Here is a 72,089-nt window from a genome sequence, read left to right on the forward strand (position 1 = left end):
AAGTAGAGAGAAAAGAGTTTAGGGGAGTCCGACAGACTGACCCATTACTAGCAGGGCTACCTAGTGGAGCTGAGGTGCAGCTGAGGTGGCAGGGGACCACTGCATTGGGGATCAGTTCATGTGAGAGAGAGACAGACTATACCGGGTACTGACTCTGTCGGACCCTACCGAGCACGGGCTGCCCAGTAAACAGTTAGTCTTCCCTTGTTATCACAGCTTTTAGTCTTGGCCATAATACCCCATTTAGCCTTACATATATGAGTTAGTAAAACTCACACCTGGCTGCTGCACAACTTAGTTTGGCCTGGAATCAACAAAGATGTTAAGCACTATCAAGCTTCTTGCAAGTTATGCTAATGTTTTGGGGGTCCACCATGGTGAGTAACTTTACAGCTAATGCCCCTAATTGGAGCCCTAACTGTGTGTGTGTGTGTGTGTGTGTGTGTGTGTGTGTGTGTGTGTGTGTGTGTGTGTGTGTGTGTGGAGGGGGGTACCTAGCCCATATCACCTGGGGGAATTGGAAAGGTTTGGCTAGGGACATCAGAGGATACCACAAGGCAGGGGGGCTGTCAGTTCCCAAGGTCATCCTGGGTGGGGAATAAAAAGAATCCCCTAGGGTCCTGAGGTGTATTTGCTTTAGGAAAGACTGTCTCTAAGGTGATGCTTTGGTCATGGTAAACTTGACATCAGATGTGTGCATTATTGGGATTTTTGGCCAGTCATTTACTTTGGGAACTGTGACGTGCCATTTGCCGGACTGTTACCCACTGATTGTATTTTACACTGGTGTGACATTTATGAATATCTTTAACTCTTAAATAAATCTTGTTGCGTTTATACCTGGTGTCAGTTCGGGTGATATAAAAAAGCCCATATCCTCACACAGAACATTACCTGTTATGAAAATTTGCATGAGTAACCCCCACACCATTGCATAAATGGATGATGTAACTTTAAATATACCATATATGCATACACTAGTGACTATTTACTCTGCACTAATTAAACTCTGTCATTGGTCTTTGAAATGCTGCTGGATGAGATCAGTATGGCAGCATCATGTGATAAAAGGTTTAGATTGTAGTAATAGAAATACTTTAGACAGAACTGTATGTATTGGTGAAATTTGTGCAGAATGCATTTGAAAGCAGAACAGAATGAGATTGCTGTTTGTAATATTTGTAATTAGGGATGTGCAACAGTCAATGTTGTTTAATATCTGATACACCTCTATCTGGACTGCATAGTGGAGTGGTACCAAATTGGGTACCGGGGCCACAATACCTCCTCCAAACATGGTACAGACCATTCGTCATTGAGATCCCATCAAGTATGTTAAAGACAGACAGGGTCGAAGTGTTATTGGTTGACTTTGTAAACCAAAAAACTGTCCCTGTTGCACATAGTCGTGCAATGAGGACTGACTTTTTCATTTAAAGGCACCATCTTTCAAGTGTAGTGTTTGTAAGTCTAAGTCATATTATACTTTTGGTAAAATTGGTTTATTTTGTTACTCTTTATGGTAACTACTAATAGAATTAAAGTATTAAAAAGAAGCGGCAGTTCCTCTTTATGGGAATTAGTAATAGAATTAAAGTATTAAATAGAATTAAAGTATTAAATAGAGTGGTATAGAGTTGTAGTGTGGTATAGATAGAGTGGTCCACACAATATAATAATAAAACCCTCAACTGGTCTGAATTCCACCAAACAAGTATCTGGACTGCGTAGTGGGGTGGCCCCGCTACCCAATTTGATACCGGGGCCACAATAAAATAAATACACCCTCAACTGGTCTGAATTCCACCAAACAAGTATCTGGACTGCGTAGTGGGGTGGCCCCAGTACCCAATTTGATACCGGGGCCACAATAAAATAAATACACCCTCAACTGGTCTGAATTCCACCAAACAAGTATCTGGACTGCGTAGTGGGGTGGCCCCGGTACCCAATTTGATACCGGGGCCACAATACCTCCTCCAATTTCCAAGTGTAGTGTTTATAACATCTTAACACTACACTAATTCTAGCATGTCAAAACCTCTTGTTTTAAATAATGACAGGGCATTTAACTTTTGATTTAATTTATTGAATTTGTTGGCATTTTCTTTTACTTTTTGAACATGGCAAACGACTGTTGAATGGTCACATAATGCCAAAAAAAAGTTGCAAGATGGAATTGTCCTTGGGCCCTCCCACCCACCCTTATGTTGTTGAAATAGGACATGCACACTTTAACAAACCAATCATTTCAGCGACAGGGCCTACCAAACAACTGTGGCTGAAATGATTGGTTTGTTTGGGCCCCCACACCAATAAAACAATTCATCTCTCCCTGTACAAACTAAACAGGCTCTACTGAGGAAAGATGTCGTCCTCATCCTCAACCTCTGATTCCTCTCCCCCTACAGTGTGTACTTCCTTCTCCTCACACATTATCAATTCGTCCCCGCTGGACTCCACAACCACAGTCCCTCTGTACTGTCTGGAGGGCAGTGCTGTACTTCATTGAGGAATTGATTATTCATTTTTATAAACATCATTTTTTCAACAATGTGAGGAAGCAACCTCCTTCGCCGCTCACTGACCAGGTTCCCCGCTGCACTAAAAACTCTTTCCAAGTACACACTGGAGGGGGGACAACTCAGTTAAAAAATAGAGCCAGTTTGTACAGGGGCTTCCAAACTGCCTTTTGGAGTTCTACCACGTCACTACCTCTAGTTAATTTAGATTGCAACGCTTGTAAATATAAATACTTTGAAGATAAAAAAAGCAGGCTGCACAGACTGTGGAGCTAGAAAGTGAAATTAAATGGACCACGTTACTTTGGTGGCTATCTATGCCCCCCCCCCCCCCCCGCCCTACACTTGTAGTTGAATATAAATAAAGCAGCCTGCATAGACTGTAGAACTAGAAATTCAAATATACAAAGAAATGGACAAAGGCAGTTTGGTATCTGTCTGCATCAGATCCCCTCTCCACTAGGAGTAAAACAGAAAACTTTTCAGCCGTTATATAATCTAGAATATAAATAGAGAATCGAGAATCGGAGAGCCAGCGTGAGATTGTAGTCTGTGTGGAGCGACACCGGAGAGACTGTGAGTGCATATTTTGCTATTTTCTCCCAGATCCATCTCAATTCCTGGCAAATCTCTGTGGCTTCGGTAGTTTTCTTTGTCTGGATGGCTACGTGTATATCTCACTAGACACAAAGTGTCAGCTCTCTGGAGGAGGGATATCGGAGGAACTGCGGGGAGTTTCTCCTGCCATATTACACACTTGACTGAATCTCTAGCAATATCCCATAAGCTCCGTTCAATTCATTTGCTTTTTCTACAGTTACCAAATATATTCTATCTGGAACGTTATCTGTCTTATGGAGGAGTTAATATACTAGTCCCAAATGTCTACAGTAGAATGAGTATTATTCTAAACGCTTTTCTCCGGAAATGTGAACTAGCTAAAGATCTGTTTATGCCTTATTTTTTTAAAGAGATTTATTTTACATCTATTACTGACTATCACGGTTCTCACTAGTGGTCAATTGTTATTATGATTGATGGTCTGTATATCCTATATTAGTTCCATTGGCGTTGCACTTGGTGTAACGATTAATGGTCTCTAATTAATGTATACAATCTCTCCACTGCTCATTTCTGGAGTTGTATATATGTATATACCTGTTTGATATCGAAGAATGTGATTTTTTACTGTTATTAAAACGTTGTACTGTATTCCATATTGCCCTGGATAAATATTTAATTCATCACTCAGATAAAAATATCGAGGGAGATTTACTACTCTGGAATCATTTTTCAGCGCTGTTTTATTTTTTTATTTTGATATCTTCTGTTTTGGGATGTGACACCATCCTTACACAGCTGCGTTATCTGATTCCATTGAGTGTTTTTCAATTTTTTTAAAAAAATTTCTTAGCGCCAGGTGATTGTTTTGTTGGTTGTTAAATAACCAGTTCTCACAAGATAACATTGCAAACTGCATTACCAGTCACGTATAAAATACCAAACAATGCTCAGTAATTTAATAATAAACATTATTTAAAAACCCGTGTCCGCGAATTTCTAAAAAATATAGACATGTTTTATTCGATCTCCATATATAAAACATACACCATAAATGAACAATTTAAATGGCAATATATAAATCCTGGACTCAGAAGACAGCCCTTATACAACTTGTAAGAATATAAAACAGTGTTGTATTCATTGGTTAGTCTGTTTCAGTAATTCAGCGTTCAATCCATTCTGCTCTCAATCCAAACAGCATAAACAGAATAGAACAGCATTACTGATAATTATATATGATTGTAGTTGTGTCAAATTCATTATGAGGATACAAATGAAGATCCACAGTCATGCAAACACTTTTGTCTAATCAGACAGTCGGCATTAGACAGGTCATGCGAGTTTTGCAAAATATACTTGCAGTTAGTAGCGTGTCCTCTTAAAGTTTTCAATCATCCTTAATCACTGATGTGTTGTGTCCTAGCCGGTACACTGCATATGCACACAGTCCTGCAAGAACATCATCAATGTCCATGAATGGATCAAACTCAAAAGTCCTTATTTTTCAGTTTGGCAGTGATAAACACTGAGTATCTCTATTAATCCTTGCATTTTTTGGTAGAATTAAAGATTTCTTCAGAAGGATTGAAACCATGTCTTATAGAACATTTGATCAATACCTTTGTGTTGTCCAGTCACTATGTTGGAGGTGATATTTAAGACCAGTGTTCCAACATTTATTTTGAGCTTTGGCCAGGAGGTGCAGAGGTGGGTACAAGAAGTAACAGGGCCCTTTGGCGAAGAGGAAAGATTGCCCTAAAAGGGACTAAGGAGAGGAAGAAAGAGTTTTCCCTACACAACAGAGAGAGACAAAAAGTGAATTCCCGCTTCAAATTGCAGCTAGAAAAATGACTCTCGAGAGCATTCATCAAGAAAAAAGTAAAGAGTTCCTCATTTCTCGTCTGATAAATTGAGGAATCCCAGTAGCCATTTTTGGCTGTAAAGAGGAAGAGGTCATCTGGTTTTGGTGAACTGCGGCTAGTAGAGGTGCAGCCACATCTGGAAAAAAAACACAAGAAAATTATATTTTAAGGGTGTGATTATTTACTTTTATATAATATAATTGCTTTACAGAGGCACAGGATAAATGGCATTCATTAGGAAACTGGCACAAACTTTTAAAAATTCAGTTAATTTATGGGAGAATTAATGTAGAGTTAACTGATGGGGTTGTGATTGTTTTTCATCATTATGTCAAAAGATTGATAGGTATGTTTTGGTAATAGTTCTGCTAGAACATCAGTAATAATTTCTATTTTTTTATATTGAAATTGTCCAGCTTGATCATAAGAAATATATACGTGGCAATACCAGAAAAAATAAAATTAAAATTAAAATGAAAAGAAGAAAAATAGAGAAATACTGTAAATATTTTTTTTTGTTAAAAAAATTATTGTATCTTTTATCCTTGTTGATTGTAATTTTTTCTTGTGATGAACTTTAATAAATAAAGTCTTGAAAAAAAAAGAAATACTGTAAATAAAATCTTGAGAATTAATGGAAAGTGTAAATCTGCAAAAATAAATTTATAAAAGACAGGAATTTATTTATATGTGGTTATGATAATATTTGCTTCATGGTAGCTAAGCAGTATTCTAGTTTGACAAATTATAGAGAACATTGTTAAAAATAAAGATCAGTATTTAAAAATTATAAAAGGCAAGGGTTAAAATTATTGTAGTAATACTACACACATATGTCTTTGCTAACTTCTAATGTATGATATGTTTCATTAGCAGGGAAATTAAGTTAACAGATGTAAGAAGTCGTAAGTGTAATTTAATTGTATCATGAGAGGACAACAATGTTTAGTGGATTCTTAACAATTGCTTAAGTAAGAAACTTAGTTTTGATATGCCATAATTATTTAATTACAAGTTAACCCGTGCATGATACTCATGCATTCTAGTCAAATCAAGATACTAAAGGTCTTAAAAAGGTTCTTGTCATGCATTTGGGCCTAGCCCAGGCCTCCTCAGGGGAAGATCGTTACTTCCCGACGCAAGCGCCCTTTTTAATGTGTGTTCATGAGGTAAAATTACCTCACAAAAATGAGTTTGACCCCTCAACTAGTAAATTTAGCCTTTACTACCCCTCCCATGGGGGGGAAGGGGGGATGATGGAAGTTAACTGATTTGACTATTCTAATTTTTTTGTCAAATAATGTCAGTATACCAAATTTCAGGTCAATTGGATGAGCCCTTTCTGAGAAAATTGTTTTTTACACACACACTAACGCACGCCTCTACACATGTGTGTTCATGAAGTAAAATTACCTCACGAAAATGAGTTTGAGCCCTACCAAATTTCATCCCTTTTTGAATTTTTTTTCCCACACACACTAAGAATTTAGTAGGTCAGTGTATAACTCTGCCCAGCAGGTGGCGCTGCAACTTGGGTTTTTTTTTCCACACACACACACACAGACAGACAGACGCCACTAAGCATTTATATATTAGATTCCTTCGATACATAAACATGCCAGTTTTTTTTTATCTATAATCTATGCATCCTACTTGATTAGAGAAAAACACAAACTACTAATGATTAGGGATGACAGGAAAAAAGGTATAATAGGTAAATTCTAAGAAATATTACGGATATTCATTTGTGTTTATGCAATTTATCTAACCATGAATGGAGTAAATGATTTGTCCAAAAGTTTAGATAATACAGTTTTAAAATACTGACAAATAACTACAGTAAAGTTTTTTAGAAATTGGAAGTTTGAAAATTTCAATATAAATTTTGGTAAAATACAATAGTAGTAATGGATTCATGGTTGCTTCCCAGAAGAGATGGAAATGCTTAAAATGAAAATGTCTAAAATAGTTTTAAATGTTGCTTATTTAGTGACGTTAACATTGGGAAATAAACAGAAGACATTAGAGTGATTAGATTTTTAACAATAATAGAATGGTTTTAGATTTTTTTTTCATTTGCAAGTAGAGAGGAAGTGTGTAAGTTAATAGGACAAAATTGTTGTACTTTTATACCAGACAATATCAAAAATATTTCTATTAATCGGGTGCACCCTTCCCTGTGATACATACTCTTCATTATTTTAGTTAAATGAGATGTTTGTCTGAAAGGAAGTTTGATGGATTGCTTGGTGCGGTTTTCTTCCCTTTGCAATATCAAAAATATAGAAGAAAATAATTACAATTTTTTTCATCCCTCTGATTAAATCTCCTTGATGAAACTCATGAGGGGCGTGGCTTGGCACTGCACAGATGTTTCTGAACAGTGATCAGTTTGATTTTGTATTTCCTGGTTACTCTGTTATAAGCAGGTATCATTCTTTTTGGTGTACTTTTAGTATTGTTCTTAATCAAAGCTGATCAATAAATGAAGATTTTACACTGTGAAGCTCTCCCTTGTATCTCTATATATATTTGTATGATCATAATGATGCAGTGTCCTATCACAGTGAAACAAAGTGGATAGTGCTAGTGATATTATATGTAGGACTGTACCTCTTTACGGTAACAAGTCCTGTAAATATTTGTAAAACGTTTAATGTTCCAACGCTTACCCATACATGCCAACTCTCTCGGATTGTCCGGAAGACTCCCAAATTCCGGGTAGGTCTCCCGGAATCCCGGGAGAGCTGGCGATTCTCCAGCATCTGCCCATTTCACTAAATTAGAGCCGGCATGAACGGGCGGAGGGGGTGGGGCTTTTTTACCACTGTAAAAAGGCCCCAAACAGGCATTACGCGACTGCGGTGGGGCCAAAATGACGCAATTCACGAAGCCCCACCCCTTCGTTCCATACACCCCTGGTGTCCCCCAGGAACTCCCGGACCCAGCCAACATAAGGTTGGCAAGTATGCTCTTACCACTATCACTAAGCCTGTATGCTAGGACAAGCTCCCTGATTTGGGCTTTGTGATTTTAATGAACACAACATGTCATCATTGAGATCCTCATACCCCTAGCATTAGTAGCTAGGCCTGTACACTATGTGGAATGCACTCTGGTGCAGGGATTTTAGTATGGCTGGTGACTGCGTTATCCACTTTTTTTAGTCTTTAAAGAAGTCTGTGTTATAGACTAAACATCCGCTAGAAGAAAATAAATATGAGTAAAGAGTTCTAAATTAGTAAAATTTTATTCTATTGACTTCCTTTGTGAGGATGTTTTCCATGGAGTAAGATATCCACGTATGTAGGAGTAGCTAATTACACATCCTACACTTGCTCGTTTGGGCCCTGCATCTGAAAAGTACATGGTATATGGGAGATCTGGTGGGAGAGGCATGTATTAAATCCAGCTAACTGTGTGTACGAAGGGGCGCCTAGTCCCAGAGTCAGCTGTACGCAGTGTGTGCCGAGGAAATCACTATACACCATCAGCGTCCAAGAGTGCAGCAATCCATAGGTGACTGTGGTCAGTCTTGGCAAGTACTGTATTCCGTTTAAATTCCAACCACATTGGCATGCTTAAGTAGTAATATCTGCATTTTGGGCACTCTCAGCCTGATCATTTCAACGACCAGAAATGTGGTTACCAAACAGTCCATCAAGTTACAAGTGGTATAGTCAGAGAGGGGGGCGAGATGGTCACTCGATCCCTCCAGATACATTTGGACTAAATAATACTCCATATATAGTATTTGGTTATTAGTATATATAATATACACATGATATTCTTATATAAGACTGGATAACTGATATCTGGTGATTATCGACCTCATTATTTCAAGCAACCCCAATGTATGTATTCAATGTAAACATGTATGTACTTATTACGCAATATTTATGTGATAATAACATCAAAAAGTTTTTGAGATAATATTATTAGTATAGCTATTAGTGTATAGATTGTAAGCTTGCGAGCAGTGTTCTCTTACCTCTCTGTCTGTATGTACTACCCAGTATTGTTTTATTAATGTTTGTTCCCAATTGTAAAGTGCTACGGAATTTGCTGGCGCTATATAAATAAATGTTGATGATGATGATGATGTATTTTGATTTTATTGATTTTATGTATAATAAATGCTTTTTTTATTGTCTATCAGTAATCTGTATTGTAGTTTTTTACTAAATTAGTAAAAGTCTGGTAAGTGCCCTCTTCCTAAACTTATTGTTAAAGCAGCCTGAGGGAGTTTGAGACATGGAGGAGCACCAAAGCAAGTGTACAGGTATTTACGCGAGTGCAGATATATATTTAAATGTGTGTGTTAAAACACTAGGTGGCAGTAAAGAGCTACAACATAATAGATACCTGTACTGAAATGCATTTGATGATCTCTCTCTCTCTCTCTCTCTATATATATATATATATATATATATATATATATATATATATATATAGTCCATAGACAAATAACCATACGGTTTAAAATGTCCCATTAAGGTTCCTTACACTTATACACAATTTCGAAGTCAAGAAAACTATTAAAACTCTTCCACTCAAACTCCAAAAAGCAATGAAATCATGACGATTATGGCAGAAACCTTACTGGACGTGTTCCTTGCGCAATACAGACATGGTATTATGCCATCATATCCTGCGGTTAGCTGCAGATTCAGCACTATCATGCACTATCACTTACACAATGGTGAAGCTGTTAATTCACAGATTTGTGTTTTCACTGGAATACAGAGATGATAGTCCCCACAGCCACCCCCCTCAGTCCTGATTTATGCCTGGTTTGTAAATGTATTGAGATTTCGCTGAACAGAACCCCATATTGAGGATTTAGTATTTACTAGTACATAACTCAAGTTTGAAAAAGAAAAAAATTATTGAGGTGTAAGTGATCTAAAAATGCAAACTCAATTGCATAGCCTCACTATGCCATTTAGATATTAACCCCAATGCTCACTTGTGTATTGTAACACTTTACCTCGGATATCATAAGGAATGGTTTATATATCCCCTTATTTAAAAGTCCAAGGTAATCGCAAATAGTGAGGAACTAGGTCCTATATCTGTAGCACGGTAATTGTTGAAATAATAATAATACAGTTCCGTGTCTATCATAGGATAACAGATGTCTATATAATCAGTTGGCCCATAGTTTTCACTATTTTTTTAATCCCTAATAAACAAGCGTGATGTCTTTTTCTCTCACACACCCCACTGCCCACCAGCTGTGTGATCACATGCACACATGCCACCGCCAAGTGCACAAGCTTTAATCTCTAGTCACTTCCTGTGTACCAGCCACTTTCACATGGCACCCCATTCTTTGTAGCTTTACTTTCACATGTAACCTCCCTGTGCACCAGCTTTATTTTCACTTCTCACCGCCTTTGCACCAACGTTTCTTTCAAATCTCACCCCCTGCGCTCCAGCTTTTGTCACCCTATATGCCCACCAGCATTTCTCAAACATCCCATGAAATATGTCCAACTGCATTTTTGTCAGGCAGTGGTGGGGTATGTTTGTATGTATGCTCTGGCAGACAGTAGTGTGGTATGTATGTATGTATGTATGTATGTATGTATGTATGTATGTATGCTCTGGCAGACAGTGGTGGGGTATATATATCTATGCTATATATATCTATGCTCTGGCAGACAGTGGTGGGATATATATGTATGTATGTATGCTCTGACAGACGGTGGTGGGGTATATATCTATGCTCTGGCAGGCAGTGGTGGAGTATGTATGTATGTATGCTGTTGCAGACAGTAGTGGGGTATGTATGTATGCTCTGGTAGACAGTGGTGGGGTATGTATGTATGTATGCCTTGGCAGGCAGTTGTGGGACCTGTATGCATGCTCTGGCAGCCGTGGTGTTAAGACGTGTCCTGTGAAGCTCCTGTGAACCAGTGCGGCCTCTGATTCTAAGCCCAGAAAGGATGGAGGATCCTGGGGGAGGCATGGAGGAGAGTCCCCAGGCTCCCAGGCCTAGTGGGTTTCAACCTGCTTTGGAGCCAAGGCAGGCTTCTTACGATCCCAGCCGACTTGTTAACATCCTGGCCAAGGAAATGAAAAGCTGTGCTGCTATGGAAAGTGACTGTCCTGTCTAGGCGAGCAGTGGCCCATCCCCAAGTAACATCACGGAGAGGGTCCTGGTGCCTCCTGAGGTGTGTGTGATGCAAGCCCCCCATATGAGGTCTAATATGGTGGGTGCTGACAACAATTCTGCAGCGACAAGCATTACCCCAACCCCAGTGATACAACATCTGGGTGCTGGTGACAGTGAGGGATTGCCTGTGGCGTGTAACAAGGTGACCCAGGAGTGTGCTGCGAGTAACATGTCTGCCCCTGTGATGACACAACAGGGGTTGGCCAAAGATGTGGGGATCCCTGTGAAGAGTAACAGAGTGCCCTGGGAATATGTCGCAGTTTCAGCAGACAATGTACCAGACCCAGTGATGCTACCACTGGGGACTGATAAGTGTTACTGACCGGGATAAGGGGCTTAACAGGGATATCGCTGCGGTTGATGTGTCATTTGGTGAAGTAGATCCTGCGAGTATTAGCCTACCTGATACAGAGGAGAGCGAGCTGGATGAATCAGTAATCAAATCCAAAGTTGAGCAGCTGGAGTCTGCGATCGCCAGTCTCAAGAAGCGGATCGTGCTGAAAAAGAGAAAGCGGAATAAAGCTTACAGCGATGTTCGTGTGGCTATCACACTGGTGATTGAGGAGTTAATGTCTGCCTTGGAAGAGAAAGCAGCAACGCCGGTGGAGAATTTTGAGCGCTTGCCTGCTATTCTGCAGGCATGTGAGCCGGACGATACAAAAACTGACTACTTGTATGATAAGATCAGAGCTCTGGAGGGTGAGCCATCGGTGATGGAACCGGAGGGGCTGAAGGTGCTGCGGGAGGGAGTGCTGTCTCGGCTGCAGTTTCTGTGGCTGGTCCGGCGTCCCTGTTCTCTGTGGCGCTTCCGGTTGAAGCCGGCAGTCCTGTATCCAGCATCTGGAGATTGGCGGGGTCAGGTGTTGTTGCTGAGAGTCCCCCCCCCCCCTCCTGGGTGCCTGAAGTATGTGAGTAGTCAGTCCGGTAATTCTGCTGCTGCCTCTGGTGCCCTGACTTACTCGTTGAATACGGAGGTTATCTCCGGTGAGGCTGGATTTCAGGCGTTAGTAAGGAGCAACATTGAAATTTCTGTTTCTAATGATATTGTGGTCACTGAACATGCTGTGTCTAGGTGATGCCTGATCTCCCCGATGAATGCGGAGGCTGTTTCTGGAAGGGCAGGTTGTCAGGCATTAGTAGGTAATGAAAGTATGGTGCCCGTCTCTGTCGCTGAGATTTCCAGCCAAGCAGCCTCATGTTCCATGTGTGTGTAATCGCTGTGGTGTGTGAGCCTGCTAGAAGATAGAGGGTTATTCATAGTAACTGGATATCACTATGAATTACTATGAATAACCCTGTATCTTCTATGGTTGAGAATGTCCAATCTATGTTGGTAAAAGCCCTCGTGATGAGGGGATATCAGTTAACCAGGTTCAGTCACAAATTATCAATACCATTCATGGCCAGCTGAAATTAACAGAAAGGGTTAAGAGGGCAGCAGGTTTAATTGAGGGCGTTGCCAAAAAATACCAAATATGCTACCCTCAAAGGAGGTTTCGGTTAGACAACTGGAATCTTGTGCTGAGGGTCCCTCTGAACAACAGGTAGCTATCCCTAGTGGGCAATCTAAGGCTGGTCCTGGCAGGGAAGGTGGAGAGTGTGTTAACCCTGCAAGATCTGGTGCTCTGCATGTTACTGAAGGGCCTGTTCCTGTCCTTGGTCTGGTCTCGTATGCGGGGGCTGTGTCGGGGGCTGGAACTGGGGCTCGGAGGGCTATGGTGGCTCCTCCTGTGGGGCAGCCCTTTAAACAACGTAATGTTGTCCAGTTGAAATTCATGGGGAAAGACCCGCCGAGCAGATTTGAATTTCTTAAGATGTTTCTCGATTCATTTAAATTTGTTCCTGCGGATCTCTTCGCTTGCTTCTACCCGGTTGGCACATCAGAATATGATGTGAGTTTTCTATCTTACCAGGGCCTGCAGGTATTTTGGAGCTGGTGGGCTGGGAGCAAAGTAGAGACCCGGGGATAAACTTTAGGGCCATTCCAGTTACGAGATAAGAGCGTGTAAATATTACCATCCTAGTGCGCAATGAATACATCCCAGCAGCTGATTTAACGTTTTGGGTGAAGAGATTTTCAAACTTGGTGTCCCAGCTTGTTAAGGTGCCTTATCCAAGCCATGGTGTCTGGGGTGGCGGGTGGTCTGCCACGGTAGATCTACGGTGCACGGAGGCTGGCCTGGTGCATTTACCATCTGCTGCATTCTTAGGGCGTGATAGAATACAGTGCTTCTACCCAGGCCAACCTAGGTTGTGGCGACTTCCGTCACCTCAGTGCCAATTGCCCCTTTCAAAAGTGCGGGCATTGCGGAGACGTAGGGCATGAGTCTTGCTCTTGTAATAGGATTCGTTGTAACCTATGTGGTGTTATTGGTCACCCTATCAGCAAATGCCCACACGCCTTTCATAATATGGAGATCCCTGATGATGAATTAGTTTGTGTGGCAGAAAGCATTGAGACAGGGGGAGGAGGTGAGGGCCTCAACAAGCTCTGGTTATCGGGAGTCCGTCCCTCTTTTGCCTGTTATTGAACAGCCTGCGGTTTCAGTGTCAGAGCCGGTTGTAGTTGCTTCAGTGAATCCGTGGGTAGAGCAGAAAAGGAGGGGTAAGAAGAGTCAGGCCAGGAAGGACTGAAGTGAGGAAATAGTGCTGTCAAATAACTTCCAATTTCTCTCTAGTGAGGAGAAGGGGATGGAGGAGGGTGATGTGGTGGGGACAGAGATCGGGGACTTGGTTCTTAGGCCAAGGGTGGAGAGAAAACAAAAAAAATCTAGAGATCTAGCCTTGAGTGAGGTGGCTGTGTATAGGAAGCCTAAAGATAAATCCAAGGTAGCCAAGTCCTTTCTTAAGACTCCTGTAGTTAATCCTTTAGGGTCTCTCTTTGTGGAGGACTTGGCCTCTCCCCCTGTCCCTAATCCCGTCCCTTCCCCCACCCTCTCTTCTGGTGTTCTTGTTCCCCCTGGATCAGTCCTGGGGGTGCCTCCATTGGTTGCCATGGACCCGGTTGCTTTTTCCAACCCTGTTCCCTCTTTTGTTCTTGTTTTTCCTCATTGCACTGTCCCATCCCTGGTTCCCGTTTCCTCCCCTGCCTTCCCTGCTGTTTCCCCTCTGTTCCTCCTCCTGCCCCCCCCTCCTGTCCCGGCGCTTGATCCGGGTGTTCAGCCCACGGGTGGTCCTTCCATCCTGGGTAGTGTTACAATTACTTCTGGGAAAGTCATGGGTGGTGATGGTGTTGGGCTGGGTAAGGTCCCTCCTTCCGGGGAAGAAGTGAGTGGTCCTGCGGGAGGGGGAGGCCTTGCTGGCAGGGGTCCGTTGTAAGAGGTATGGATCCTCAGATGAGGATTCTGCTAAAGAGGTGAAGAAGAAGTGAACTGTGCCTGCTCTATAACTCTGAAGGATGGCTTCCTAGCCCATTAGATTCCCCCCCATTAATGTGGCATCTATAAAATCCAAATGTGCTCGTTATATGGCCTTTGATTTTTTTCAGCACGGTTGAGGCTGATTTTTTATTTTTGCAGGAGACCAGATTGGATCAGCTGGCTGACCTTCATAAAGCTAAAAGTGAGTGGAGGCGTGGGCCCTCCTACTGGTCTTTTGCGGCCGAGCCATACGGTGGGGTGACGGTGCTTTTTACCGGCATGATAACCGTCCAGCGAGTTATAGAATTAGAAGTAGGTAGATGCATGGTCTTGGATATCAATCTGAGAGGACACAACCTGAGGTTAATTAATGTCTATGGTCCCCAAACCAAGTGGGAAAGGAAGTGTCTTTTCGGTGCAATAAAGCCATACCTTTTTTTCAGCCCGGCAGATAGTCTTTGGTGGGGACTTTAATACTGTCATTAGGACTAAAGACAGGGGAGGTTCAAGAACTTCTCTGGGCTATAACTCCCTTTTTTTTTTAGCTAGTATGGTTAGGCAGGCTGGTCTGGTGGATGTGCATGTTCGCCATTTTCCGGACCTCACGGTTAGCTGTAGGTCTAGGATAGATAGGTTTTCCATTATGGAGTGCTCGAAAAACTTGGCTCCTGAGCTAAGACCAGTAGAGTTTTCCAATCACGTATATACCTCTCTATGTCCTTGAATTCCTCTGAGACTCTTTGGAAGGGTAGGGGCCTCTGGCTCCTGAACTCCAAGCTCCTAGAGGAGGAGGTGGTAAGACAGTCCTTTAGGGCCTTCTTTGAATCCCAGGAAACGCTTTTGGAGGCTGGTTGGAGTAGGTCTGAGTGGTGGGAGATACTTAAGAAGAGGACCCGGGTTTTTTTTCGTGTTCTGGTAGATAGAAATAACTTGTTAAAAGAAAATACCTACCTGGCACTGAGAAAGAAACTTGGGATAGTGATCTCTGGTCGGGGAGATGGTGGGGAGATCTCCCGAGTGAAGGCTCAGATGAGAGAGATATAGTATGACCAGACGCTTCCTTGATTCTGGAGAAGGTCTATGGGAAGTACCACTCGCCCGACCCTTTCCAGAGTTGTAGGAACTCGGTAGATATTAAGGAGGTGAGGGGCTTGTGCAAAGCTGGGGTTGTGCTCAGGGAGGATAAGGAGGGCGACTTGGTGTCGAGCAGTCCTTCTACTCTGATCTCTTGTCGGAGAAGTCACTAGACAGAGAAAAGATGGACCAGTTCCTAAGGGAAACTCCTGGCCTTGGGTATCCAAGCGGCTCGCTTGAGTCCTTGGGTAGTGAGGTATCGGTGGACGAGATCAGGATGGTGATAGATGGCTTATCTATCAAGAAGGCTCTGGGCCCAGATGGTCTAACATCGGCGTTTTATTAGATCTTTGGTGACATCCTGGCACCTCGCCTTGTAGAGGTCTTTAATGAGAGCCTGAGTAAAGGGTTATTGCCTCCCTCCATGAGGGTTTCCGCCCTTATTTTGCTGTCTAAGTGGAGGGACCAGTCGCATATTGAGAATTGGCGCCCCATCGCTCTTCTCAATACCAATAGAAAGATTTTGGCAAAGGTGCTTTTTAAACGCAGGTCTCTGGCTGGTTACTTTCTCCCTCTCAGCATTACACCGTGAAGGGCTGAAGTACTTTCAGTGCTGTCCTGGGAGTGCAGGAGGCCATTGAGCGGTGTCGCGCGGAGAAGTGGGGGAAGTACCTTTTAGCGTTAGACCAGTCAAAGGCTTTTGACAGGGTAAACCACAAGTACCTTTGGGCTCTGCTCTCGAGGTATGGTCTTCCAGTCCGGGTGGTGAATTGGCTTCACACCATTTATAGTCAGGGTGAGCGCTTCCCTCTCGTGAATGGTTGGGTGGGTCCGTCTTTCGTGGTCAACTCCGGGGTGAGGCAAGGATGCCCCCTAAGCCCCCTCCTGTATGTGTTTGCAATAGATCCTTTCGTGGTTGAAGGCAGCGCGATAGCAGGGGTTCTGTAGGATCCGGAGTGTCCTCTGAAGGTCGTGGCCTACGCCGACGATGTTACTGTTGGCTTGTCGAGTCCTGCAGAAGCAGTATAGGTAGCAATTCTGGTCTACGGGTACTCCGAGGCCAGTGGCTCATTGGTAAACCAGGAAAAGAGTGAAGTTTTCTGGATGGGGAAGAGGGTTGTCAATTCAGCCTTCCAGACAGTCTTCCCCGGGCCAGTAACAAGATCAAGATCCTAGGTATTCAGTTTGGCCCCGGCGATTCCTCCAAGCAAAATTGGGAGTTCAGGCTGGAGGAAGCTTCCCGGAAGGTAGAGACCTGGAAGAGGTGGAAACAATCTCTCAGGGAAAGGGTGGACCTTGTTAAGACCTTTCTGATCCCGGGTTTCTTGTATTTCAGTTATGTGTGTCTGTTGCCAGAGTCTTTATGGTCTAGGGTTTATGCAATTTTCTTACATTTACTGTGGGGGAATAGGCTGAACCTGGTCAGGCGGCTTGTGACCTACCGGCTGAGGAGGAATAGTGGCCTGGGGATGATTAACCCAGTGCTTTTTCTTCCTTACAACTTTTTTGAAGTTGCACCTGAGTAGTCTCGTCGTTGAGACCCCTTCTCAGCGGATGGGTGGCTTCAGGGTCTGGGTGGATCCCTTCCTTAGTGCCTGCTATGGGGGAGGCATGGTGAGAAGTTTTCAGGTCCGGCATGAGTATCTCCCGGCCTACGTTTCCTTGGGATTGAAGGTGACAAGACGTTGGGGCCTGGGGGCTGGGGAGGTCAGGAGCTCTTCTAGAAGGGAGTTGGAGAAGATAGTCTTGCGCTATTACTTCTGGGTTCCGCTGTCACTGAGGCACTGCCCGGGTGAAGTGTGTTCGGTGGGGCTTTTTCTGATTAATTCGGGGAGAATCCCATTGAAGCTTTGGGACATTGCCTTGCTCTCCTTTCATGAGAGACTCTACGTGAGAGGGGCATATTCAATTGTTCCCGGGTTTGCCGAAAATCCCGCGGACCGTGCAGGATTACCGTTATTACGGTAATCCTGCGCGGAAAAACTGGTATTACGGTAATTTACTCGCTGGATTTCAGCTCGCAGCTCAGGGAGCTGTGGCAGACAGTGATGTATACTCTGGCAGACAGTGATGGGGTGTGTACGTATGTATGTATGCTCTGGCAGACAATAGTGGGGTATGTATGTATGTATGTATGCTCTGGCAGACAGTGGTGGGGTATGTACAGGGGCGGGCTAGCCCGGGGGGCAGGGGGGCAGCAGCCCCCCGGGCCGCTCGGTCAGGTTGCTATTAGGGCCGGGGGGTAGGCTGGCTGGCCGCCCCCCGGATGTAAAATACAATACTTTCCACTGCGGCCGCATCTGATGTCATCAGATGCGGCCGCATCACATGACAGGGGATGCAGCCGCGTCATCAATGACACGGCCGCATCCCTTTTCATGGGAAGCGGCCGCCTGTGTGACCCCCGGCCACGCCTCTCCCAGCCCGCGCCTGGGTATGTATGTATGCTCTGGCAGACAGTGGTGTTAAGAAGTGTATGTTTGTTTTCTCTGGCAGACAGTGGTGGGGTATGTATGTTTTCTCTGGCAAACAGTGGTGGGGTATGTATGTATGTATGCTCTGGGAGACAGTGGTAGGGTATGTATGTATATATGCTCTGGCAGACAGTGGTGGGGTATGTATTTATGCTCTGGCAGGCAGTTGTGGGTTATGTATGTATGCTTTGTCAGGCCTATTCTACTTGCATCTGTACATGACATTAGTGTTACAATGCTGTTTATATATATAATTAGAAGGAGCACAGACATAAAATTTCTTGTAACCTTTAGACTTTTAGCACATCATCAAAGCTTGTTCCACATTAGCACCTACTGATAAATGTAACGGCTCAGCGATTAAATTTGAAACAAAGAGTTTAATGACCTGTACAGTTTGAAAGAGTTATACATATAAACTGAAGGAGGAATTAGATGTCTTTGCTTTTTTTTTCTTGAGAATGTTCTTTGCAACTCTTCCCAAACTATATTTGCCTCCAAAGATCAGAACTGGCCATTTATGATTAGAGATGGTCACTGACCCCCGTGTAGTGGTTTTGGTTTTGGTTTTGGATCTGGATTAGCTTTGTGTTTTGGTTTTGGCAAAACTGCTCTCGTGTGTTTTGGTTTTGGTTTTGGATCTGTTTTTTTTAGAAAAATTACTAAAATATGCTAAAATCACATAATTTTGCTCTTTTTTTGTTCCTACATTAGTAGTTTAAAACAATTGACTATTAAACAATCCTTTGTAAGAGGAAGAAAGTAAGAAAACTGTCACCCAGTCGCAAAGCGGATCACAGACACCATTGGGACTATGCTAGTATTAGATCAGCGTCCAATCGCTACTATTAATGCATCTGGTGTTAGACAATTAATTGAAGTCCTTGTGTCCCTTTTGCCAAATTCCATTATGACACCTTTTTACTAGAAAAGATATTCCTCTTCTCTACCAGAAAATTGAATTATTGGGCTACAAAATACCATTCTATCCACTGTACACTTAACCACAGATATGGGGACAGGTGGAACTGGGCAAACTAAAGATTATATGACTGTGACAGCCCACTAGGTCGATGAGTCGCCTTCACCAGCAGGAACAGCAGCAGCATGTACCCAAGTACGTCACATGGTCTGAGGCAGGCTACTCTGTGTATCATCTGCTTCACTAAGAGGCATATTATTATTACTATTATTATTATTGTAGATTTGTAAGGCACCACAGTGCTCCACAGCGCTGTACAGTAGGGAAGACAAGGACATACATAAAACAAGACATACGTAAAACAAGAACAGACAAGGCAGACAAAATGAATGGGGACATGAAAACAAAGGGTACGGAGGATCCTGCTCATTACAGAGTTTACATTCTAAAGAGAAAAGGGCACAGCTGAAACAAGAAGAGCGAGTGTGGCTCAGAGTGGAGATTGGGAGAGTTGTGAGGGTGCATTAGTGTGAATAGTGTTATCGAGGATAAGGTCACCTTGATAAAAGAGATGGGTTTTCAAAGAGCATCTAAAGATTTCAAGCCTGGGGGAAAGTCTGATTGAGCGTAGTAGGGAATTCCATAAGTGGGGAGAAGCACGGGAGAAGACTTGAAGGTGGGAGTCAGACATGAGACAAAGCGCAGGTCAGAGGTATTACCGCTGACAACCTGTTTTAAAAACTATGGGATGCCATTGCAACATGGCTTATCCTGTTTGGACTCTCCTGAGAATATGTGATTTCTATTAATGCCACCAATATTGTTAGAGCATTACAGCGGGGTGAAATCCATCACATTTCCTGTTTTGCTCACACAATCAACTTGGTGGTACAGAACTTTGTAAAAAAAATACAATGACATGCAGGAGATGCTGTCTGTGTCCCGGAATATTTAGGTTAGTTTTCGGGATTGTGCAACAGCATGTAGGAAAATAAAGCAGCTGCAAAAGGAATAGAAATTGAGGATGAATGTACTTTAGTCCAGCAAAGTAGTCACCTGTGAAGAGAGTGAAGACACGGTTAGCTTGAGTCAAGTGATTGCCCTAATTAGACTTTTTGAGAAGCAGCTAGAGAAAATTGATCGAGGAAATTAAACAAAGCAAATCCGCTAACTATATTGTAATTGTAGATTAAGTACTTAATTCTCTTCGCCAGGATCCAAGAGTTATCAACATCTTGCAATGAGATCACTACATTTTGCCAACTGTGCTTGATCTAAGAGCTATGTCTTTATTTCCCACTGTCCCACAAGAGATGCAATGTGCTCCTGGTCAGCAGGCTGACAGCTCAAGTGGTACATGACACAATGATGTCTCCTCCTTCAGTTTCTCTGCCAACTGCTTCTAGGAAAAAATTAAGCTTTCCCAAGACACCCAGTGGTAATGCAGATGAGTCAGCACAACATTTTGATATTTGGACTGGTGTAAAATAATTGACCAAAAATCATGACAGCTCTGCCATAAAATTAACTACAAATTCCATGAGGAAGGCCATTATTAGCAATTACATCAAAGTACACAGACTTCTGTGATGGTGGATTACAGCAGGGATGAATAAGTATTGTTTGAGGAAGATGTACACAATAATAAGGGGGAATATGATGACAGTGTAGATTACAGGTTCTGAAATCTAGCTAAGAGAGGGAGCTACCTGATGCTGGTATGCTTGGTAATAGTTTAGATAGAATGACATATTGGCAATTTTATGTTTTTATACAGTAAACTATCAGCTTTATTAGAGAGGTTAATTCTTCTTTAAAAAGGTACAAGCTTTTTATTTACATTTTTTTTCCCTGACTTATAACCAATATGCACTTGAACTTAGATTTTAGCACATGTGGTAAAGGGATTAGTATCATCATGAATGAGACTGGAGAGTGACCAAAACAATGCCACCCCTCCTGTTTCTGTATGAGCTATAGCTATAGCACAGTAGAAAGTCACTGCAGACTTTTTAGAACACCGACAGCCCTATTATTACAATTTCTGTTTCAACACTGAACCCTGCCACCTCTCCTGTTTCAGAGTGAGCAATGATACAGTAAAATGTAAATGCAGATTTAGACCAAGCCTGCCAGCCCTAGTATTTGTATTTCAGCAATGACAATTAGCAATGGAGCTCTCCTCTTTGTGTGTTACCTATATAACACTGTACAATTTGACTGCAAATTCAGAAGAAAAGACTGCCAGCCCTAGCATTTGTATTTCAGCAATGAGAATTAGCAATGGAGCTCTCCTGAATGTCACTGTAGACTTTGTTGAACTGCTACCCCCTCCTCTTTTAATTCTATCTATGTTGCTGCCCAACTGCTCTACACACTGTGCTACCCCTTCTCTGTCCCTCTTTCAAATGGTGCTAGATCGCCGTGGAGGGCTGTATTTATAGATTTCAAAACTCACGAGATCCGACAACGTAATGATGACATTTTGCCTCATTTTTGATTCCGAAAATGTGCGAAAGTACCAAGCCAATTCGGATATGCTAAGTTCGGGTGTTCGGTTCTTGAGGAACCGAGCCTGAGCATCTTTATTTATGATTCCTGCTTTAATATTACATTTATACCTCCATTTGAAAGGGCAATGATGGCGAAAAATTAGAGAATAGGCTATTGATATTGGTAGTCTATTTGACTCAAGTAAATATATTTTTATTAACTTATGAAACATTAAGAAGCAACACTATTTTTTATTTCACTATCTACAACACATAATACTATACATTCTCATACTTTGAATTGCTGTGCATTAGTTTTGTGGCCAAAACTATCAATTTAAGTGTAGCTTCTCAGATATATATATATATATATATATATATATATATATATATATATATATATATATTAGAGATGGGCGGGCTCGGTTCCCCAAAATCCGAATCCATCCGAATTTAACCTATATGAGTACCGAGCCGAGCACGCGCGGTACTCTCCCGCCCATTCGGAATCGAAATCGAGGCAAAACGTCATTGTGACGTATTCGTATTTCTGAGCTCGAGTCTCGCAAGATTTAAAAAGCATAAATACCAGCCTCCGCAGCAATCCATCACCATTTGACAGAGGGAGAGAGCAGGGTTAGGTGACAGGCTATATCAGCGCAGGGACAGAGCAATAATTGAACACATTATTGTTTCGATTCTATACAATTCTAATCTTAATACCAATTGTTACAGCAGTAAGAGGAGGATAGAGGAGGGTTTAGAAGTAGAAGTGCTTTTGGGATGTCCCTTATTCCCCATTCTTTTGCAGTATTTTTTCTGGCTGTCAAAAGTCATATTTGTCAGCAGTAGGAACAAAAATATTTGGCACTCCAAGTGCTTCTGGGGTGTCCCTTATTCCCCATTATTTTGCTGTAATTTTTCTGGCTGTCAAAAGTCATATTTGTCAGCAGTATCTAAAACAATTTTTAGCACTCCAAGTGCTTTTGGGGTGTCCCATTTTTCCCAGTGTTTTGCAGTAATTTTTCTTGCTGTCAAAAGTCATATTTGTCAGCAGTATCTAAAACAATTTTTAGCTTTTTTTTCTATTCAACTACAAGTGGAGGGCAGGGGGGGGGTATCTATAGAGACTGAAACCAAACTGCCTTTGTCCATTTCAATTTATATTGTACAGTCTAGAACAGCTGAATTTTTTAGTATTTTCTCCAAGTGGAGAGGGGCCTAGAGAGACAGAAACCAAACTGCCTTTGTCCATTTCTTTATATATTTAACTATAAGTGAAGGGTGTAATATACACCCAAAGACAATGGCTGCATTGCCAATAGGCTAAGATGAAGAGGAAGACAATCAGGTTTGTGTGCAGAGTTAAGGACGGACTACCAGGGATTAAACTGTTTTCTTCTTAATTTATTAGCTTTAGAATTACCTTACTTATCCAAGAAACAGGTGGAGCACTAAATTCGGTTATTTTATGCCCAAAACCATTGATATTGATAGATATAAAGATCATTGTTGATCTCACTGAACAAATGAAACAAGCAAGGTTTTATACATGACACTCCTCCCACAGCCCTAGCTTGATTGGCAGGCAACACACCCATCTTTCCTTTTAAGAGGAAACGCCCATCTATGGTTCTGTTGTTTGTGCTGACACACACTTATCTACTTGCTTTGAGAAGGAACATTTCAACCCATGTAAGTTAACCAAACTTTAAACTATTGTTTATCACACATGTCTTTATCATCAACCTAGGTGTATTACTGCACAAATGTTTTACAGTGCTTCCATGCTTTCTCTGCATATTGCCAGCTATATATATATATATTTATTCCCCCTGCTGTGATAGATAGTGAAAGAAATCCTGAGATTTGGTTGATTGGTGTTGAAAAACAAAAAAAAAAAAAAATGTTTCATTGCAATGAAGTCAATTGTGAAAAATGACACTCTCACCCCCAGCACTGGGCAGTCATATAACTAGCAGTGGCATGGCTGTTATGTTGCAGATGTGGGGGTCACTTTGATGTATGAAGTCATGGGGTCAGGTAGCAGCAGTGATCAGACCCTGCTGCTCCCCCCTCCTTTTATCTGGCTTTGCAGAGCGGCCCTCTAGTTAAAGTTTGTCAGTGAGGAGCTGCTCACCTGTGGGTAAATGGGTAAAATGCAATCTATATCTGAGTGCCGGTGATGGTCACAGCTGTGGATATCATCTCCAGTGTGTGCTCCTATATTCTGCTGTTGCAACTTATAGCAAATATAAAAAAAAAAAAAAATTGGTTAGCCAATAAAGGTATCACTGCTATAATACCTTTTTTTTTTTTTTTTTTTTTTGACATGAAAGTATTTAACATCACATAGATTTTTCTGGCTAACACTGGAATAATAAAAAAAAAAAACATTTGCTGCTTATTTTGACTTATGGTATAGACACCAACATTTTTATTCAGGTTTGAGAATTCAAAATAATCTCCATTCACTGTAATCTGTCTAGTGACTACCTGTAGTGTGATGTAGAAAATAATGGTGTAGCTCTAGTTCACCATTAAATAGGCAAGCAGGATAAGCACTCCCCTTAAATTATTAGCTCAAAGCTGTGTAGTAACTTGAGCAGTCATAGTGGAGGTCTGCACCGGACTTATGTGATTTTAAAAACACTATATAATAACTATACATTATATTCTCTACATTTGCAAAATCTTATGTTACATATATTATATGTATAGATGATACCAATGTGGAAAGGAACAATGAAATCATAGGGGTATCCTTTTAAAATATGGAGATAAAACATGCCTAGCTTGTGTATATGCATAACTTAAATCCTAAAACCAAAAGATGTCCTATAATAGAACCAAGTGCATGATAGCAAAATCATATATGTGGTAAAATCTTATGGTCTTTTATTTAGACATGTTTTCAAAAGGGGAGCAGTAAGCATTTATACTCTTAGCATAGCAAAAAATGGACTCCTGAAATTTAGATAAAGAGCAATGGGAGTTGATGATTGGTTTATATTTACATATTTGATTTACCATCGGTGATTAACAGGACCAAAAAGAACATTTATGTTAAATAACCCCTTTCCCATTATTCTACTACAAAGTTACATGTCTAGCATATATTTTCAATGACCCTCTCAAATAAAATAAATTGTTATTGGCCCAGTCAATTTATACCATAGTTGCCTACTCTCCTGGAATGTCCGGGAGACTCACAAATTTTTAGGAGTTCTCCCGGACTCCCGAGAGAGCAGGCAAAAATCCCGGATCCAGATTTCGGTGTTGTTGAAGATGGCAGGGGGAGGGGCTAAACACGACACGACCATGTGGTCACGCCCCCTCGATGAACCCCTTCCCAGAAAGCTGCCTGCCAAAGTAGGCAAGTATGATTTATACTCGGGAAAACCAAACTTCTAAGTCTCTGGGTATTGTTGCGTTCTCTGGGCCATAATGACAGACCACTGCAAAGTCAGTCTGAGTCAGGAATTCTTTATTTAGATGCAGTAGTCATTGTTCATCTTTAACTGCACAGCCTGGCAAGCACAGCTGATGGAAGTTTACTGAGTTGCAATCAAGTGATTGTTGACTTGGCATAAACGGTGAGTTGAACTCCCAAACAGTATGTAAACCTGCTCTGGCCTTTCATTCTTTGCCAGAATATCAGCTTTGCTATTCTGAGATCATCATGTTATCATGTTTACTGCTTAATTTCTGATAATTGATCCGAGTTCTTCCTGACCGCTAAAATCTATAACTGTAGTACAAAGTATCACAAAATACTTTGTACTGCGGTTATAGATTTTGGCCTCTGACTATTCATCATAATCAACATCTATTTATATAGCGCCAGCAGATTCTGCAGTGCTTTACAATTGGGGGAACAAACAATAATAAAACAATACTGGGTAATGCATACATACTGAGAGGTAAGAGGGCCCTGCTTACAATCTATTTCTCTGTTAGCTGATTTTATTCAGTTTATCTGCATCCTGCTGACCTCTGCTTTTCTGACTATTCTTCCTCAAGGGCTACGTATCTGTAGTGCTCCGCTCACCATGCTAAGGGGCCAGTTTGGTGGACCACTATCTGGTTATTACACGCAGAAAATCCATCCTGTTTTGCAATGAACTCTGGTGAATCTCATTAGTAACTTAGACTCTGCACAGCTGCTCTCTGACTGTGTCACTCTTAGCTGGTGTCCACAACCCCAGACCTGAGAGTCTGTCCTAGTTTTATGAAGAAAAAAAAATAAATATTGTTTATACCCATTTGTATAAATATACATGATCCCTCACTGTGTCTCCTCATACCATATCATTAAATTCCATGGTCTTGTTGAGTCCCTCTGGATGCAAAGTCTGGATCTATACAGGGGGCCTCACTGCGGCACAGTCTTTTAAACCTACACCTTGTGCTGTTTTTAATCAGTACTACATCTAACTTTAAGACAATCTGGATTTGCTCTGTGATTCAGGATATTATGTCTTTCTGTCTAAAACATTCCTTCAATGTCCTAGTGGTCCTATAGTCATCATCTATTTATATCACATCTCTAATTCCGCAGCGCTGTACAGAGAATGCATTCACATCACTGCTGCCACATTGGAGCTTAGTCTAAATTCCCTAACATACACACACACTCACACACAGAGACTAGGGTCAATTTTTGATAGCAGCCAATTAACCTACTAGTATTTTTTTTACAAACTCAATGGTTTTATCACAGGAAGTGATCTCAAATTATATTTGTAATAAACTTACCCACATACATCTCAACCTCATCTCTACATACAATCATGGATGCCCCCTGCACTCTGCCAATGACCGTCATCTCACTACTCCACTGATCACCTCTTCCACCTCCTGCCTCCAGGACTTTGCCCGGGCTGCTCCCCAGCTGTGGAATGAACTCCCACACTCCATCAGGGTAGCCTCTACTGTCAAGGGTTTCAAGCGTGCCCGTAAGGTTTGAACAAATGAGTCTATCTGCCTTCCTCCTCACTGTCTTGTCCCAGCTTTCACCCCCACTCCCCCAATCAGTACTACCATATATGTGTCTCCCCCTTTCCTTATAGGATATAAACTCTCACGAGCAGGGCCCTCTTTCCTTGTGTTCTCTGTCTAATATTTCATCACCCTCTGTACCTCTTGGCATGCTTCCCTAGCCCTGTTTTCTTAAACTTAGGCCTACTTCTCGCTGGTTCCTACCATCACTCACTCGCTGTCCTGCAAATAATTTGATCTGCATTATCCTGTTGCCTTGTATTTTTATTCATTCAGAATGTCGGGTCTTTGTATTTTGTTCTTCATGTATCATGTTGTGTGTTTTGGATCATTTCTTTAAGTGTCATGTACAGCGCTGCGGGCCATTTGTCGTGCCTTATAAATAAAAGATGATGATTATTATTTAGTTGGAATCCAAAATATTCCTGAGGTTTTCATTCCTCTTAATGATAGTGGGTCTCTCTTGAATTAATACCCTCTGGTGTCAGATCTTGTTTCAAAATTTCGAAATTTGTTCATAGGATTTTCTTATTCTGGCACAAGTTTGTCTTAAATTTGGGTTATTAAAAGAGACATCAACTTTTAGTTACTTTAGCTAAAGACTCTAGTAAAAATAATATCCGGGTATCCTCTTGAGACATACTTCTTTAACGTGTTGTCGTGTTTGTAATTCAAAATCTTTGTCTAATATGTGATTATGTCTTAATCTTCCCAATTTTCTTTTTGGGATATTGTTGACCCATGGTTAATTGTGCCCACTATTGTAATATAACTTATTACTGGAGTCTACTATATTGTAATTTGAGGAGATAATTATCCTCTTGGGCTGAGAGTGATAATCATAAATAAGTTAACAGTTCAGTTATGAAAACTATTAGTGTACTTTAAATTGTAATTATTAGAATTAAGGTGAGAAGCAAAGTTTTGTGCTAAATCTATATCTCATCCGAAATAATAAACATATCAATACGACTGTCATAGAGTACTAGGTTGGCCCCATATGGGCCGTTTCTTCCTCACATTTCCCATATACAGAGTGGTAAAACTAGGGCCAAACTTAGTGCCCATCTTGAATGTCTGATGATAGAAAGTTGAATCAAAAGAAAAAGTTTGCCTGAGTATAAGAATCACATCAAGAATAAAGTTGTGTTGCTACATACAATTTGGAGAAAATGGGGTGTAGAGGGGGCTACAGAAAACATTTGGAGAGGGGGCTGGAGAAAATGGGAGGGGGTTACAGAAAATGTGGAGAAAAGTAGCTAGAGAAAATTGGTGGGAGAGGGCTGAAGAAAATCTGGGGGGGGGGGGGTGGAGGGACATGAGCGAGTGTAAAATTTAATGTGTTTGCTCATATCTATATAACCACAAATGTGGCTTAAGGGAAGTTTGGCACATTTTTTGGAGGCTGACTTTTATTTTCTTCACACAAGTTCTCAACATTCTTTATAAAGTAACCGACAGTTAATGCAATATGATATTGTGACTTTTTAATACAAAAAGGGCTTTAATTAGAGGGGATGGACAGACTGACATTTTTTGAACAAGTTTGGGTGGAAAAAACTACACCATTTGAGATGCCGTTGTATGGCCTGGGTATTTGTACATTTAAATAACTAATTGCACTAATGAAAAGTGTAGAATAAAAATATTTTTTTTGCTTCAGTCACTGCATTGTGAAAAATAAACCAGTTGTCATAACATAGCCTGCGTATCTAAACACATATATGATATGGGTTATGGTGCAGCACAGTGGCCTAGTAGTTAGCACTTCTGCCTTACAGCACTGGGGTCATGAGTGCGATTCCTGACCATGGCCTTATCTGTGTGCCATTTGTATGTTCTCCCTGTGTTTGCGTGGGTTTCCACCGGGTGCTACGGTTTCCTCTCACACTTCAAAAAACATACTAGTAGGTTAATTGGCTTCTATCTAAATTGACCCTAGTCTGTGTGTGTGTTAGGGAATTTAGACTAAGCTCCAATGGGCCAGGGACTGATGCATACTTGCCAACTTTTCCTTGTTGGCTTCAGGGAGATCCATCATTTTGGTACCGCCCCCTAAATGATTGTCACAATTTTGGACAATTACAGCAGGTTTAAGATGACGCAGTATTTGCGTCATTAAGCCACTCTCCCGCCACCTATCTATTGCGGGGCAAGAACTGGGAGGTTGCCTTGCTCTCCCGGGAGCCCAGGTGGTCTCCCAGAAATGCGTGCGCCTCCCGGACATTCTGGCAGAGTAGGCAAGTACGCGTTAAAAAAAGCAGCTAATGAATCTCTAGAGACTGAAGTGTCTTTTACATTTCTGTCTCCATTACTGAAGTCATGTTGTCTTACCTGTCAGTCTTTGATTAAATCTTGATCTCCATGAAAATGGCCACCTCCATAGGCATCAATACATGGACATAGGACACAATTTCTGAACTGTCATCATGCCACAGATGGCGAAGCCAACCACGTCTTGTACTGGCTCAGCATCAGGGAGAATGCCAGACTCTTCAGGGAGTGAGGGAGATCACCCCTATTTCAGGGAGTCTCCCTGACATTCAGGGAGAGTTGGGAAGTATGCTGATGGGAATGAGTTCTCTGTACAGAGTTGTGGAATTAGTGGCGCTATATAAATAACTGATGCTTATAGCAAGTTATATAACTTTACTGACTAAAGGGCTCCTAACAGGGGTTTTACTGGTTAACTGACTAAATGTGTACTGACAATGAATGATAACAGTTGCCCCTGTAATGTCACCAACCTAACAGATATGATTACTGAGGTTGTTATATACACTACAGTGCTATTAATATACATTGTATTACTTTACACTCTATGTTTCATGTTGTATGATTTTTCATTATATATGTATTTTAAGCCCAATGTATTCCCGTCTCCATATACAATATATTGTAACTTTCCAATAAAAAAAAAAGGGCTTTAATTAGAGGGGATGGACAGATTGACTTTTTTTTTTTTTTTTTTGAACCAGTTAGTGTGTGGGGAAAAAATATATACCATTTGAAATGCTGATGTATTGCCTGGGTATTTATACATCTAACTGCACTAATGAAAAGTGGATAATGAAAATATTTTTTTTGCTTTAGCTGCATTGTTAACAATAAACCAGTTGACATAACATAACCCGCCTATCTAAACACCTATATGATATGGGTTATGGTGCTTATAGCAAGTCGTATAACTTTACTGACTCGAGCTTTCTAACAGGGGTTTTACTGGTTAACTGACTAAATGTGTGCTGACAAGGAATGATAACCGTTGCTCCTGAGGGTGTAAAATGCAGTACAGTGCTATTAATATACGTTGTATTACGTTACACTCAATATATGTTTCGAGTTGTATGATTTTTCATTACATGTATTTTAAGCCCAATGTATTCTCGTCTCAAAATAAATATCTCAAATACCTGTATTAGGTTTTGTATGCTATGTTGAGTACTAACATTGAAGAGTAATGTGCTCCAATTGGGAACTGAGATGTAAAAAGGGAGTCGTCTTCACTGACACTAGGACATAAAAAGGACCCACAGACACATGGATTCATACAGACTCTCACACGTTCTTGTATCATTATACATTATTTTGGTCAATCATTTTTCTTTCTTTCATAGTATAACTTTTATGTATATTGTATACAGCACTTTCTCCATTAACAGAGCACACATTGTAGAGCAACAGAAGACACCTTTATTACGTGAGTAGGGGTTTAATTGATTTTTATGCTGAGAATTCATTGAGAGTTCAAGCTTTGGCTTTGTAGTTTATCAGATACAGATTATGGTGTAGTTAATGGGAACAATCTTTAAAAGCAAATTACAATGGACAGAGAATAAATACGAACATTCGTACAGTTGGTAAAGATAAGAAATTGAGATGTTTATTAGAAATTCTAATTGTTTATGGAGTAGCGAGAGAATGAGGTGGTAACGAAAAGTAAAAACCATTATATTATACTGACTAAACATTAATGCACTGATGAAGATTACTAAAAGTATCCAACACTATAATTCATACGTGGATACATTCCACAAAGTTGAGCTTTAAGAACGGGCCTGGCCAACCTGTGGCTCTCCAGGTATTTTGAAACTACAAGCCCCAGCATGCTTTGCCAGTAGATGGCCAGCTGATAGCTGGCAGGGCATGCTGGGACTCCTGGGGAGCCACAGGTTGGGCAGGCTTATTTTACAAACTTGCGGAGCCTGGAACAGTCTTAAAGTCTGGCCTGTTTGGATCACTGGAGGATTGAAAGGATTCTTTAGGGGGATCAGAGATATCTGGGTACAGACACAATCATGTTGCAGGGATAAAGATAAAATAGACTCATTAATGATGGTGCAGCTCATGGTCTATTGCAATGATTCACGCCAGCAGTTTAATCCATGTCTTGGTTTCCTGACACTGGCACTCTGCTGGATTATTATTTTATTTTGTATGATATAAGAGATGAATCCTAATCTAAAACATTTCTCACTTTTCTAGTTTCTTACAGAGCTTCTCTCACAAGGTCACTGGCTCAGACATGGGGATCTACAAGGTGAAAATTGCAACAGGGAAGTACCTGTGTGCTGGGACCTCTGATCAAGTTTCCATTGTTCTTGTGGGGGTCCAAGGTGAAAGTGCTAAACATCAACTGCCCCATAAGTGGAATAACTTCAAACCTGGAGCAGTGAGTATCTTATAAGAGTCACAATATGGGAATAATGTTACACTACAAATAAATGAAATTAAAGAAGAACTGCACTCAAACTTAAAAATATGTACAGATGATGCTCTCTAAGCTTACTGCTTGGCTACTTTAAACTAGGGATGAGCGCGCTCGGATTTCTGAAATCCGAGCCCACCCGAACGTTGCGGATCCGAGTCGGATCCGAGACAGATCCGGGTATTGGCGCCAAATTCAAAAGTGAAACTGAGGCTCTGACTCATAATCCCGTTGTCGGATCTCGCGATACTCGGATCCTATAAATTCCCCGCTAGTCGCCGCCATCTTCACTCGGGCATTGATCAGGGTAGAGGGAGGGTGTGTTAGGTGGTCCTCTGTGCTGTTTAGTTCTGTGCTGTTTAGTGCTGTGCTGTTTAGTGCTGTGCTGTTTAGTGCTGTGCTGTTTAGTGCTGTGCTGTGCTGTGCTGTGTTCTGCAGTATCAGTCCAGTGGTGCTGTGTGCTGTGCTCTGTCCTTCTGAGGTCAGTGGTGCTGCTGGGTCCTGTGCTGTGTCCTGTTCAGTCCAGTGGTGCTGTGTCCTGTGCTCTGTGCTTCTAAGGGCATAGTTATTTCCCCAATATTCCCCTGTGTTTAAAAAAATAAAAAAAAGTTTTTTTTATAAAATACCAAAAACTACTTTAATATTTTTTAATTACCACAAAATTTTCACAACCAATCCTGCAGTATAAGCCCATTGGTACTGCAATATTACCAAGTTCACACATTCAGCAGTAAAAGTCCAGTGGTACTGCAATATTACAAAGTTCACACATTCTGCAGTATCTTGTGCTACATATAATGGAGACCAAAAATTTGGAGGATAAAGTAGGGAAAGATCAAGACCCACTTCCTCCTAATGCTGAAGCTGCTGCCACTAGTCATGACATAGACGATGAAATGCCATCAACGTCGTCTTCCAAGCCCGATGCCCAATCTCGTAGTACCGGGCATGTAAAATCCAAAAAGCCCAAGTTAAGAAAAAGTAGCAAAAAGAGAAACTTAAAATCATCTGAGGAGAAACGTAAAGTTGCCAATATGCCATTTACGACACGGAGTGGCAAGGAACGGCTTAGGCCCTGGCCCGTGTTCATGACTAGTGGTTCAGCTTCACCCACGCGTATCATAGATAAAGTACATTCAGTGGTGTGGGGCAAATTGAAAAATATTCAAAATGCACTGACATTATCAAAAACAAGAGGTTGTCACACGCTAAAACTCCAACATGTATATGATGGAGAGGATGGAGGAGCAGCCGTATGTGTAGTGTAATGCAGACCTGTTGAAGGTTTTTTATATATTTTATTGTGGTGCCCAGTGCCCACTCCTCTACGCAGTCCAGGTACACTTATTGGTGCGAATCAAACAAGTTGATGGTTTTCTTATTATATATATTGTGGTGACCCACTCCTCTACGCAGTCCAGGTACATTTATTGGTGCGAATCAAACCAGTTGATGGTTTTCTTATTATATATATTGTGGTGACCCACTCCTCTACGCAGTCCAGGTACATTTATTGGTGCGATTCATAAAAGTTCAGGGTTTTTAATATATTGTGGTGACCCACTCCTCTACGCAGTCCAGGTACATTTATTGGTGCGAATCATACAAGTTCAGGGTTTTTAATATATTGTGGTGACCCACTCCTCTACGCAGTCCAGGTACATTTATTGGTGCGATTCATAAAAGTTCAGGGTTTTTAATATATATTGTGGTGACCCACTCCTCTACGCAGTCCAGGTACAATTATTGGTGCGATTCATAAAAGTTCAGGGTTTTTAATATATTGTGGTGACCCACTCCTCTACGCAGTCCAGAAAGATACCTTGTTGCAACGTTTTGGACTAATAACTATATTGTGAGGTGTTCAGAATACACTGTAAATTAGTGGAAATGCTTGTTATTGAATGTTATTGAGGTTAATAATAGCCTAGGAGTGAAAATAAGCCCAAAAACTTGATTTTTAAACTTTTTATGTTTTTTTCAAAAAAATCCGAATCCAATACCTTAAATCCGAACCGAGACCTTTCGTCAAGTGTTTTGCGAGACAAATCCGAACCTCAAAAATAACGAAAATCCGGATCCAAAACACAAAACACGAGACCTCAAAAGTCGCCGGTGCACATCCCTACTTTAAACAGGCGAATAGTAAATTCACAGGGGTCACTGACCCAAGCTTAGTCTGCTTGAAACAAGCCTAGCAGTTATAGAGGAGAGCAGTAGACATGGAACCATTACAGCCAATGGGAACCCCAGTGGATCCGGCAAATCCAAGGTTCTTCTTTCATTTTGTATAGGAAATCAGATAGTTTACAATCGGGGAAATAGCTTATTTAAAGTAAAATAGCAATATGTGTTGGACAGACAGTAATAAATCTTCAGAACAGTGTCTGCAACAAAATATAAAATATTACTCCAGAGGCGGAAAGGCGTTTACATTTTCTAAAATAAAACTCTATGTACCATGTTACACATGTGCATGTTTTGGCTTAAGTCTTAAAAAAAATGTTAGTGGCAATCCCCTTTAAAAGTTAATGTGAATATTTAGCGAGTCTCTGCTGTGTATATCTGTCATAAGCATTCTCCTGATATGGGAAAGTAGAACATTGTATATGTTTATTTTTGTGTACATTTTTAAAGGTCTCATAAACAAATATGTTACGCAGTGGATAGACCCCAGAAGGGCTACTGTTCTTGCATATAACTGAAATAAGTCTAGCCTAACCCTTCAACCATTCTGTATACAATAAAATAAGAAACAATTCCTAAAAAACACAGGTTTGTATTTGAGGAAAAGTAATAACTACATATATTCTATTGGAATTCTACCCCTGTGTACAACTTCCAATGAAGAAATGATAGAATGTTTTGTATTTGGCTCTCTCATTAATACATATAATGGATTACCCTGATATTACATGTTAAACATATAAACCAAGATGTCTGCAAATATGCAATTTTCTAGTAAAAATGCCATTTACCATTGTTATATACTTGTCTATGTCCACAAAGTCCCTGAACTCTATTGATAACATCACCTTGTATAATTGCGACACTCATGGTCTACCCTAGTGGGAATTCTAGACTTATTCCATGCAAGTTTTTTAAGGCTCTGCTCTGCTTTTCAAGGTGACTGACTTTGATGTTAACATTGAGGAAGATCTGGGAGAGCTCCTGGTGGTTCGGCTGTCAACAGAGCACTACAAGAAATTTAAAATGGATGCCTGGCACTGCCAGTATGTTGACGTGACCTGTCCCAATGGTCAACTCTACCAGTTCCCTTTCTATCGGTGGATCCCTGGTTTAACTACAGTGGAGATCCCAGAGGGGAAGGGTGAGTTGGAATTTTTTGCAGGACTTGGATACAGATCGGAACTCTTACCCAACTTATACTTTAGTAATAAACGCACAATAAAATCCCTAATATAAGTCTCTCCACCTGAATTTTGGTGCACAGGACTAGATATTACAGAGCTGAGAAGACTGGTTCTATGTAGAAGGGCTGGGCAGAACGGGAGTACATGTTACACTATAATTGTGAAGGTTTCCATGTGGGGACCATCTCGTACTAAATTGTAGCCATGTGAGAGTTTAAAATCAACTTCTAATCACGGGGTAACAGGTCACATTTACTTAATTACAATAAAAACTGTACTGGTGATTATTGGAAGTTGTATTATGACCATTTCTCTGTTTCAGGCATTGTATTAGCTGGGAAAACTCACCCTGTTATTCAGCAACAACGGACATTAGAACTGGAGAAGGAGAGAGAGACCCACAAGTGAGTGACCAATGTACATGAAGTGATGTTTTGTATACTTGCTGCCTTTGGGAAAATGGCCTGTCTTCCGAGGAGGGGAGAGTCTTGATCATTATTACAGTATTTCATCAGGATACCCCTGATGAAGTTTGAGAGAACAAAACATGTAGGAGTTTTATCCTCACAATAATATTTTAGAGTAATTTTTTAAAGTGTTTTTAACTGCCAGTGCAATATTTGTGGCACTGTCACACCTGCTGATCCCGACAGCTTGAAGTGCTCCTCCTTGGTATCCACATCACAGTGGACTCAGATAAACGCTAATTTTATGCCACTTTATGTCAGGGTCTTTTAACCTTATTTAAAATAAAAATTGGCTGTTTGAAAAGATTTCACACATGGGCGGTTGTCTTTCCGATGTGTATTTCCTTCACAGACAATGAAGTGATTATAAATGAGAGCTGAAGATTCTGCTTGTAATACACCTATCAAGCATTCAACAGATAAGCTTCCTCTTGATTTGAAAAATGTATGCAGCTTTCATTCAATAGGTTCATTGATTGTACATTGCTTATACCAGGGTTTCCCAAACCCAGTCCTCAGGGCTCCCTAACAGTGCAGGTTTTCCATATCTCCTTGCTGGAGCACAGGTGTATTCATTACTGACTGACACATTGTAACAGATCCACAGGTGGTCCTAATTACGTCACATGTGATCCAGAAAACCGGCACTGTTGGGGAGCCCTGAGGACTAGGTTTGGGAAGCCCTGGCTTATACTATGAGCTCCCTTTCTTCTAATGTTTTTTGATCCTAGATTATTCCACTTTGGGTGTGGATTTTTAGAAGAAGGGAGCTGTCAATTCACTTTGGACTATATTTTGATGTCTTATATGTAGTGAATTGTTTATAAATTTGGTGTTATTTCTCATTGCAGCAAAGAGATGGTTTTAATTTATTACATATTCACTATTTTTGAGGTTCAAAAATTGAAAAAACAAAACTATAAAAATTCCTAACTATAAAAAGTCCAACAGCTGTATATTAATATATATATTCGAGATGAGCATTTCAGAGAAATCTGACAGATTGGCATGTTGGGGTTCCAAGTTGAACTGAGCCATGACTCGGTTTTGCGTGGCAAAATCGGATCTGAAATCGAGACAAAAGTACCATTTCTGTTAAAATGCAAGTTAGAATGGTTATCTTCTATATATCACACCCCCCCCCCCCCCTCCCCGTTCTCATCTGCCAATTTAGAAGTGATAGCATATGGGTTGCAGGTTTGCTGCAATTCTGTGCTCAGAAAATCGCTTGAGGGTTGGACAGCGTGAAAGAGGCAATTTATATTGCAATAGCTGTGATTTTACTGTAGAAATGCTAAAAGTTTATTTAGAGATCAGTCTGCTGGAATTGTGTTCTGATCAATTGGGTGTGAGAGTGAAGCGTAGACAAACAGTGGCAACTGGTTGTTGTAATAGTATATTATAGTATATAAAGTATAGACATCTGAACTAATTAGTGGAGAAAAAGCAGGGTGCTTTATGACTGAGCAGCATGTGCCAAAAAATATATTTCTTGCTTTTTAAATAAGAGCAGTCTTCTTCCCAAGTTTCTCAACTATTTGGAAATGTGAGTAGAAGTAGTAATGATGATGATTTAGATGAACAAATTGAGGATGCTACTTTGGAACTTATAAATGTGCAAGAGGATGAGTGGGATAATTGTGGATCTGAATATGAATGTGTTGTACTTGAACTAGATAATGAGGAAGATGGTGGTTGTGTCGAAGTAAGGCAGCCACCAATGGTACCACCTCATGGCCATGATGAGCACATTGTCAAGCCAGGGCATTAGACCATTGATCATCTAGGCGCCTTCTCCATGTCACTTGCAGGGAGTTCATTCAAAAAGTTTTTCAAAGGATGGAAAATTGTATAGTAGCAAGCAGCCCAGCATCAGCTAGCAGCCGAATGGATAGCCACCTCATTCATACTCATTATTAGTACATAGTCCAGCATCCAATTTTCCATTTCAAACTGACTCGCCTAATGCAATCCATGATTTCCAAGAAGCATCCTTTCGCCAATTGTCTGTGAAGCAAGTATTTTACAAAAGGAACCAAGTATAACAGTCAGCATCCTGTTGCACAGTGGATCACTAAAGCCAGGACACCTATGTTGGCATTGGATGTGCGTCCAATTTCCACCATCAACGCATCAGCTTTTAGCTAGTTAGTGGAGGTAAAGTGTTCACACTACCAAATTCCATCTCATTTCCATTTCTGTCGAACGCAATTCCTCTATAGTGTGTGTGTGTAACACTATCCATCATGGCAAGTAAATAAACATCAAAGTGGTACAGCAGAAACCTGTGAGGAGCCATCTCATGTTTTGTTTCTAATTAGAAACAGGTCTGTGAATCAATAGATGCGTTGTTGATGTGTGACTTATATGAATATATTCTATAGCATATACTTTCTTTGTGTCTTGCAGGTGGAAATTTTATTCAGAAGGTGCCCCTCACTGCATCGATGTAGCAGAGGTTAAGGATCTGCCCCCTAATGACCAGTTCTCCTTCTTAAAACGGAGCAGCTTTGGCTACTCTGTATTAGCCACGTATGTACTTAGTCTGAGAAGATTACAGCACAGTCATACAACTAACGACCCCTGAATCCCAAACTTGAATCCATCTTATTACTATTTATCAGTTAACTTCTACCTCTGTTGGGGATGGCTGGGGTGTATCCAAGGTTCTAATCTATGTTCATATCTGTTGTGTGCAGACATAACTGAGCTTTCAAAGTCTGCTGATCAGTTCACAAATGCAGAAACAGTGCAAGCTAGAATCTTGGGATTTAACGTTACAAATACGCATGAAGAAAGTATATTTCTACATGGATAGCATTCATGTTGAAGTGCTAACAGAGATAGTGAACGGGGTTATTGATCCCTATGTAAAATACTGGAAGAGAAATACTATTTGAGGGGAACTCCTAACATAAGGGATAAAGACAATTAGAAACTTAGGTCTGTAAATAGTTCCAGATTATGATTCCCCAATCCGAGCCATTCATATAATGATATATGTTGCTATTAAGGTCAGAAAGATACTTAAAACACTAAACAGAAATAAAATGTTGCAATGTTAAAAAGTGAAATTTTCTAAAATTAAAATAAGTGTTCATAGGGCATTGATAGGGCATTAATTCAAATATGGACCTAAAAGGTCAGTAATATGGGAATTTTATGGGCTTGGACCCAACCAAAGTTATTAGTGGATAGACAGATGTACTGTTATTAATGTAACAGTTAATTCTGAATGAATTCCCTATGAACAGTCACTTATTTTAGTTTTGGCATAGTTCGCTTTATAACATTGCAACATTTTATGGGTACAAAATAAGTTAGATTTTATTTCTGTTTTAGTTTTTCTGTCCTTGATGGCGACATATCTATGACTGGCTCTGATTGGGAATCATAGTCTGGAACTATTTACATACCTAAATTTCTATTGATCTGTACACCTTGTGCTAGGAGTGCCGAACATAAATAGTTTTTCTCCTTCTTTTCAAGTATCGGTGTGTATAATTCTTGTCATGCATAGGTGACACTAAGGACTAGATTTACTAATCTGCGGGTTTGAAAAAGTGGAGATGTTGCCTATAGCAACCAATTGGATTCTAGCTGTCATTTTGTAGAAAGCCCTAAATAAATGATGGCTAGAATCTGGTTGCTATAGGCAACATCCCCACTTTTTCAAACCTGCAGCTTAGTAAATCTAGCCCTTAGTCTGCTTGGCTGGGTCAGTAATTATCCCACCTGTTTCCACAGACAGATATCCTCAAAACACAGCTGTTGGGGGGTGCATAAGGTCTGGCGTTAAGAAACACTGGTGTAGAGGGAGCACCCTATATGCCCTATATACTAATCATCATTTCATCTAGTACTCTAAAGGGGTATATATATATATATATATATATAATATTTATATTTTTTTTAAACTGGTATCATCCAGCCCGTATGTTGATCAGAATTTGCATAACTGACTTATTACATGATTGCATGATCTGACACTTTTTTGTGATTTCGTTGGGTATTTATCACTATAGCATTTTACCTAAGAATCCTTTATCTTTTTACAATCTCTAGATCTCCACTTTAAATTCTTTGAATGCATACCCTGAGCTGTTGACCCTTTTGCTTACAAAACATCAGGTGGATCTAGAATATTGCATAGTAGTTACGGAAATAGGTTAAGATGAAGAATCTAATTTTTACCTGGTGTTACATTTCTTCTAACAGTCTGTTCAATGGAAATTGCCTAGTATACTTCCCAAGATCTTCCTAGTTTCAATGTGTCCCTCTTTATTTTGAGGCTCTCCTATACATATGTGACTTTTTAAATCTTTTTGCTAAGCTCAATATAATAACAAATATACCATGTGCAGGTTTAGTAATAGCTGGGTATAGTAAGCTGTGCTTAATATAACTTTGTTCCTGAAGATGCACTGAAGCAAGAGTTTATAAATGTCAAAATAAATACATTTATTAATGGTAATTATTTTATACCATCTCTGTACCACTTATCTAGACTGTGATCAGATGTGCTATATTTTAATTAATGTAATGCTTATTTTTATGCACAAATTGTTTAAGGATTTTATTGCTGGCCTTTGTAGTGTGAGGTTAATGGTGCTTGATTGCAGTCCATCATCATAGCTTAGCTAATGTTTTAGTATGTGTTGGTTACAAGTTTACTTTCATATTTATATAGCATAATTGAGTTATACAGGAGATAAACATGACGTAAACAGGAGTACAACACTGTACCTGGAGATACTCCTACAAGAGAACAACATCTAACACTCACCTGTTCCATTATCCTCCATCTAATTCATCTGCTTTATGCACTACCTGGACACTCCCTAATGAAATATTTGCAAACAACGCTTCTTAAAAATGCATGTGCTTTTATTTTTGTTGCTGTTTGTGACCTCTTCTCCCCACTCCACCTCTATGCTGCTGTTATCCTCTTCTCAGTCTAATTTGAACCACTTCTCTCTCCTATTCCTACCACATACTGAGTGTCATTTAACACAACATTCACAGCAGGCAATATAAACTCCAACTCTGGCAGTCCAAACCGATCCCCCACCTGCAAAAGTGCTCCCGTACTGCCAAGAATGAATGGAGAAAATCCCATTAAAATACAGATCTCCTCCAATAAGTGTTCCCTGTATTCTTACTTTACCGCCCTCAATCTCTTACCCACCCCCACCACCTTTGCCACTATCAACTCTCTTCTCTACCCACCTCCACCACTCTATATTTGTTCCCTCACTGCTCATGACTTTGCACCTGCTACAAATGCAAGATCGACACCATCTCCTCTCACCACATTTATCACCCTATACCCAACTTCTCTTCCACTCACCTACTCACCCTCAGTTCTTTCCTTCCTATTACTGTAGAAAGTATTCATATTCCCCTTCCCTCTCAACCTGTCCACTTGATCCTGTTCCTACTGAACATCTCCACACCCTGCCCCCAATACTTGTCTGCATCTAGCCCATCTCTTCAGCATGTCTCCATCCACTGGTGCTTTTCGTTCCATCTTCAAACATGCGCTCATCTCTCATCCTCAAGAATCTCTCTTGACTCTATTTCCCTCTCTAGCCACCACCCCATTTATCTACTCCCCTTTGCTTCCAAACTACTTAAGTCGTTTGAGCAGAGAAAGTGTATCATTTAGTTGTACCCACTCTCCTTGACCCTTGGCAATCAAGCTTCCTCCTTCTGAATTCCACCTAGACAGTCCTCACTAGAGTGCCAAATTATCACTTCTCACTATTCATCTATCTTGACCTCTGTCCTTTTCTCCTTGAAACCATTCACTACCTTGGACTTCACAGCACTCATCTGTTCGTTCACCTCCTACCTTCTAAACATAGCCAGAATATGCCTCTTTTTCACTCAGGATCCCAAACCCTTATTCAATATCTCAATATATCCCGCCTTGACTACTACAACCTACTTCTATCCGTCTTTCTCCTCTACAATCCATCCTAAATGCAGAGTCGAGACTGATCTTCCCCTCTTGTCACTCCACATCTGCTGTAAAACTCTGCTAAACCCTACACTGGCTACCCATTTCCTCCAAAATTCAATTCAAGCTACTCGCATTCATCCTCCACCAACTCCTCCCCTCATATACCTCTGACCTCATCATGAGATTTACTACCTCTCAGCATCTTTGATCTACCTATGACTCTCCTCCTCTCTGGTAACCACCTCTCACTACCACCTCCAAGACTTCTCCCATGCTGCTCCTCACTTATGGAGTACCCTACCTGACAAAAATCCACCCCCAACTTTCAAGTGATCTGTCAAAACCCACCTCTATTATAGCCTATGCTACCCCGAACTGATACTATACATTTTGCACTTTCTACCGCAGGCCTGTCCAACCTGCGGCCCTCCAGGTGTTGTGAAACTACAAGCCCCAGCATGCTTTGCCAGTAGGCAACCTGTTGATAGCTGGAAGGGCATGCGGGGACTTGTAGTTTCACAACATCTGGAGGGCCACAGGTTGGACAGGGCCTGTTCTACCTGCTACAGTCCTGTCCACAGAGTCCCTCTAGCTCCTATTGTGTCAGCATTGCCACCTCACTTTAGATTTATGTGCAATTATATTTTGTAGGATTTGTAACTTTGACAGTTTGGTGCTGCAGAGGTTTGTGGTGCTTTACAAATAAATGATGATGATGAACCTGAACACAATGTACCTCTTGGTCAGTCAGCTAAGGTGTCCTAATGTTTTATCTTTGCATTCAGGAAAGGAAGACTTCAATTGAATTGACCTATTGACCCCCATAAAATAAAACCACAGCAGTGATCTCTATCTTTTAATCTGAACATAATTGTCCTCATATTCAACTAAATTATTAGATGTTGGAGTAATAGATTTAGTCCAGGCAGTTGTCGGTACTGTGCATATGGTTGTTTGACACCTTTATCCTGTTTACTCTCACAGGGGATTTGAAATGAAGTTAAAAGGATTCTTAGACAATCAGGATTCATGGTCTAATCTAGAAGATATTAAATTGGTGTTTTGCCTCAGAAAGTCAGATTATTCAGGTATGTTTGTTTATATTGTCTCTTTACAGGACTACTTCTATGCAGCAAAATATTACCACAAACCTTTTGTGCAAAATGAGCTTTGTTGTTCTTTGAGCTAAACCATTTATCTGTTCTGATTATGCTCACCTAATTCTGCATGAAAAGAGCTTTCATTATGTCAGCCTACAAAGGTCTTAAACTCAACTCCTTTCCTGTAAGGACTGAAATGAAATTAATCTGTGAACATCATGTCTTTTCTCTATAGAGGAGGTGTCTGAGATATGGAAAGAGGATCACTTCTTTGGTAGCCAGTATCTGAATGGAATTAACCCTATGCTAATCAGAAAATGCTTCAAAATCCCTGATAACTTTCCAGTTAGTGATGGAATGGTGGCCGCATCTCTGGGGACGTCCACCAACCTTCACAAAGAACTAGAGGTGGGGTGTTTGTATATCAAGTGATAACCAATGTTGGTTCTTGAAAGTAAATAAGTCAAATATGTTGACTCCTCCATCCTTTAGTGCATAGTTAATGTAAACTTATCCTTCATGACCAAGATATCTTTCAGTAAACTGGCTCATATGTCTTGCAGAATGGCAACATCTTTCTGGCAGATTACAAGATTCTTCATGGGGTCCCTGCCAACAGCTCCATTAATGGTAAACAACAATACATTGCTGCCCCTATGTGTCTACTGTGGAAAAATTCTCAAGATCAACTTCTCCCAATCGCCATCCAGGCAAGTTTTTAGTTTTCTACTGTCTTTTTGGTGTAAATTGAAAAGCCATATTTAATGTAAACTTTTTCAGATTTCTGTTTTTGAAATATCCAATCTGGTGTCCAATATAATCTAGATACGTGACAATAGAGAACATAAACTTTCATATATCCAGTTTTCCCCAGTGCTGTAGATCCGTAATCCAGTAATTTGAGCATGATTACTGGTATGGCCACAAAATTCAGGGCAACAGTTGCTCCAAATAAGCTCTGCACATCATATGCCTTTAATCCATACTAAAGGTTTAGTATATCATGCTGATAACTGTATACAATGGGGTAGACTGCATATGTTTTGTCCCCAGTAACAGTCTTGGCACCTGTGGCTCTAGTTACTGTATGTCCTTGAACATGGTAAAATGAATTGAGAGGTATTATGGAGCTAAAAATAAACTTGTCAGCAGGTACATGTCAAAAAACAGATTGAAATCCCAGTTGGTAGCTCAACATATTGTACACCTCCTGGCTCATTCTTCAATCCCAAATCAGAAGACCCTGCTCTCAAATTGTAACAATGTTTACTTGAGCATAAATTAATTCATTGTTTCCCCTCCTGTAGACCAACTGGTATTGGGCTCATTTAGAAATGTCCTAAAAAACATCAGATATCCAGATGGAGCATTACTTGTTTTTCCACAACTAAGATCTCCTAACATTGTAATACATTCAGCTGCTTAATGTTTTAACACATGTAAATTTCTCTGCAGTACAAAGGGCTTAATCAGTTTCAGTTTTTAGCATGGCTGTATATGCAGTGAAGATGTACTGGTCGCTTCTAAACCACATGGTAAAGGATAAATGTGTGGTTCTAGATGGTGCTGTAGAGTGACAGATCTGTTTTTATTACAGTTGTCTCAAACCCCAGGAGAGAACAATCCAATTTTCCTACCCAATGACTCTGAATCTGACTGGTTACTGGCCAAGATCTGGGTGCGCAATTCTGACTTCCAAGTGCATCAAGGGGACACTCACCTTCTCCGCACCCATCTCTTTGCTGAGGTCTTTAACATGGCGACCACCAGGCAACTTCCAATGGGCCATCCAGTGCACAAGGTGAAAAGTGTTTAAACCATTGTCTTGTAAAGAGTTTGACTCACTGCAATGTTTCAATAAATGAGCTACAGGGCCAACCACATGAAGGCTTTCATTGTGGATTAATGTTATGTGGCTGCTAACTATTTAGTTATCAAGGCATATGTAGGCATTTAGCATTCCTAAAAAATGCTAATCTTGTTTCCTAGATCTTTCCATTTTCCATGTTATCGTGGTGGTTCATATGGGCAATTTTGTTGTTTAAACTGGGAGAGCAGAATACAGATATCATCCAGTGCCTGACAGCATAAGATCTGTATTTATATTTCAATATTGTAGAATTTGGTTTGATTTGGTTGAAATGTTGTAGAAGAGTTTTATGGCCTACAGAGCATCAGATGACATTGCCTAAATTTTAAGTAAGGGTGTAGTCATTGTGCTTTCTGATGGGACAAAATGAGGAGGTGGTAAGTGATTTCATTGAGTTTGTGATTTCCACTGCATTTTTGATTGCAAGTGATTTTTGGTTAAAGTGTGGAGTTGGATCCAGTAAGGAGTTGAATCCAGGAAGGGGTTTAATGTTGTAAGGGGCTAGCAAAGGTTAGTACTTTCAAGTTCACTGTAGGCTATAAGAAGTGAAGTTAGTCATTATAAGATGAGTGGTAGCAGGCTTGAAGATATCACTTAATGCATCTTGTCATATGCATGCACACTTGCAGCAATTGTTTCAAGGTTTATACATCTGAGAAATGTGAGCAATTGGTCTCTTTGGAAGCCCAGGTAACTGATCAAAGGCAGAACATTGAGAGAGATTACCAACCTGGAGCATAGTTTACAGCTCACCGTTGATGCATTAGCTGAGCAGGGTGGAACAGGGGCAGAGGGGGATGCAGATGTAGGCAGCTGGGTAAGTTACTAGGGGTAGCGGAGGGAGAAAGAGGCACGCCAGTTCTGAGCGAACTAATCCCAGTAGATTTGCCAGATTGGATGAAGATACTGTGGAAGGCAGTTCACAATTGGTAGAGTTGGGTAAGACTGCTTCCTCTAGCAACCAGGGGAATGGTCTCTTCAGCATAGAGGGGACCAAAGTAACTCAGGGATCCAGGCAGTCTGTGGTGGTAGGGGATTCAATTATTAGGAAGGTAGATAGGGCAATCTGGTACCGGGACCGTGCATACCAAACAGTGTGGTGTTTCCAGGGTGCTTGCGCTCGACATATTGCGGATTGGGTAGACAGATTGTTGGGAGGAGCTGGGAATGACACAGCAATTTTTGGTGCATGTTGGCACCAATGACAGAGTTGGAGGAAGATGGGGTCTCGTAAAGAATGATTTTAGGGACATAGGTCGCAAACTTAAGGCAAGGACATCCAAGGTAGTATTTTCAAAACTACTACCTGTGTCACGCGCTAGTCCAGGGAGACAGCGGGAGATAAGGGAGGTCAATGCATGACTAATAGATTGGTGTAGGAAGGAGGGTTTTGGATTCTTAGAGCACTGGGCTATTTCTCGGTCAGTTGCCATCTTCATTGTCGAGATGGATTGCACCTGAATGAGGGGGGTGCTGTGCTAGGGGAGAGGATGGTTAGAAGGTTGGAAGATATTTTAAATTAGACTTCAGGGGGAGGGGCAAGCAAGTATTTACAGGATAGACCTTTAGTAGTAAGGAGGACAAGGGGGTGGAGAGGGGGAAAAGGGAAGCATAGCTGATATGGAGAGGTTCATGTTAAAGAAAAAGAAATACCTAAGGGAAGCAATAGACTTTAATGTATGCTTGCAAATGCAAGAAGCCCGACAGGCAAAATGGGGGAGTTAGAACTAGTAGAAATGAATGAGCAATATGATATAGGTATTACGGAGTCCTGGTGGGATGATACACATGACTGGGCAGTCAACATGGAAGGCTATACTCCAGAAGGGATAGGGTAAATAAAAGGGGTGGAGGGGTATGTCTTTATGTTAAGCAGACTTAAAACCAAGTATTCAGGAAATTATTTATGAGAATATTGGTGATAATATATAGAGGCATTGTGGGTGGAAATATCCAGTGGAGGAAACAGTGCAGAGAAGTTTCTGATAGTAATATGCTATAAACCACCAGATATTAGTATGATTGAGGAAGCCCAATTTCTACAGCAAATTGAAAGGCTACACAACTGGGTCAAGTTTTAATTATGGGGGATTTTAATTATCCAGACATTGATTGAAGTACTGAGACCTATGGTACAGCTAGGGCAACAGGTTTCTGAGCAGGCTTAAAGACCATTACATGTCCCAAATAGTAGAGGAACCAACTAGGAACCAGGCTGTACTGGACCTAGTAGCAAATAATGTAGACATAATATCAAATATTCAAGTAAAGGAGCACATGGGAAACAATGATCAGAATATGGTCTCATTTGAAATTTGTTTCCAGAAACAATGGTATAAGGGGTTATCTAGGGTTTTAAACTTTAGAAAGGAAAATTTTAATATGCTAAAGGAGTCTATAGTGCATAGACTAGTACAAAGTTTTTGAAGGAAAAAATACGGAAGAAAAGTGGGCTGTCTTTAAAATGTTGTTGGAAACATACATATAAGTTCATTTCTATGGGAAATAAATGCGACCCCTAAGAAGTGTGATGGGTGAATTGATAAATGATACTAACGAAAAGGTATTAAACACTTTCTTTTCTTCAGTATTTACTAGAGGATTAAATGGTAGGAATCATACTTAAAAACAGAAATTAAACCATACCATTAATTAATACTTGGCTGACAAAGGAAGAAGTCCAAAGGCGACTATAGAATATTAAGATAAATAAAGCTCCAGGTCCAGATGGCATACACCCAAGGGTTCTTATGGAGCTAAACTTAGAACTGGCAAGACCGCAAATCCTAATTTTCATAGTTTCAATCTCATCAGGCTCAGTACCAAGGAATTCGCGTATAGCAGATGTGGTGACTGGTTGTCTCTGGACGAGATCACAACCAGAGAAGACATGTAAGCCTGACATCAATAGTGGGGAAACTACAGAAGGGATAGTATATTAAGAGATAGGATTCATGATTACTTGGTGGGCAACAAGATTATTAGTGGGAATCATGGATTTGTAAGGAATGGGTCTTTTAACTTAATCATAGAAAGTAATTAGATTAGTTTGAGTGGGAACTTAGACCATTAGACCACCGTAGTACAGTAAATGTGGTCTACTTAGATTTTGCAAGGCCTTTGATACAGTGCCACACAAGAAGTTAGTTTATAAAATAAGGGAACTGGGTCTGGGAAACATTTTTACTTGGGTTGAAAACTGGTTAGAGAAAAGGGAACAGAGTTCTGATAAATGGAATATTTTCTAGTTGGTCAAAAGATTTAAGTGGAGTACCACAAGGTGCTGTGCTGGGGTCACTTCTTTTTGATTTATGTATTAATGACCTTGGTGATGGTTTAGAGAGAGTAAAGTTTCCATTTTTGCAGATGGCAATAAACTTTGTAAGGTAAATTCAGAGCAAGATGTAGTTTCTCTACAGAGGGACTTAAACCTCATTCCATTTGACCGCCCAATAATCCAGTTTATTTAACATAGATAAATGTAAGGTTATGCATTTAGGGATCAAAAACAAGCACGCAATCTTTAAATGAAATGGGATTAGTTTAGGGGCATCTATAATGGAAAAGGATTTGGGAGTGCTCGTAGACAGCATTAGTGTTCAATGTCAAGCAGCAGCTGCAACGGCAAATAAATTATTGGCATGCATAAAAAAGGGGCTCAGATGCAAGGAAAGACAGTGTAATTTTGCCACTGTATAAATCAATGGTAAGACCTTATCTTGAATACGGGTTACAGTTCTGGGCACCATTCAATAAAACATACTTTGGAACTAGAAAGAGTTCAAAGAAGAGTGACAAAATTGATAAAGGGTATGGAGTCATTAAGTTATGAGAAGAGGTTAGCTCATTTAGGCATGTTTACTTTAGAAAAGAGGAGTCTAAGAGGGAGTCTGAGGATTCTATGACATTAAGGCTAGACTTACTAACCTGCGGGTTTGAAAAAATGGGGATGTTGCCTATAGTAACCAATCAGATTCTAGCTATCATTTTGTAGAAGGTACTAAATGACAGCTAGAATCTGGTTGCTATAGGCAACATCCCCACTTTTTCAAACCCGCAGCTTAGTAAATCTAGCCCTAAGTGTCAATACAGAGAGTTTGTTCATGGAAATTATTTACCCTAAGGACTATACACAGGACACACGGTTACCCCATAAAGTTAGAGGAGAGGAAGTTTCACAGCCAGCACAGGAAGGAATTCCTTACAGTAAGGGCAGTCAAGATATGGAAATCGGTGCCAGGGAAGGCTGTGATGGCAGATTCAATGGATATGTTTAAAAAAGGGTTAGACAAATTTTTAGTGGAAAAGTGTATCCAGGGATATGACCGTTAATTAAAATGAAGGATAGTATGGAGAGCACAGTGGCTTAGCGGTTAGCACTTCATCTTCACAGTACTAGGGTCATGAATTTGATTCCCAACCATGGCCTTATCTGTGTAGATATATGTTCTCCCTGTGTTTGCGTGTGTTTCCTCCGGTTTCCTCCCACATTCCAAAAACATACTAGTAGGTTAATTGGCTGATAATCTCTGTGTGTGTTAGGGAATTTAGACTGTAAGCTCTAATGCGGCAGTGACTGAATTGAGTGCGTTTTCTGTACAGCGCTGCGTAATTAGTAGCGTTGTATAAATAGCTGATACTAGTAGTGTATACAGCAACAAATAGGACTGCAATATTGAGTCTGGAGGGATTTTTCCCGATTCAAATAGATTGGCGGTTGCTTAATCTGGATCCATTTTAAATATATGTGAAGGATTGCAGGAGATCCAAAGTAGGTTGCACTTGATGGACTGGTGTCTTTAACCTCATCAACTATGTAACTATGAAATGGTGCTGTGATCACACCTCTCACAAACTGCCATAATCACTTGTCTAAGACTTGATTAAATAGTTTGACATCAGCCATTCCCATATATGCCAGAGTAGTAAAAACCACTAATGCAGGACTTTTACGGACTTGTTTACACTTTCTCTATATAATCATTTTTGAGCCGCTGATTCTAAGGCGCAAATTACTAATTGAAGCAGATTTTAAGGGTTTTAGATTTTATGCATTTGAAATGCATCTCATGAAGTCCTCATTAAGGTCTAGAATAGGTGTCTATAAGCAGTATTTCTTTATATTTCTCCAGCTAATTATTCCACATGTTCGCTTCACCCTGGAAATCAATGTCCTTGCCAGAAGTCAGCTCATTGGTCCTGGAGGCCTCTTTGATCAGGTGAGACCCTTACTATGCAAAGTTTACTCAGACTCCATTCTATTGCCAGCTCTGTTGCCAGATTTAATCTATTTAGTGCTTTATATTGACTTGATCCTGTTATATCAACATTTACAGTAGTGCAGTGTATCAATGATCATCAGGAAATTACAAGATGCATTATTGCAGAAACATATCTAATCTAACACTTGGTCCACTTTTTTCCAGGTAAATGTGACTGGAAAAGGAGGACTTCCAATACTACTGAAAAAAGCAATGGATGGGGTCACTTACAGCAGCCTCTGTCTCCCTGATAACATCCAGACAAGAGGATTGGAGTCCATTCCCAATTACCTGTTCAGGGATGATGGGATGAAGATCTGGTTGGCTGTGGAGAGGTAGAGATGCAAGTAGATCTGCAGAACATTGAGCTATTCCAGCTACCCACTGAGAGGGAGATGGGCTCATTGCTGTCTTTAAAAATCCTCAAACTGGTCTATACATAAGTTCTCATATAGCATAAATGTACTGTAAAGCAACCAACAAATAGCAATTTCTCCAACATGTTTTATAAGGGGTGTTCCGGACATCTGTAATCCCAGACCCCTTTATTGCCCATGTATACTCTCCATACTTGAAAATCAATTCTTTGTGCCTCAATATTTCTTGATTTCTCCACTCAGCTTTGTGTCCAACATAATTCATTACTACTATGAGAGTGATGCAGTGGTCAGTGCAGACCCTGAACTTCAGGCTTGGGTGGCAGAGATCTTTAAAGAAGGTTTCTTGTCATATAAATCTTCAGGTAAGAATTAAGAACTTCTTCTGTATTTTATTTAATCTGAGTTATAAAGCACATTGGTCAATCCGACTATTTTCCTTCCAACCTCATCCCCCTTCTCCAAAGCTCTCATGCTAATCTCACACTCAATTTGTCTAGTATGGTAAAGGGAAAAAGTACTACTTGTATGGGGCACTCCTGGGATACTAATATCATGTGGCGCAATGGGTTTATTAATATTATGGTTCTAGTCAACAGAATAAAAGACCAACCTGGACAAATTCTAAATTCAAATTCAACTTTCATTATATACCCATAAAATAAAAGGCAATATTTAGTATATTCATGCTACTGAGGGAGCACCCATTTATACAAAGTATAAATTCCATAGACCAAAAACCTTATGGTTTAACATGTCTGATTAAGTTAGTTCCTTGCACTTATACACCATCTAAAATGTAAGAACGCTATTGAAACTGTTCTGCTTTAATAGTCGTAATTTCATTGCTTTTTGGAGATTAAGTGGAAGCCTTAATGGACGTGCTCCTTGTGCAATACAGATATGTTATGCCATCACATCCTGTGGTTAGCATTTGAAAGAAACGGCGCAAAGGCGGTGAGAAGTGAAAAACAAGCTGGTGCTCATGGAGGTTACATGTGTGCATGTGATCACACAGCTGGTGGGCAGTGGGGTATGTGAGAGACATGCACTGGAAATGGAGGGTGCTAGGTTTACAGGAAATCTTAGAAAAAATTGCTTAACCAAAATCTTAGTGGATAGGTGGCATAGACATCCAACAGAGGTGGTAGAGGAATATGTTGGCGCTATATAAATAAATATATAAATAAATGATGATGATGATATAATAGAGCAATTTAAACACACTTGTTGATTAGGGATTAAAAAAATAGTGGAAACTAGATGGGCCAAGTGCTTCTTATGTAACGTCAAATTTTTGTGTTCATGTTTGTAAATTTGAGATCATAGATATTTTAACTTTACAAAAAGCTATGAAATTCCATAGACCAAAAACGTCACTGTTTAAAATGTCCAATTAAGGTTCCTTACACTTATACACAATTTCAAATTCAAGAAAACTATTGAAACTCCAATTCAAACTCCAAAAAGCAATGAAATTACAGGTTCAGCACGATCATGGAGGGAGATTGCTGTCACTTACAAAATGGCGGAGCTGCGAATTCACAGATTTGTGTGTTCACTGGAATACACACATGCAGTCTATGCAACTGAAGGTCTGCGCAGCTATGGAGCAGAAAAGATAATCCCAACATCCATCCCACTCAGTCCTGATTTATAGGCAATGTTATGTAATTCTGTGAAATTCCCTATCTTTAAAATGTGGCATATTTTACCAAATTGTAAAAACTAACTTTCTCAAAGTTGTCACCACTCAAATTCACTCCACAGCCCTAATGGCTTTCAAACAAAACAAACCCCAAGTCTTAAAACGCCCTATACACTGAGTTGCGCTATCCCAAAAAAATAGCACAGAAAACCAGTGACTTTTTGCTAAACAGGAAAAAAATGAGATTTTCACCTTTAGATTATCCCTAATATGTGTCTTTTTTTTTTTTTTTTAAAATTCGGCATGCGGCACCTATGGTTCTCCATTGGCATTCCAAATTTCACCTTAATAGCTATAATACTTTTTAAAATGTAGCCCTTCAAACACCATGCCCCCCTCTCACAAAATGAACATGGCACAATGCCCTTTATTAGATTCAACCTTAATATAAGGGCACGACTGTGCCCTTATAATAACTCCAGTTTTAATAGTATCTGTGAAAAACATATGGTTTGACGATGACAATCAGCTGGTGTATGATCATATCCTGACTGTACTAACGGGTCACAGTTTTGCCATTACATACATGTGATGTCACTTTGGACATTGATCCTGGCACTCAGACTAATCAGCAGGGATCAGCTTGTGGCTGCCTGGCATTAGATATAGTGTTCTGTGAATGGTAAAGTTTTCCCGACCTTTTAAAAGACTTGGAGACAAATTCAATAACAGGAACGATATAACTTGGCTTTAGCAAATCTAGAAATTCTTATTAATGGTGATTGTTACATACGTTCCAAGATACCTTGTTGCATCGAATCACATATTAAATCATCCTGTAGTGTTGGTGAGGTCTAGTCTTTTAATGGACTATTTCCCTCTGATAGGAATGCCATCGTCTTTGGAGACCAAGTCCTCTCTGATCAAATTCCTGACCATGGTTATCTTCACTTGTTCTGCTCAGCACGCAGCTGTCAACAATGGTCAAGTGAGTGACATAGAGCATCACAACATACAATCTTATATGCTTTCTAACCTATGCAGTGTCAGTCTTTCCTACGATGCTCTTGATTTGGAGGATTTGAGGCTACACATCAAGCATTATGATTAGGATCACCTATATCTCTCACTGAAACAGAATTGCTAACACAATGTTAACTACAGTATGTGCTGCACAACCTCTTGTCAAAATTGTCCCACCTCTTTTGCATTTGCTATATGCATGGTTGACAGACTAGACATTTAACTGACAACTGATACATGCATGTTGTAAGCCTTCATTTAATATTCTTTCTTGAAATCGCATTTGCATTTCATGTGACAATATTTACTGGCCCGTGTGGAAAATATATTTAGATACAAAATATTACATTTACTTAATAAAGTAAAATCTACTGCTCTCATGTATCATGCCAATCTGTAAATATCCTATGTATAATTAAGAAAATATTGACACGAGAATTACACATTCTGGGTAAATTATTCATGCATATGAATACATTTCAGATGATCCATGTTTCTATTGCAGTTTGACTTCTATGGCTGGATGCCCAATGGTGCATCATCCATGAAAACCCCCCCACCCGCAGCTAAAGAGGTCAGCACACCCCAGACTATCATGGATGCATTGCCAGAAGTAAACACTACCACTCTCGGAATGACCACAGTATGGGTGCTTAGTGATGAGCCAAGAGACCGGGTGAGTAGCAGGATCCTGTATGGACATGTAAGCAATAAGCAGATCTGCTCCTTTTGTGTTCCTATTCTGGGAAATATGTAACAAAGAATTGCTGCACAGACCATGATGTATAGAGCTGTCTGAACCCATAATTCATTCATTTACATGCAGTTCTGTTCTGTAATGTATTGACGAATGGACCCAGTCAATACATAATGAAATCATGGCAAAATGAGGGCTAAAATATCTTCCATTAACTAGATTTCTTTTTGCTCTCCAGAGACGTTTAGGGGATTACCCTGATGTACGTTTTACAGAGGAGGTCCCGCAGAAATTCATAAAGGATTTCCAGGACAAGCTGGTTGAAATTTCCAAGTTCATTAATGAACGGAACAAGGGCATGTATTTGCCTTATCCCTATTTGGACCCAAAAGTGATCGAGAATAGTGTCTCTGTCTAACATTAATAGTGGTGGTGGATCTACTGGCTGTAACTTAACCAGATATTCGTTTCCCATGTGTCCTGATCTGATACCTTTTTTTGGGATATGACTTGATGCACTTGTAATTCCAGTTGAGCTTCTTCAAGCTCAATGTCAGAACATGTTTGCAACATTGTTAAAAGTTTATTCAGTGGATGTCTTGTCTTCATCTTACCATGAACAAGAAGAAAGAGTTTTGGTTACTTTTTAAAATTGCACTTAGGTGTAAATAAAAATGTGTCTTTATTGGTATGTTCTAAAATTAGTTATATTGTGAGGACTTCCATTGTTAAAAACTGCAAAATAAACAAAGTAGTGTGTCAGAGAGTTAATAAAATACTTGAAATTGTCTTGCGATATTTCATCAATTTATTTTATCCGTTACCATCTATATATTCCAGCAGTAACCCTCATGTCATTAGGTCAAATATATATTTGTCTTATACAGGGATTGTGTGCATTAGGGATTTATGGATTAGTTTTTGATCAGCTAGCACTATTCCACAGTATTGTGATTAAAAGTAAGTGGAGCTAATTTCATTCAAAAATATAGTTCATATCAAACCTAAATGAACATGTTCATATTTTACCCTTTATGGATTCACTATTCTTTGAATTTGCTGCAAGTCAAATATAGTTTAATAAAATTACAGGGGCTTAAACAATCTTTAATTGCTCCTTGTGTTTTGATATTGATTTATAACTACAGGCAGTTGCAAAAGGGAGAAGTTCTCCTGGTAGTTGAATGAATGGGGTTGACATTAAGATCATCATCTATTTATATAGCACCACTAATTCCGCAGCGCTGTACAGAGAACTCATTTACATCAGTCCCTGCCCCATTGGAGCTTACAGTCTAAATTCCCTAATATAGATACACGCATACACTTCGATTTTGATAGCAGCCCAATTAACCTACCAGTGTGTTTTTGGAGTGTGGGAGGAAACCGGAGCACCTGTAGGAAACCCATTCAAACACAGGGAGAACATACAAACTCCAGATGTAAGGCCATGGTTGGGAATCGAACTCATGACCCCAGTGGTGTGAAGCAGAAGTGCTAACCACTAGCTCATTGTGCTGCCCAGCTGATGATGAAGATGATGATTTCAGAGCAGGAAATTCAGAACGCGGGTATAGATGCACCATTGGCTATATTATTTTACCACTTCTGCTATAAAGCTGCACCCAACCATATGCTGATCTGTTGGATAAGTGTTTAGTAGTCCAAATTCTGCAGTTGTATATAGCTTTTAAGCAAGTATAGCAATGACTCACCTTTGAGATAAATCGGCTAATGTTGTGTGGACAGATATTGGCTTTTGGTGACATGAGCTGAACATCTTTAGTCAGCCATGCAGCTAGTTAACCTTCATTTCAATGAATTCTCTTAAATAAGTGCCAAAGATAAAATTGAATGTTGTGAACACCATAGGGTTAATTTACACTATAATGAAATACGTCAATTTATTTTAATGTGTCCATCAGTTCCCAAAGTAGGGGCATTCTGTAAATTTACAAGGATATTATAACATACTTTCTAACCCTTCATATTTCTAATTTATAGAATGTGATGGAAACAGGATGCAGAGAACCTAGAGAGGCGGTTGTCACACCAGGTGCACGCTTCCAATGTCATTACAATTGGGCCCATTTTACTTCTCTCATAATTCTGTGTGGGCTCTGACTACACCAGTGGGAGATGTGTTAGAAACCGTTATGGGTTATAGGATTTGTTATGTTTAAATTATGCCAGGTGGATAATCCGTAAAACCATGGCAACATAGACTCCATTGACTGGAAGTATAAAGGTTTTCTACCCACAAACTGTAAAAAGCACTTTAATGTTGACGGTTTAATGTTCAGCAATGCTGGTGGCAATCATGTGGAAACCCCATTACTGACCCATTTGTTTCATCCCCAGTGGTCCCATCGTTCTACACTGTCCATTATCAGACTTCCAGGAGGCCTAATAGTGGGGGAGGGGGGTTCCTAGTCAAATCACCTGGGTAAGGTATTTTATCCTGTCAGAGGCTGCATTGGGCCAGGGGAGCTGTCAGTTGCCATGGTCACCCAGGATGTTGGATAAGTAGAATCCTGAGGTTTGTTGATTATGGGAAAGATTGATCTAATATATCCTATGGTCAGGGTGAACTTGCCATCAATTCTCTGTTGGATTTGTGTGTTATTGAGGCTTTTTACCAGTCATTTACTTTGGGAACGGTAACCTGCAATTTGCCAGACTGTTACACAGTTAGTGATTTATACTTTTACACTGTTGTGTTAGGAATACCTTGAACACTTGAAAAAACTCTTGTATTTATACCTGATGACAGTCCAAGTTTTATCACTTGGACTGTCATCAGGTATAAATACAAGAGTTTTTTTCAATTGTTCAAGGTATTCCTAACACACCAGTGTAAAGTACAAATCACTAACTGTAACAGTCTGGCAAATTGCAGGTTACTGTTCCCAAAGTGTTCAAGAACCATATAACCTCACATTTGGTGACAGCACAATGGGATCTCCCTCCAACCAGGAAAATGTAGTGAACAAGTCAAACGGAGATGGCCTAAAATGCATCCAAGAAACCGCATCTAAGAGTTATGTCATCTGTGAGGAATGGAGATAACTGCAGCAGACAAACAAGTGGTGATAAAAGGAAGCTGGTCCAATGAGACAACGAGGAAGAGGACTCCAAAATTGAAGAATGGGGACAAGTCAGGAGATAATGGTTGATCAAAGGTCCCCGGTGCTTACAACAGGCATTGGATGTCCAGCACAGCTACAAGAATACATGGTAATACTGGGACAAGAGCCAGTACCGCTGCCTCTTTTGTGTGGTGCTGCAAGTGGTTTTGAAAGTGCCAGTTTGTTTACCTGTTCCAATGAGATATGAACCAAGGTTGGGCTATAGAGATGTGCCAACCTATTTGGAAAATACCACCAATATCGATACTCATTTAAATGTGTTTGAATTGCTGCTGATATTACACAGGATTGAGGAGGCGGAATTGGCTCAATATCTAGTGCCCTGTCTCACGGGGAAAGCTCTGGAGGCATATCTTCCTGGGGAAAGCTCTGACACATGACTGGCACATTAAGTCTCCAGGCTGACAGAATAAAGACAAATTTTGGTGCGAGGAGGGGTGTCCTTCCATGTAGAATTTTTCCAAATCAAAGACATACTGGAGCAGCTGCTTAATAAAATAACGCCATAAATCAAAGAATGGGATTGGAAGCAGAGGAACCCAGAGACAGCAGCGCATTTGGCCAAAGAATTTCTGCCCAACCGACCAAGGTACAGAGGGGTCCACTGAAGGAAACAGCACAGCTACCCGAAGGTTTTGGCAAGGGGCAGAGACACCACTGACAGCAATTCATCTATCTCTACAGCGGTCCCTAGAAGCAGAAACCGTACCTGCATTTTCTAAGTCTCACAGATATTACAACTGCCAACAAGCAGGGCACCTGAGTCAGTCAAAAACATGGGTCGCTGTGTGTGGAGAGGAACAAGATCTGCCCGATAGGGAATACTATCAACCTGATGCGCTAGAGACGGAGGAGGTAGTTTACCAGGTTGAAGTTGTAGCGGATGTGGGGAAGGCTACACCTATGAATATGCAAGGCCACCTGCAACCTGTTGAATGGGCAAAATTGTCAGGGCATGTGAGAATCGGGTGGTTCCATTTTTTATTTTAGTTCACTCTGACTTGGTCTCCAAATCCCAGTTGCTGAAGAACCGCAGAATCTGCATTACCCCAGCAGAAGGTCAAGAGAGGGATATTCCCATGGCCCGTGTTCAGCTTGATTCGGGGGGCTGGTGAGGGAGATGGAAGTCAGAATGTTGTAAGGAATACCAACCCATGTGTTGCTGAGAAATGATCTGGTCAAGGGATTGGGCAGCTATTTCCTTGGTGGTTGTTAACCAGAGTCAAGCTCACACCCAGCCTCAAGATTTAACTAGCTCTTCAACGCCAGTAACCGAGGGCTAACCTGAATCGGCTCCAACAACCCATGAACTGCCGATGGTGCGTAACACAGTGTTACTGATGTTTACGTGGACTTGGGGGAAGTAGATAGAAAAGCGTTTTTTGGAGCCCAACAGGCTGACCCATCACTAGCATGGCTACCTAGTGCAGCTGAGGCAGTAAAGGACCGATACACTGGGGACCGGTTCATGTGAGAGAGGGATGACTCTGTCAGACCCCACTTAGCCTGGGCTGCCCAGGAAATGGCTGGTCGTACCTTAGCACAATCACACACTGCTTTTAGGCATGGCTCATGGCATCCCTTAGCTGGACACATAGGAGTTTGTAAAGCTCACTTATGGTTCCTTCGTAGCTTGCCCAGAATCAACTAAAACGTTAAGCACTATCACGCTTTGTGCGAGGTATGCCAATGCTTTGATGGTCCACAACAGTGAGAAACTTTATAATTGGAGCCCTAACTGGGTGTGGGAGGGGGGTGTTTATCTAGCTCATATTACCTGGTGGAATTGGGAAGGTTTGGCCAGGGACATGGTTTATCCTATTAGAGGATACCACAGGGCAGGGGGACTGACAGTTCCCACAGTCACCCAGGATGGAGGATAAAAAGGAGCCCTGAGGGCCCTGTGGTGTATTTTTTTGGGGAAAGACTGCCCTATGGTGATGCTTTGGTCAGGGTAAACTTGCCATCAGATGTGTGCATTACTAGGACTTTTTTTTGCCAGTCATTTACTTTGGAAACTGTAATATGCCATTTCCTGGACTCTGTTACCCACTTGGTGACTGTATTTTACACTGGTGTGTTCTTTTTCTGTTAAGAATATCTTCAACACTTAAATCTTTTTGGGTTTATAACTGGTGTCAGTCCAGGTAATATAATAAACCCCATAACCTCAGACAGAACATTACCAATTATGGGGCTTGTCGTGAGTAACCCCCACACAATTGCATAAATGGATTATGTAGCTTTTATTACACCATATATGCATACACTAGTGGTTATTTATTCTGCACTAATTGAACTCTGTAATTGGTCTTTGAAATGCTGCTGGCTGAGATCAGTATGGCAGCATCATGTGATAAAAGGTTGAGATTGTAGTAATGTGTGCATTGCACATTAGAAAATACATTAGAAGCAACTTTATGAATTGGTGAAATGTGTGCAGAATGCATAGAGTTGCTGGTCTTTGTAGTATAGCAGTTTCCCATGCTGTTGCTTTTTCCAAATTAACCAACTCTCACCATAAGATTCTAAACTGTATTACCAGTCACTAATAAAATACCAAACAAGGATCAAAAATTTAATAATAAACATTATTAAAAAACCTGTGTTTGCGAATTTATAAAAAATATAGGCATTTATTATTATATCTCCATATATAAAAACATACACCATAAAACAACAATTGAAATGGCAATATATAAATCCTGGACTCAGAAGACAGCTCTTATACAACTTGTCAAATTATAAAACTCTTTCATTCATTGCTTAGTCATTAATTCAGTGTTCAATTCATTTTGCTCTCAATCCAAACAACATAAACAGAACAAATTAGCCCTTCTGATAATTATATGTGATTGTTGTTGTGTCAAAGTCACTATGAGGATCCATAAGTAAATCCACAGTCATGCAAACATTTTCATATAATCAGACCGTCAATATTAGACAATTAATATGAGTTTGGAATAATGTAAAATACGGTTTAGCAAGAGATACTTGCAGGGAGTAGTCTGTCGTCTTAAAGTTTACAATCATCCTTAATCACTGACATGTTCTGCCCTAGCCAGTACACTGCATATGCACACAGTGCTGCTGGAATCTCCTATCATCACTGTCCATGAAAGGATAAAACTCAAATGTACTTATTTTTCAGTTTGGCAATGATAAAACAGTGAGTATCACTATCAATCCTTACATGTTTCGGCAGTAGTAACGACTTCTTCAGAAGGATTTAAACCATATCTTTATATATAAACTTTTGATCAATAACTTTGTGCTGTCCAGTCACTATGTTGGAGGTGATACATTTTAAGCTTTGCCAGGAGGTGCAAAGGTGGGTACAAGAAGTAACAGGACCCTTTGGAAAAGTGAAAAGGTTGCCCTAAAACCTATGGGACAAAGAAGAAGAAGAAAGAGGTTTTTCTATGCAGCAGCAGAAGAACAGAAGTTCTTCAAATCGCACATTTAAAAATTACTCCCAAGAGCGGTCATCAAGGATAAATTAAAGAGTTACTCATTCCTAGCCTTATAAATTAAGGAATCCTGGAAGCAGCCACATCTGGGAAAAGAATCTTGATGCACAAAGGAAATTCTATTTTAAGGTTGTAAGTAATAATATAATTGTTACATTGAGGTATAGGATAAATGGAGTTCATAAGGTAACAGGCACAAAAATGAAAAAATTCTGATAATTTATGGGAGAATTAATGTAGAATTAACTAATCTCTGCTCAGTACTTTCGCTTGACCTCGAAATCAAAAATGAGGCAAAACGTCCTTGTCGCTTTGTTGGATCTCACGAGTTTTGGATTCTATAAATACTGCCCTTCGTGGTGATCCTGCGCCGTATCACAGAGAGACACAGAAGGGGTAGCAGGGTTGTTGGCAATCTCCAGTGCAGTTGGGCAGTGTTGTAGCTAGAACAGAAAGAGGAGAAGTGTTCTTCAAAGTCTCCAGTGACATTCTACAGAGTTATATCTCACACAGAAACAGGAGAAGTGGCAGTTTTCAGTGCTCAAAGGCTCCAATGACATTCTACATAGATATAGCTCACAAAGGAGCAAGCAAGGTGGCAGTGTTCAGTGCTGAATGTCAACTAATAGGACTATCAGTGTCCATAAAAGTGTCCAGTCACATTCTACTGTGCCATAGCTCACCCACAAACAGGAGAGGTGGCAGTGTTCAGTGTTGAAACAGCAATTCAAATAATAGGGCTGTCAGTGTTCTTAAAAGTCTGAAGGCAGACCACGAATAGTGGTCAGACATTTATGAATGGACAGCGTGTTGCTCCATAAATGTCCGAATCCACAAACAAGTGCCAATTGTTGGAAAGATTGTGGCCAGACTGGAAACTTCATGCATGTATGGTGGGATTGTCCCAAGATATGTCCATACTGGACAGCAGTTCTTACACTAGCCTCAGCAATCCTCGAAACCCCAATACCATTGGATCCTATGCACGTATTACTACCTCTACTTCTCCCAGACCTATCCATGCATGCTCACAAGCTCCTTCAGCATATTATTAGCGCGGCTACTTGTCAAGTAGCAGCCTCCTGGGAAAAACCTCATACCCTGACACTTCAAATGGTCTGTTATTGAGTTTGGCATACCCATCAGATGGAACACATAACCAGACTTTTCCCTTCTATTTGACGTGTGAACATCCTACTTCTCACTTCCACACTCCTTTCCAATCCTCTCTTCCCCGCTCCTTCAATCCTGCACTTTACCCCTTTTTGCTACTGTCTTCTACTCCCCTACTGTTTGAAATGTTAAAAACAGCATCTTTCTGGTATCAGTTTAATACATAGTTAACTTCCTCTTGTAAAAGCACTGTGGGAGAGTGTTGTGCACCCTGTATTTATATGTGCATATACTATGACTCTAATGTACTTCTTAAGAATTTCTGTAATACTTTTCAAAATAAGATGTTATTAGTAAAACGTATTTAAAAAAACAAAAGTCTCCAGTCACATTTTACTATGCCATAGGTGGCAGTGTTCAGTGCTGAAACAGCAACTCAAATAATAGGGCTGGCAGTGTTCTTAAAAGTGTCCAGTCACATACTACTGTGTCTTCAAAATGGATTCACATCAGTCCACAAAAGATCAGGAGCACCAAGCAGCTGCTGGCACCAATCATGATGATAGTAATCTCTCTACGTCATCTGCTAAAGGCTATGTTAAAGTGCATAGTGTTTTTAGTCAGGGAAACAAAAATGTAAAAAAAAACACCTTTGACCTTTGTAAAGAAAAAAACACCTATAACAAAGGCAAAGTTAACTGAAAAAAAATAAAATTGCCAAAATGCCATTCTACACACGCAGTGGCAAGAAAAGAATCAGGCCTTTGCCTTTCTCTATGACTGCCAGTTCTGCTACTGTCACTGAGGCATCTTCTTGTAAGGTCAGTCATGACGATGCAAGACTTTGCCATTCTGACTCAAAAAGTGGTGCCCAAATACTTTTACATTTAAAATCCAAGCTGGAAGAAGACAGGCATTAGAAGAAACTGTATGTTCAGATTCAGAAATGACACAAATCCCTGAAGAGAGCCTATCCACGAGTACCATGTGTAAGCCTGACCTTTCGGATAGTGTACTCATAAAGAAGCCTCCTTTCAGCATTTCTGAAGATGTGTGGATGAGCAGCCAAAATGTAGTCGGTGATACACAAATTGAGAATGCCACTTTGGAATTACAACAGGATGAGGGTGATATTTCTGTAGTTGTTGACGGCGCTAATGAGGATTTTGATGAGGATGATGTTGTTTGTGTAAGTCCTACACCAGTGGAAGCAGTTCTTGCACATTATAGGAAGAAGGCCATTGTCATGCCGAGGCATAACACCAAAAAAAAATCACCTTTTATGTATATTTTTTTTAGCATTTGTAAAGCCACAGTCAGTACAGGTAGAGACCTCAACCATCTAGGAACCTCATCCATGTTGCGCTATTTGAAGCGATTTCATGGCAAGATGTTGGGAAAATCTGAAACTTATGCTAAAAAAACAACAAGCAGTCCAGCATCAGCTAGCTTCTGTCTCTCACCTAGATCCCGGCACCTGTATTCTATACCGACAGCACCTTCCTCATCAATATCCTCACTAGTGATCAGAGTTATTCCTGCATCTAAGTTGCTAAGGTTAGATGACTTCTCCCCTATTCAGGAATCCTCAGAAGAATTCTTGAGCGTTAGTCCTGCTGGTGCTGCTGCTGTTGGGGGTGGATCTTTATCCCAGAAGCAGACCAAGAAGAAGACTACTAGAAGTTCACAACAATTTACTGTTAAACAATCCTTTTCAAGAGGAAGCAATTATGAAAGCTGTCACCAAGTCGCAAGGTGAAACACAGAGGTCATTGCGGCTATGCTAGAATCTGAATTACCCTAGCAGAAGGACAAGAGCGGGATATTCCCATGGCCCATGTTCACCTTGATTCGGGGTGCTGGTGGGGGAGGTGGCAGTTGGAATGTTGGAAGGAATACCCACCCAAGGGATTGGGCAGCTATTTCCTTGGGGTTGTTAACCAAGCAGCCCCAATATTTAACTAGATCTTAAATGCCAGTAACTGAGGACTTGTTATGAGCTTACCTGATCCCCGTTCCGCTGCGCTGTCAGCGTGGTCTAGCAGCTGTATCCGATCTGTGCAGCGCTTCTCCTGATGGCGCCCCCGCACTTCCAGGTTCTTCCTGCAGATAGTCATGTGACTCCTGGGCGGGGAATTCAAATAGCTATATCTTCTCTGCTCTGACACGCTGCCTGTGTCAGAGCAATGTGTTTCCTGTTCCTGGCTAACAGTTCCTGTGTTCCTGACTCCTGTGAACCTGCTCCCTGTGTACTCCTCTATTCCTCCTACTCCTGTGTACCAACCTGGCTGTGACCTGACTAATCTTTGGCTTATTCCTGGCACCACGTATTGGACTGTCTTCCCTGTGTACCGACCCGGCTGTGTTATCAACTACTCTCTTGATTTCCCTCTGGCACCGTATACCTGATATCTCCTGTGTACCGACCCGGCTGTGTTATCAACTACTCTCTATTTACTGTGCACTAATTAAACTCTGTCATTGGTCTTTGAAATGCTGCTGGCTGAGATCAGTATGGCAGCATCATGTGATAAAAGGTTTAGATTGTAGTAATAGAAATACATTAGACAGAACTGTATGAATTGGTGAAATTTGTGCAGAATGCATTTGAAAGCAGAACAGAATGAGGTTGCTGTTTGTAATATTTGTAATATGGTCTTTGTAGTATACCTATTTCCCATGCTGTGGCCTTTTGCTAAATAACCAGTTCTCACAACATAACATTGCAAACTGCATTACCAGTCACGTATAAAATACCAAACAATGCTCAATAATTTAATAATAAACATTATTTAAAAACCCGTGTCCGTGAATTTCTAAAAAATATAGACATGTTTTATTCGATCTCCATATATAAAACATACACCATAAATCAACAATTTAAATGGCAATATCTAAATCCTGGACTCATAAGACATTCTTATACAACTTGTAAGAATATAAAACAGTGTTGTATTCATTGGTTAGTCTGTTTCAGTAATTCAGCGTTCAATCCATTCTGCTCTCAATCCAAACAGCATAAACAGAATAGAACAGCATTACTGATAATAATATATGATTGTAGTTGTGTCAAATTCATTATGAGGATCCAAATGTAAATCCACAGTCATGCAAACACTTCCGTCTAATCAGACAGTCGGTATTAGACAGGTCATGCGAGTTTTGCAAAATATACTTGCAGTTAGTAGCGTGTCCTCTTAAAGTTTTCAATCATCCTTAATCACTGATGTGTTGTGTCCTAGCCGGTACACTGCATATGCATACAGTCCTGCAAGAACATCATCAATGTCCATGAATGGATCAAACTCAAAAGTCCTTATTTTTCAGTTTGGCAGTGATGAACACTGAGTATCTCTATTAATGCTTGCATTTTTTGGTAGAATTAAAGATTTCTTCAGAAGGATTGAAACCATGTCTTATAGAACATTTGATCAATACCTTTGTGTTGTCCAGTCACTATGTTGGAGGTGATAATTAAGACCAGTGTTCCAACATTTATTTTGAGCTTTGGCCAGGAGGTGCAGAGGTGGGAACAAGAAGTAACAGGGCCCTTTGGCGAAGAGGAAAGATTGCCCTAAAAGGGACTAAGGAGAGGAAGAAAGAGTTTTCCCTACACAACAGAGAGAGACAAAAAGTGAATTCACGCTTCAAATTTCACCTAGAAAAATGACTCTCTAGAGCGTTCATCAAGGAAAAAGTAAAGAGTTCCTCATTTTTTGTCTGATAAATTAAGGAATCCCAGTAGCCATTTTTGGCTGTAAAGAGGAAGAGGTCATCTGGTTTTGGTGAACTGCGGCTAGTAGAGGTGCAGCCACATCTGGAAAAAGAACACAAGAAAATTATATTTTAAGGGTGTGATTATTTACTTTTATATAATATAATTGCTTTACCGAGGCATAGGATAAATGGAGTTCATTAGGAAACCGGCACAAACTTTTAAAAACTCAGTTAATTTATTGGAGAATTAATGTAGAGTTAACTGATGGGGTTGTGATCGTTTTTCATCATTATGTCAAAAGATTGATAGGTATGTTTTGGTAATAGTTCTGCTAGAACATCAGTAATAATTTCTATTTTTTTATATTGAAATTGTCCAGCTTGATCCTAAGAAATATATACGTGCCAATACCAGAAAAAATTAAATAAAAATTAAAATGAAAAGAAGAAAAATAGAGAAATACTGTAAATATTTTTTTGGTAAAAAAATTATTGTACCTTTTATCCTTGTTGTTTGTAATTATTTCTTGTGACGAACTTTAATAAATAAAGTCTTGAAAAAAAAAGAAATACTGTAGGAAGCCCAACTTCTACAGCAAATTGAAAAGGCTACACAACTAGGTCAAATTTTAATTATGGGGGATTTTAATTATCCGGACATTGATTGGAGTACTGAGACCTGCGGTACAGCTAGGGGAAATAGGTTTCTGAGCACGCTAAAAGACCATTACATGTCCCAATTAGTTGAGGAACCAACTAGGAACCGGACTATACTGGACCTAGTAATAACAAACAATGTAGACGTAATATCAAATATTCAAGTAAAGGAGCACTTGGGAAACAGTGATCATAATATGGTCTCATTTGAAATTAGTTTCCAGAAACAACAGTATAAGGGATCAACTAGGACTTTAAACTTTAAAAAGGCAAATTTTAATATGCTAAAGGAGTCTATAAAGAGCATAGACTGGGACAAAGCCTTTGAAGGAAAAAATACGGAAGAAATGTGGGCTGTCTTTAAAATGTTGTTGGAAACATACACGTATAAGTTCATTCCTATAGGAAATAAATGTAAAAGAATTAAGTCTAAACCAATGTGGCTAAATAAAAAGGTAAGGGAAGAAATGCAAAGGAAGAAGCGTGCATTTAAATTGTTTAAGTCTGAAGGGTCAGAGGAGTCCTTCCATAGGTACAAGGAATGTAATAAAACATGCAAAAAGGAAATTAGATTGGCTAAATTAGAAAATGAAAGGCACGTTGCAAAAGAAAGTAAGACAAACCCCAAAAAGTTTTTTAAGTATATAAATGGCAAAAGGATTAAAAAAGATAATATAGGACCACTAAGAAGTGAGATGGGTGAATTGATAAATGATACTAAGGAAAAAGCAGAGATATTAAACACGTTCTTTTCTTCAGTATTTACCAGAGAGGAACAAATGGCAGGAGTAATACATAAAAATGGAAATGAAACCATGCCATTAATTAATACTTGGTTGTCAGAGGAAGAAGTCCAAAGGCGACTGAAGAATATTAAGATAAATAAAGCTCCAGGTCCAGATGGCATACACACAAGGGTCCTTATGGAATTAAACTCGGAAATAGCTAGACCGCTATTCTTAATTTTCAGAGATTCAATCTCATCAGGCTCAGTACCAAGGGATTGGCGAATAGCAGATGTGGTGCCGTTGTTTAAAAAGGGGACGAGATCACAACCAGAGAATTATAGACCTGTAAGCCTGACATCAATAGTGGGGAAACTACTGGAAGGTATTTTAAGGGACAGTATTCAGGATTACTTGGTATGCAATAAAATTATTAGTGGGAATCAACATGGATTTGTGAGGGATAGGTCATGTCAAACTAATCTAATTAGTTTCTACGAGGAAGTTAGTGGGAACGTAGACCAGGGCAGGACAGTAGATGTGGTCTACTTAGATTTTGCAAAGGCTTTTGATACAGTGCCACACAAGAGGTTGGTTTACAAAATAAGGGAACTGGGTCTAGAAATCAAAATTTGTACTTGGATCGAAAACTGGTTAGAGAATAGAGAACAGAGAGTTGTGATAAATGGAACATTTTCTAATTGGTCAAAGGTCTTAAGTGGAGTTCCTCAAGGTTCCGTGCTGGGACCACTCCTTTTTAATATATTTATTAATGACCTTGGTGATGGTTTAGAGAGTAAAGTTTCTATTTTTGCAGATGACACTAAACTCTGTAAGGTAATAAAATCAGAGCAAGATGTAGCTTCTCTACAGAGGGACTTAAATAAACTGGAGGATTGGGCGGCTAAATGGAATATGAGGTTTAACACAGATAAATGTAAGGTTATGCATTCAGGGATCAAAAACAAGAACGCAATCTATAAATTAAATGGAATTAATTTGGGAGAATCTATAATGGAAAAGGATTTGGGAGTGCTCGTAGACAGTAGACTTAGCAATAGTGCTCAATGTCAAGCAGCAGCTGCAAGAGCAAACAAAGTATTGGCATGCATAAAAAGGGGCATAGATGCAAGGGAAGACAGTGTAATTTTGCCACTGTATAAATCATTGGTAAGACCTCATCTTGAATATGCAGTACAGTTCTGGGCACCACTCTATAAAAAAGATAATTTGGAACTAGAAAGGGTTCAGAGAAGGGCGACAAAATTGATAAAGGGTATGGAGTCATTAAGTTATGAGGAAAGGTTAGCCAGTTTAGGCATGTTTACTTTAGAAAAGAGGCGTCTAAGGGGAGATATGATTACTATGTACAAATACATTAGGGGTCAATACAGAGAGCTTTCATGGGAACTTTTTACCCCAAGGACCATACACAGGACACGTGGTCATCCCCTAAGGTTAGAGGAGAGGAAATTTCACAACCAGCAAAGGAAGGGGTTCTTTACAGTAAGGGCAGTCAAGATATGGAATTCATTGCCAGGGAAGGTTGTGATGGTAGATTCAATAGATATGTTTAAGAAAGGGTTAGACAAATTTTTAGCGGAAAGGTGTATCCAGGGATACGACCGTTAATTTAAAATAAAGGATAGTAGTGGACATAGGGTAAAAATTGGATTGCAATATTGAGTCTGGGGGGATTTTCAAAATTGAAACAGATGGGCGGTTGCCTACTCTGGATTAATTTCAAATATAAGTGCAGGATCGCAGGAGATCCAAAATAGGTTGAACTTGATGGACTGGTGTCTTTTTTCAACCTCATCAACTATGTTAAATAAAATCTTGAGAAATAATGGAAGGTGTAAATCTGCAAAAATAAATTTATAAAAGACAGGAATTTATTTATATGTGGTTATGATAATATTTGCTTCATGGTAGCTAAGCAGTATTCTAGTTTGACAAATTATAGAGTACATTGTTAAAAATAGAGATCAGTATTTAAAAATTATAAAATGCAAGGGTTAAAATTATTGTAGTAATACTACACACATATGTCTTTGCTAACTTCTAGTGTATGATATGTTTCATTAGCAGGTAAATTAAGTTAACAGATGTAAGAAGTCGTAAGTGTAATTTAATTGTATCATGAGAGGACAACAATGTTTAGTGGATTCTTAATAATTGCTTAAGTAAGAAACTTAGGGCTAGATTTACTAAGCTGCAGGTTTGAAAAAGTGGGGGATGTTGCCTATAGCAACCAATCAGATTCTAGCTTTCATTTATTTAGTACCTTCTACAAAATGATAGCTAGAATCTGATTGGTTGCTATAGGCAACATCCCCACTTTTTCAAACCCGCAGCTTAGTAAATCTAGCCCTTAGTATTGATATGCAATAATTATTTGAATATTTCTTCGATACATCAACATGCCAGTTTTTTTTTTATCTATAATCTATGCATCCTACTTGATTAGAGAAAAACACAAACTACTAATGATTAGGGATGACAGGAAAAAAGGTATAATAGGTAAATTCTAAGAAATATTACGGATATTCATTTGTGTTTATGCAATTTATCTAACCATGAATGGAGTAAATGATTTGTCCAAAAGTTTAGATAATACAGTTTTAAAATACTGACAAATAACTACAGTAAAGTTTTTTAAAAAGTGGAAGTTTGAAAATTTCAATATAAATTTTGGTAAAATACAATAGTAGTAATGGATTCATGGTTGCTTCCCAGAAGAGATGGCAATGCTTAAAATGGAAATGTCTAAAATAGTTTTAAATGTTGCTTATTTAGTGACGTTAACATTGGGAAATAAACAGAAGACATTAGAGTGATTAGATTTTTAACAATAATAGAATGGTTTTAGATTTTTTTTTCATTTGCAAGTAGAGAGGAAATGTGTAAGTTAATAGGACAAAATTGTTGTACTTTTATACCAGACAATATCAAAAATATTTCTATTGATCGGGTGCACCCTTCCCTGTGATACATACTCTTCAATATTTTAGTTAAATGAGATGTTTGTCTGAAAGAAAATTTGGTGGATTGCCTGGTGCGGTTTTCCTCCCTTCGCAATATCAAAAAGATAGAAAAAAATAATTACAATTTTTTTCCTCCCTCTGATTAAATCTCCTTGATGAAACTCATGAGGGGCGTGGCTTGGCAATGCACAGACTCTTCTGAACAGTGATCAGTTTGATTTTGTATTTCCTGGTTACCCTGTTATAAGCAGGTATCATTCTTTTTGGTGTACTTTTAGTATTGTTCTTAATCAAAGCTGATCAATAAATGAAGATTTTACACTGTGAAGCTCTCCCTTGTATCTCTATATATATTTGTATGATCATAATGATGCCGTGTCCTATCACAGTAAAACAAAGTGGATAGTGCTAGTGATATTATATGTAGGACTGTACCTCTTTACGGTAAACAAGTTCTGTAAATATTTGTAAAACGTTTAATGTTCCACCGCTTACCCATATATGCCAACTCTCTCGGAATGTCCGGGAGACTCCCAAATTCCGGGTAGGTCTCCCGGAATCCCGGGAGAGCTGGCGATTCTCCCGCATCTGACCATTTCACTAAATTAGAGCCGGCATGAACGGGCGGAGGGGGTGGGGCTTCGTGAATCCCGTCATTTTGGCCCCGCCCCCTGTGATGTAATGCTTGTTTGGGGTCTTTATACCACTATAAAAAGGCCCCAAACAGACATTACGCCACTGCAGTGGGGCCAAAATGACGCATTTCGTGAAGCCCCACCCCTTCGTTCCATACACCCCTGGTGTCCCCCAAGAACTCCCTGACCCAGCCAACATAAGTTTGGCAAGTATGCTCTTACCACTATCACTAAGCCCGTATGCTAGGACAAGCTCCCTGATTTGGGCTTTGTGATTTTAATGAACACAACATGTCATCATTGAGATCCTCATACCCCTAGTATTAGTAGCTAGGCCTGTACACTATGTGGAATGCACTCTGGTGCAGGGATTTTAGTATGGCTGGTGACTGCGTTATCCACTTTTTGTAGTCTTTAAAGAAGTCTGTGTTATAGACTAAACATCCGCTATAAGAAAATAAATATGAGTAAAGAGTTCTAAATTAGTAAAATTATATTCTATTGACTTCCTTTGTGAGGATGTTTTCCATGGAGTAAGATATCCACGTATGTAGGAGTAGCTAATTACACTTCCTACACTTGCTCGTTTGGGCCCTGCATCTGAAAAGTACATGGTATATGGGAGATCTGGTGGGAGAGGCATGTATTAAATCCAGCTAACTGTGTGTACGGAGGGGCGCCTAGTCCCAGAGTCAGCTGTACGCAGTTTGTGCTGAGGAAATCACTATACACCATCAGCATCCAAGAGTGCAGCAATCCATAGGTGACTGTGGTCAGTCTTGGCAAGTACTGTATTCCGTTTAAATTCCAACCACATTGGCATGCTTAAGTAGTAATATCTGCATTTTGGGCACTCTCAGCCTGATCATTTCAAAGACCAGAAATGTGGTTACCAAACAGTCCATCAAGTTACGAGTGGTATAGTCAGAGAGGGGGGCGAGATGGTCACTCGATCCCTCCAGATACTTTTGGACTAAATAATACTCCATATATAGTATTTGGTTATTAGTATATATAATATACACATGATATTCTTATATAAGACTGGATAACTGATATCTGGTGATTATCGACCTCATTATTTCAAGCAACCCCAATGTATGTATTCAATGTAAACATGTATGCACTTATTACACAATATTTATGTGATAATAACATCAAATAGTTTTTGAGATAATATTATTAGTATAGCTATTAGTGTATAGATTGTAAGCTTGCGAGCAGTGTTCTCTTACCTCTCTGTCTGTATGTATTACCCAGTATTGTTTTATTAATGTTTGTTCCCAATTGTAAAGTGCTACGGAATTTGCTGGCGCTATATAAATAAATGTTGATGATGATGATGATGTATTTTGATTTGATTGATTTTATGTATAATAAATGTTTTTTTTATTGTCTATCAGTAATCTGTATTGTAGTTTTTTACTAAATTAGTAAAAGTCTGGTAAGTGCCCTCTTCCAAAACTTATTGTTAAAGCAGCCTGAGGGAGTTTAAGACATGGAGGAGCACCAAAGCAAGTGTACAGGTATTTACGCGAGTGCAGATATATATTTAAATGTGTGTGTTAAAACACTAGGTGGCAGTAAAGAGCTATAACATAATAGATAACTGTACTGAAATGCATTTGATGATCTCTCTCTCTCTCTCTCTCTCTCTCTCTCTCTCTCTCTCTCTCTCTATATATATATATATATATATATATATATATTCCATAGACAAATAACCATACGGTTTGAAAGGTCCTATTAAGGTTCCTTACACTTATACACAATTTCGAAGTCAAGAAAACTATTGAAACTCTTCCACTCAAACTCCAAAAAGCAATGAAATCATGACGATTATGGCAGAAACCTTACTGGACGTGTTCCTTGCGCAATACAGACATGGTATTATGCCATCACATCCTGTGGTTAGCTGTAGATTCAGGACTGTCATGCACTATCACTCACATAATGGTGGAGTTGTTAATTCACAGATTTGTGTTTTCACTTGAATACAGAGATGATAGTCCCCACAGCCACCCCCCTCAGTCCTGATTTATGCCTGGTTTGTAAATGTATTGAGATTTCGCTGAACAGAACCCCATATTGAGGATTTAGTATTTACTAGTACATAACTCAAGTTTGAAAAAGAAAAAAATTATTGAGGTGTAAGTGATCTAAAAATGCAAACTCAATTGCATAGCCTCACTATGCCATTTAGATATTAACCCCAATGCTCACTTGTGTATTGTAACACTTTACCTCGGATATCATAAGGAATGGTTTATATATCCCCTTATTTAAAAGTCCAAGGTAATCGCAAATAGTGAGGAACTAGGTCCTATATCTGTAGCACGGTAATTGTTGAAATAATAATAATACAGTTCCGTGTCTATCATAGGATAACAGATGTCTATATAATCAGTTGGCCCATAGTTTTCACTATTTTTTTAATCCCTAATAAACAAGCGTGATGTCTTTTTCTCTCACACACCCCACTGCCCACCAGCTGTGTGATCACATGCACACATGCCACCGCCAAGTGCACAAGCTTTAATCTCTAGTCACTTCCTGTGTACCAGCCACTTTCACATGGCACCCCATTCTCTGTAGCTTTACTTTTACATGTAACCTCCCTGTGCACCAGCTTTATTTTCACTTCTCACCGCCTTTGCACCAACGTTTCTTTCAAATCTCACCCCCTGCGCTCCAG

General features: G+C 40.0%; 1 protein-coding gene across 2 annotated transcripts; it reads left to right on the plus strand.

The window, feature by feature from the left end:
- The first annotated feature begins 23,072 nt into the window (after window positions 1-23,072).
- LOC142140072 (hydroperoxide isomerase ALOXE3-like) lies at window positions 23,073-53,729 on the plus strand. 2 transcript variants are annotated; one of them, XM_075197932.1, is made up of 16 exons: window positions 23,108-23,145; window positions 30,114-30,151; window positions 30,937-31,123; window positions 34,286-34,490; window positions 34,856-34,937; window positions 37,410-37,532; window positions 41,950-42,053; window positions 42,301-42,473; window positions 42,629-42,775; window positions 43,663-43,866; window positions 49,068-49,154; window positions 49,362-49,531; window positions 49,817-49,938; window positions 52,109-52,209; window positions 52,750-52,920; window positions 53,180-53,729. In XM_075197932.1, the coding sequence occupies exons 3-16, from the start codon at window positions 30,977-30,979 to the stop codon at window positions 53,357-53,359; spliced, it is 2,016 nt and encodes a 671-aa protein (XP_075054033.1). In that variant the 5' UTR covers window positions 23,108-23,145; window positions 30,114-30,151; window positions 30,937-30,976; the 3' UTR covers window positions 53,360-53,729. The 2 variants fall into 2 exon arrangements, with proteins under 2 accessions (XP_075054032.1, XP_075054033.1); XM_075197931.1 differs by lacking the exon at window positions 30,114-30,151 and having other exon boundaries at window positions 23,073-23,145.
- The last annotated feature ends 18,360 nt before the right edge of the window (window positions 53,730-72,089 follow it).

This window comes from Mixophyes fleayi, chromosome 2, assembly GCF_038048845.1.
Source record: "Mixophyes fleayi isolate aMixFle1 chromosome 2, aMixFle1.hap1, whole genome shotgun sequence".
Classification (NCBI taxonomy): domain Eukaryota; kingdom Metazoa; phylum Chordata; class Amphibia; order Anura; family Limnodynastidae; genus Mixophyes; species Mixophyes fleayi.

Coding starts and splice junctions, on each gene's coding strand:
- LOC142140072 (XM_075197931.1), top strand. CDS start 30,977: ATGGGGATCTACAAGGTGAAAATTGCAACAGGGAAGTACCTGTGTGCT. Junction 43,867..49,067: donor TGGGCCATCCAGTGCACAAG/GTGAAAAGTGTT, acceptor ATATTTCTCCAG/CTAATTATTCCACATGTTCG. Junction 49,155..49,361: donor CTGGAGGCCTCTTTGATCAG/GTGAGACCCTTA, acceptor ACTTTTTTCCAG/GTAAATGTGACTGGAAAAGG.